We start from the raw sequence: 72089 nt of genomic DNA on the forward strand, positions 1-72089 counted from the left end.
GGTTAACACCATCCAGCTTGCATTTCAACTTGTAAACCCACTTCGTACCAATGGCCTTTTTTCAGGAGGCAAATCACGTAAAGTTTGTGTGTCATTTTCTATAAGTGCATCATATTCAAATTGCATTGAAGCCATCCAATTTTATGAATTCTGTGTCTCATCAAAAGACAGAGGATCCTCAACAACATGCAAGCTACACAGCCAAAGCATAACAATCTAATGCATAAGATGCATAACAAGAACCTGAATGAGTACGACTAGACAAAGATGAATCCAATTTAATGTCATGCAAAGTATGCACCAGCCATTTAGGCATACCTCTAGCTTGATCATTCTCAACCCTTCACTCATCATGTACATATGCATCATTAATAGACTAATATGAAACATTTCCACAAAACCCCCATAGCTGTACATTTGCCTCATTGGAATTTACATTCAAACTTCCACCATTGAAAAGAGGCAACCAAGTGTCATAAATGCCCCTGTGAGCTTACATTACTATCTCTAGTACATGACAACAAGAGCTTACATTACTATCTCTAGTACATGACAGCAAGAGCTGAACATAATCTTATACAAACACAACATCCTACGAGACAAAGATATGATTTGTTTTTGGATGATACAACCTATAACCTTCGCTTTAAGCACTATAACCAAAAAAAATACGTTTGACAACCTTATCATCCAATTTCTTGTGCTACATTTGTGGTACCAAAGTATATGCCAAACAGCCAAAAACACGCATGTGCTCAATAGAAGGCTTTCTATCATGCTATGATTCATATGGAGTCATAGACTGCAAACCTTTTGTAGGACACCTGTTTAGTACATAAGTGGCACACATGATGGACTCAAGACAAAACGAGTGCGGAAAAGCTTGACTCTTGACCATACATCATGTCATTTCCATAAGTGACCTATTTTTCCTCTCAGTAACACCATTTTGCTAAGGTGTATAAGGCATTTTACATTGGTGTTTTATCCCACGACTAGCCAGAAATGCATTAAACTCATGAGACATATAGTCCCCCCCCCCCCCCCCCCCCCCCCCAATCGAAACGGAGGATGCCCATAGTACTTTTTGAGACATTTTCAGCCATAGCCAAAAAATTGTTTGAAGCACATAAATAATTTGGACTTTTCTTTAAGCCGATACACCCATGCATGGTTGGAGTAATCATCAATGAAAGTCACAAAGTAAAGGTAATTTCCCAAGGACAAAGTTTGCATGGGTCCACAAACATCACTATGCACAAGTTGTAACCTGCATGTGGCCCTAATTGAACTATCCTTTGGAAACTTTGAACTCTACATATTACCCAAAATGCAGCCTTCACAAACATGTTTGACAAGTGCTTCAAGAGGTGGCAAAGAAGCAACAATATCAGATTTTTGCAAACGCAGCAAACTGACAAAATTCAGACTTTGCCCAAAACATGCATGCCAAAGTTTTGCATCTGAAATAGCCTTTGAATCCATAACAACATTTGAAAGATTATGTCCACACTTGTCATACAAAGTGAGCTTATACAACCCATGACATAAAATGCCACATGCAACAATCTCATCACCGAAACTGAGATCATGAACTGTACATTTGTCATCCACAAATTTGACAACAAAACCAAGTCTAGCAAGTACAGATACATACAAAAGTTCTTTTTGATCCAAGTTTATTCATTGCATCAACAAGTGTGAAAGAACTACCATTTGTAGCAGTAAGCACAATCTTTCAAACTCCTTTGACCAGATAAGAGGCATTGTTAGGACAAGTGGTTGAATTACCATAAGGGACATCTTTGAGAGAGGTAAACAAGTCATGATGAGAGGTAATGTGCTTTGTAGCACCACTGTCAAAGTATTACACTTGAGCATCTACAACAACTCACAAACATGAATCATGGATAGAAGTATCATAAGTGCACTTTGCACTAAAAGCCAATTCTGCATCAACATCAGCATCACACTCTCCTTTCACAAAGACTCAACAATAGCTACATTTGTAGTGGAACCAGCCTCTTTCTTCTTAGCCTCTTTGGCCTTCAACTTAGGAAACTGCATGATCAAGTGATCATTAGCTTTACAATAATTATAACACATATTATTTTTTCCCTTATCACTAGAATTCTTGGACAAATTGCTTCCAGCAGAAGCATTAGGAATAGGCGATTTACCACTCGCAGAAGAACCATGAGAAGTGGCTACATTGTTGTTACCACCTTTTATTTGAGCAACAATAAAGGCATGTTCAATTGCACGTTGTCTAGTCCTTTTTTTTCAGAAAGTGAATCTTGCAACAACAATCTACATAATGCATCAAACTTGACAACTTCAGGATTTCCTTGGGTCATAAGTCTCCAAGTACTAGCAAAAGTTTGGTAAGAATCTGTCAAGGCATCAAGGACAGTCTACTCATCAAGGGAACTGTCTAAAATGACTTCACCTACAAAAATAAGTTGCTCATTGATATCCTTAACACCATCAAGGAAAGTGTCCATATCATCTTTCTCATGCATAATATTTGACTCCAGCTCTTTAAGTAACAATGCAATTTTTGCCTCATTGCGACTTTCATAAAATCCACCCAGAATACCCCAAGCCTATTTTGCAGATTTTGTTGAACAAATGTGAGGAGCAATAGTGTGCTTCATAGACAATGTAATCAATGCATGATCCTATGCATCTTTTACATCCCAACGAGCTTACTCAATCGTAGACAAAACAGCTCTAGCAGTAGCAACCTTGCCACCAAAACCTGCAATATCACCTACATCCTCAAAACCAAGACGTAAATCAATGCCCTGCACAATGTTTCAAACACCCTTTGACACAAGGACATGTTGCATCATGTAAGCCCACATAGAGTAATTGTCCCCATTCAACCTATCCTCAACAGCAAACATCTTAAACACATCTATGTTGTTGTCAGCCATGGCAAATGTTGCACTTGATGTAAAAAATTCCCAAAAAGAGAGTAATAGCATGGGAGCAACACATGCTATATAGCACAAATTGTATAAGACTATACGGGACCTATTATGCAAAAAAAGGCACTAACAAAAATTATGTACAAAATGATGAAACAGCCCGCATAGTACTGCTTGTAGTGGAAACGGAGGCCAAAATGAGCCCAAATCCAAAATTTGAGTAGACCAGGCTCTATGAGTGTACCCAAAATATTTATTGACCTAAAAACACTCGCCAAAGCTCACAAAAATCGAAGAAAGTGAGCAAGCATTACTGGAGCTGCTGCAATTAAGCTCAAGAGGACGCAATCTTCTGCGATACCGATTGTTGGAATTACGGTTGTAGGAAAATACACACATCTTGGAGAAGTTCAAGGCACACAACAGAGAGTGTATTACTTAGTGTGCAATGGAAAGACATGTTAGTCCTAGAGTGATGGGCATATATACAATGCACGGGGAAAAAAACCTCCTAGTGAGGAAAAAAATGCCTCGGTGGTCCTAAGTGTGTTCACACACATCACTACCACATGTATATGGTAACAAGAGGAACCCAAGAGGCAAGAAGTTAAAAAATCACCAATTCAATGAAAATTTATATTTAGCGCACCAAAGATAGATATGTGACCAGTGTGACCCTGTCTTATCAAGTTTTGTCATAGATATGTCTATCTGGCTTGAGTGAAGCTCCATGTCAAGTTTCATCAAGATTGACAAAGCCTAAATCCCTAAGCATGACAAGCTCAGATGACAAAAAAACCATACAAGGAGTTGCCCATAACCCTAACCATAGGGGAAATAAAGCCATCATAATTTATGCACATCACCTACAGCACATGCACCTCTTGTATATCCACTTTGGCACCAAGTTGTAATCACATGCACATACTTGCATCTTAAGTTCACCAAAGATAAATTTCGCTAGAAATCATTAGGGAAAATCTGCACTCTCAAAGGGGCCCTATAAGGAGGTTTGACTTTGCCTCTCTTGTCAAAACCCTATCAACCACCATATCATTGGAAAGATCTTAGAAATTAGGATCTAAATCCCCGAAGTCTGACCAATTTGGAGTTTATGTATAGAAATTATGGCCTCCCCATTGAGGCTGAAATGTGGGAAGTGATTCCATTTATAAGATGGATTTTTCATGTCAAAAATGGAATCTTCTAGAATATAAGGAATCTGATGGCATGTTATATATCAATCTTGATGAGTAAACTCTAAATCCAAAAGGTCCAACAAGTTTTGATTTCATTTGTAAAAAGTTTATCGAGCGCCCGTTTTGGACAAGAGGGAGAAAGTCAAAGTCCTTATAGGGCCCATTTGAGAGTCCAAAATTTTCCTAACGTGTGTTTTTTGCACTTTAGCCACTGTATTAGCCTTTCAACTTGAGGTCAAACAAGTCTGACAAGCATATTCTAATGATTGTCTATAAGGATCTCTCTCATCTACCTTAGGAGCTTCGAAGAAAAAAAGCAGAAGGCTAAGCTGGAAGATCTTCCCCCTTACCAGTTAGAAGAAGACTCTCTCAAGGAAGCAAATGTTACCTGGTTGGCCAAGAGCAGCTAGAGCACCAGCATGCTACAGTCTATCATGAAACTTTCAAAAGTGCACAAGGATCAAAAGTAGAAGTGCAAATGTTGGCAAATGAAGCTAAAGAGCTAGCAAGGGAAGATGATGTTAGGCCACTCTGGGAGAAGATAGGCCTCACAGACTATATCCAACTGGAGCCGTGCAATGTCTACTACAAAAGGGCTTAGGAGCTGATGCATGGCATTAACAAAGATAATCAAGCCACCACTTTAGATCTAAAAAAAAACTCCAATAGAGATGAACATCATGGAAGAGCAGATAGTTTATGCTCTAAAACTACCCAAGGGGGAAAAATTGATGAGATACCATGTTCATTTTCACTAGAAAATCAATATCATTCTTAGATCTCCGACAGAAAGAAATAGAGCGGGCACTCAGCTTTACCACCAACACTTCCATTTCGTCGCAAAGAGGCCACCTCAATACACATGTCCTAATCATGCAGTGGCATCTACCTTCACCTAGGCATCAAAGAAAGAAGGGTCTACAGAGGTCAATCATGCCCAATATATCCACACTACCCTAACACGTGTAAATAGTCTAGAACACATATCCTTCTTGGGGGACCCAGAAGTACTCACTAGGATATCATATCATGATATCGACCAAGCAAGTCACATACTGCCATCCCTTGAGAAAAACTTATGGCTAGCAGGTAGCTTGGATGGAGAAGAAGAAGAGGTACATAGAAGAGCACCACCAGTTGCCACAAGGTTAAAAAAAATACTTGTCAAAGCCTTTGAAGCAGAGGCAGAAACAAAAACGATCACCGCATTGATGGAATCTAAAAGCGGCAAGGATCAGGATGAGGAGGAGGATACACCTCTAGAGAGAAAACCACGAGAAAAAGGAAAGGCTAAAGTGGAAGAGGCACTGCCCAAAAATGACCACACCCCACTATTCAAGTTGAAGAGCCAACCCAAAGAGCGACAAGGATAGAAAGAGAAGCAGCTACATTTTAGCTCAAAAGAGGGCTAAAAGGGGATTTTGCAAAAAAGTGAAAACCCACACCTAAGAAGATCAAAATCCGCTCAATAAATCCCATGTACTACCAGGATGATGACCCTTTGAAAGGATTGAACTCCCTTTACAAGGAAGAAGAAAATCAAAGAGAGCAAGCCAAGGCACATGAAGTTGAAGCGACGCCACCAAAAGAAAACAAGCTAGAACAAGATCAAGAGAATAAGGAGTAAGTTCCACACACCACTCCTCCAATCGAGCAACCTTGACAAGACACAAGTACTCACAATGCGGAGAGTTTTGAAGAACAAACATAGCTTCAAGACATGTCCAAAAAGGAGACACCATCATAAGAAACAACTACAGCATCACCTTAGCATAAAGCGACACTTCCAAGCAACTCAAGTACCTGGAGGATAGCTAAAGCTTACAACAAGACGTGTGGTAGTAGAAAAATCCTTTAGCGAGGCATGTGCTGAAGTCATGGATACTACAAAAGAAAACTATAAGAGGTCTCAACCATATACAAAGAGGAGTTGAAAACCATACGATCAATAAACCAGCGGCAAGAGCAACATCTTAAGGAGGTAACCACCACTGCTCTATAGAACTCTGGCTCATTTTCTCATCGGGTGCAAGTCTAGCTTGATATTGCAAATGCTTAGCTGGCACAATCAAATTCTCATTTCCAAGAGAAAAAATAGTTACTCAATCAGCACATAATCAACCCCACCATGGCTACACTGCAAAACATGGATGAGCCTTACAACACTCTCGAGCATCAAACTAAAGAGCTTGAAATGGATGTCAACATGGAGAAAATACAACGCCAAGAACTCTCAATCAGATTCATGCAAAAAGAAGAAGGCTACCAAAAGGAGATTGCGTAGCTTAAAGAGGAGCTTAGCAAAGCTCAAGTGACTGCTAGATCTCAAGCCTCCACATCAGGAGAAGATAATGGTTATGGGAGATACATATGCTATATAATTCATGAAATTTGAAGAAAATCACTATATAAACAAATTCTTCTGAGCTTGTGGTCACTCAAGAGGAAGCAGGACCCTCTGCACCAACAACAAGCTTTACTGCGGACAAAGAAGCCTTACTTAAAAAGCTAGTATAAGACAAAACAAAAAAACCTGGAAAGAGGCCATGCAATGGGAGGAGAGGATTCTTCATTCTATAAATGTCAACCTCCTCACAACGGCCAATGTCAATAAGGAATGGCATCAACAAGCTCTCCCCTACCCGCTTATCAAATTTGAAGTGTTGCATATTAAAGAAAGATTAATCAAGGATCTCACCACCAACCCTACAATGGTACACCTTAAGTGGTGGGAAATTTGGTTGAATTGGCACCCAAGGTATCTCATTTTGTACACAAATGAGCACCAGCCATCAAGAAAGATCCAATGCAGTACCTAGTTCCAAGGGTCCGCAGTTGGCAGCATCACTCCAACATAAAGCAGAAGAAGCCCACATGGCTTAATTACCCACGATTCTCACCACCACCAAATGGCAAACCCACTGAAGATTATATGGTGGAGAATCTGTTATCAACGATCAAGCTTTTCCATGGGATATCAAAATTGACCTGCATTATGTTGGTCAAGATTTCAAAGATGCTACTTACCTACTTACAAACCTTTCATAAAGCTGAGCAAAGAGATGTGGCATGGATGTCATTCCTTGAAGGAAACCAAGGTATGTGCTATGATCTATCTGTACAAACATCAGAAGAGGTGCTCCATGAATTCTATGCCAAGGTTATGTACTTAGCCTCATACTACATGCAAACATTCAAAGAAGCAATCTACATGGGTTTCTTCACTTACAGAAGGAAGATATTCAACCAGTGAGCATAAGAACAAGATTACAATGTAGTTTATGTCTATAGAAGACAAGGAACTCCGGTTGAAGTATCAACAAGAACTGGAGCAACCCATAAAGCAGACTGAAGCATGGAAGTCCAACCACTACTTAGTGCCCTAAGTAGTCATGGCACAAACAACACAGCCAAGGAGAAGGGGGAATGTTAGTTGCTCAGCTAAAAAAAGCTTCAAAAGAACATTATCATCATTTCTATTCCCACTTATTGTATCAAAATTTCTTTTTTTAATGAGAAATCCCATAAAAGTCCAAATTTGTTGTAGCACAATTGAGTGCAAAAAAGTGTAAAGGGCCAAAGTTGTAATTAATTGCAGTTCCTAGCCTTATTGCTGAGCCAAATTAGCTAGGGATCTATCTCTTAAACCTTTAAGGTATAAAAGCCAATTTTTGTAACTTTTGACCTAAGTTTTTGGATAATGAAAATGAGCGTACGACCGTTGAGTTCATTGCATGTATCTATTTTCTCTTCTCTCTCTCTCTCTCTCTCATGGGTTGCAACATTGGCATTCAGTCAAGTGGACTCATAGGTGAAAGCTCTTTGATTTAACGTAAGTTCCTCGCATCATTTTTGTGTTTTTAGTTGTGCTCATCTACGAGATATTTTGGGTCATAACGTACAAATCAATATTCTAAATCAATTTTTAAGCATAGGAGGGGATAGAGCATGGTCTAAAGATGCTATAGGAGGATTAGGTGACCAAAATAGTAAACCTAATTTTAGATATTTATCTTCGATATAATTTTTTCTAGGTGTCAAAATTGACATTTTTGAGCTTGACTTTGTTTAATATGACCTGCTTAATTAGTGCAACAAGTTTGGGTCCATTTCGACACTCCTAGCTATCTCAAAAGTGATGTGACAGACTAGTTGTTGTATTGACTAGTTTTTAGTAATTAACAGCTGCTTGAGAAAGATAGGATAGAGAACACTTGGGCAAGGGTTTTTTGAGGGATTAGCTATCTCTTGTAGCCTCCATGCATTAGTTGGGTCAGCTAGCATCGATATGGTGAGGCTTGGCATTTTATGCATGTGGTTCTTGCTTTGCTAGCATCTATATGGTGAGGCTTGATAGTCGACCGGTAGTTTGCCTGTATTAAAGAAATTTTTAATGTTCCCTTTGATCTTGAGAGTTTTCTGGAAGGCTTTAGCAATGAAATCCTTGACTATCAAAAGGTTTTTGTAGACCTTACCATAGAGCACAAGGTTTTAAAGCAGGCAGGTTAACACCAAGCACTGGATTCAAGATTTTGGCACTACTCCATATAAGATCCCCAATTTTTGGGTCTCTTTCAAAAATAAGAAAAATTAGCTTTCAATATCTATTTTGTAAAATTTTGATTTAAGATGCTTAATTGATAGTATTGGAAGGTTCTGAAGTAAAAAGAAAGGCCATTCGCATGTTCCAGTAGGTTAGACGGACGTTTGGTTCAGTTTTGGAAAAAATTTGCTATTTTTAGCTTCTTCATGCTTTTTATGCTTTTAGATGCTTTTTGCAAAAATCAAGGTTGGATCTTTGATCTACGTGTTCCAGGGAAGCTATGGTTCAATTTTGTAAAAATCTGCTTTTCGAGTGCTTCTCACGCTATTTTTGGCTTTTCATGGTTTTTAGTGGTTTTTGGTGAAAAGCGAGTCCGCTTTCTTATTCCAGTGGACAAGGGGAGCCGTGGATCAATTTTAGAATTTTTTTTTCTTTTTACACTATTTTTAGCTTTTCGTGCTTTTCGTCATTTTTGAAAGCAATGTGCTTTTTATAATGACCTAAACATAAGAATATTAACTTTAGTCTCCGTCGGATTTAAAAATGATCACCCGGAGTAGAAACGGGACCAAACGAGATTTTTACGAGAATTACTTTTATAAAAAGCGATACCATAAATACGCCGGGGTAGTACGGGAAAGTCTTTATTGTGTCAGGACATTACGGTGTGGCATAATCTAGCTAAGGTTCCATTAGTTGGCCGGATACTATTCAATTGGCCAATTTTACTATAAAAATTGGATGGTAAGTGGGAAAGTTGACCACCAAAAGCAAAGGCATGTTTTTAGCAAAGTTTCCAAAAAGCTGGACTATTCCTTGTCCAAAAACTAGCTAGTTTTTTCCTTGGGAGCTACTCCAGCCAGCAGAGCCTATAAATTCACCTGCAAGCCTCAATTTTCAATGCCGTCTGTTGCGTCTACTACCGCAAGGCTATACGTATCTATTATACGGAGTGGTGCAAGCTCTTCATCACCATCTCCATAAGCTCTCTCTCTCGGGAAGAAGAAGAAGAAGAAGGATACTCTCTCTCTACTTGCTTACTATCTTCCCTCTCGTTTCACGGTGTACGCGCTCTGCGGAAACTCTCGTGGTAGATACCTCTACGTAGCTTTCATCACCGGTCTCTTGCGGAAAAGCAAGAAGCCATTTGACAACCCCTAATCGATTCTAAAGCACGGTGATCATAGTCATCATCATCTAAACTCCATAGTCATCTTCATCTCTCTCTCTATGTCGTTTTTCTGAGTAGTCACCCTCTCGGTGATTGGTTTTTTGTATACAAGTGCATGTATGGATTAAACGAGTCCATATGAAGTTGCCCCATGATTATTTCATCATGTTTAACACGTTGATTTATGCACATGATGCGTTTCTGATCACGTACGTGCATAAAAAGCATTTTTTCGTTTCATGTTGTGATGTGTTTTGGCAAAATGGTGCGGACCACCCCAAAGTCTTTGAGATGCGTTTTTTAATTCTTTTGGGGGCCTTGGATGTTAATAAAGCATGCTTATACAAAGTGTACAAAGATGGTGTGTGCCAGCTGTCTCTACGCATGCGTGCCAGTTGTGCGGGGTACATAGTTTTGTTGTTTTTGTACATAGAAGTGTCGAGACTTCAAAGTGATTTAAAAATATGAAGAAAAATTGAACTTTTATCAGCTTGGGGTAGTGAGTGAGTGGGAGTTTTTAGCTGTGAAGAAGAAAGCCTCTCGTGCTACAGTCTGCGGTGGTGCGTGGGGGTTGTGTAGTGGAGGTGCCCGTGTGTGTGTGCGAGGGCCTGGAGCCTTGATTGGAGAGTGTGTCTCTCATCAAGAAGGCCATGAACATGGGTGGTGACCTCTGCAATTTCATCCCTCTTCTCTTGTTTTGTTGATGGAAGGTGCGTGAAGCGAAGCTTTCTTGTACATTGTGCCTGCTACTCAGGTTTGGCAATGAAAGCCCCTTCTTATTGTTGTGAATGGGAGGTTTTTTCCCCATGTTTTCCATGGTTTTTTCTGATTTTTTTGGCTAAGCATCATGAGTTTTTTTATAACTCATGATTGGCATGGTTTTTGATGGGTTTGTGTACATGGTTGGGAGTGACTATGGAGCCCCTTCTTGCATATGCAAGGGCTGCTGAGATGGTGTGAGGGTATGGTGTTTATGAACAAAAGTGCAGAGATTTTTCTTTGTTTTCATTGGTTTGTTTTCCCAAAATTTAGTGCCTTTTTTGCTTCCTTGACTGCAATTGATCATAGTTAGGGCCATGACAGTATAGAGGGAAGCTAGTCGAGTGTAGGCGGGGTTTTGTGCATGCAAGGGTGAGTGTGTTTGTGAGTGGAGATTGGATCCTATCCTCTTGTGAGAGCTAATTTACTTTTCCTCATATATCTTGTGAGTATGGAGGTGTTATAGAGGCCACCCCCCAATCCTTCACATGTTTTGGTGCCCCCTTTCTGAGGATCTATTTTGGCTCTCCGGTTGAGACTTTCCGTGGAGTCAACCTCAACCTTCTATTTGTAAGTTGTGTTCATGAGTTCTCCAAGTTTTACAGGTGAAAATGATAAGAACCCGAGAAGGTTCTTGAGACAGGTACAATTGCAATGTTTACTGACAGGGAATGATTGTGAAGCAGAATGGTTGCGTATGTTTCCTCTCTTGCTTGAGGGTGATGCTTATGTCTGGTATAAGAGCTTGAATGATGCAAATAAGAGTTGTTGGTCACTCTTGGAAGCATTATTTCTTCAAAGATATGTAGTGATGCCAACTCCAAATGAAGCTTGGTCAAGGGTGAAGAGCTTATCTATGCGCGAAGATGAGTTTGTTTCCTGCTTTTGGAAGAGGTTCAATGCACTATCTACACTGACAATCAGAGCACATTGAAAATTGCAAGGAGCCCAATTTTTCATGCTCACACAAAGCACATTGAGATGCATCACCAGTATGTTAGAGAGAGACTCTTAGCAGGAGAGATCAGCTTGGCTTATGTGCCAACACAGGACAACCTTGCATATCTTTTCACAAAGGCATTGTTGTTGGGTTTGAATGGCAATAAGCTCAAGGTGGCTTGAAGCTTGAAAAAACCATGGCTATACACAGTAGAGAGAGAGAGAGAGAGAGAGAGAGAGAGAGAGAGAGAGAGAGAGAGAGAGAGAGAGAGGAAGGAGAGAGATTCACACTCAATAGACCATAGTGTACATACAATATATTTACAACATATGTTATGATTCATATACAAAAGGAAGGGTTTATGTACAAAAAGGTCTCACAACTAGTATCCGGTGCAGCTCATATCTCCAGGTGCCTTTTCAAAAGGCTACACACATATATCTAATATGTGTCACATCAAAAATTGAACTAGGTGTCGAAGGAGTTCCCGTGCCCACCTTTCAACCCTCCCCTTGGGCATGTCATACATAATGAAGACCCAACTATCCACATAGAAGACAAGATCTATCCACACATGATGAAAATGCCTCCCCTTTGAACCCTCCCCTTGGGCATGTCATACATAATGAAGACCCAACTATCCACACACAAGACAAGATCTATCCACACATGATGAAAATACCTCCCCTTGAACTAGAGATAGTAGAAATGGATCTTCAAAGTACATCTGTAACAAAAGAAACTTCCCCTTCATCCTTAGTTTCTTCTTCTTGGACTATATGTGCTGCTCCTCTCACTGCTTTCTTTCCTTTTTTGTTACTGTTGCCAGTGCTACTTTGAACTTTTGAATAACACCTAGAAGTAGGATGCCCCTTCTTTTCGCAAGTGCTATAAAATTTATTGATATAGCAGTCTTTAGCTATATGACCCATTTTACCACAGTCATAGCATTTTCTGACGTTGGAAGATGATATGAAATCTATGGATAATTCGCCTTCTCTTGCTATAAAAGCCCCATTTGTCAATGTAGGTGGATTTTTTTGCTTCCTAACTTACCACATCTTGAAGTGCTAGAGTTGGCTCCTTTTCTTCAAGACTAGTGACAATATGGTCGTGGTTGGAAGGAAGTGCACCAAGACTGCAACTTTGTCGCCTTCTTCTACTTCGCATTGGATGTAGGTCAATTGTGTAATCATGCTTTTAAGCCTATTGACCAAACTTGCTATGTCTTCCCCTTTGAGCATAGTGAGTTTGTAAAGTTGCCGTTTCAAGCTAACTTTACTTTTTTTTGCTTTAGCTCCAAAATTCTCTTCTAGAACTCACCAGGCCTCGTGTGGATGTGTGCACTCATCTATAAAATGTACATAATTTTCATGGAGTGTAGTAATTATAATGCCAAGTGCCTGTTCATCTTTTTTTGATTGAGTGCAGTAGACGCCCTAGTTTGTGTGCCTTCGTGATCACTGAAAGATGTTTTTACTACGGCCCATAATGTTTTCTTCATTAAGTATCCCCTTAGCTTTTTTTGCTAGGTATGGAAACCCTCCCCATTAAATTTTATGATTTCTTCCTCTTCCATGGTGCAAACACTTGTGAAACTACCATGGACTTGGTCTTACCGATAGAGAGACTCTCTCTACGGCAATGTCTTGCCCAATTTTACAAAATAGTGCAGGTGCAAGCGCTTAATAATTCTGATTTGTGAAATCACTCTTCTCTCCTGAGAAGCTCCTCTTCACTAAAGTCCCGAAGAAACAAAAAATGGACGCCTAGAATTCATACAGGAATAATGCTCATAGCTTGATGTGGTGCTTTGCTTAGCCAAGCTTCCTTTCAGCTAGCGGAATTGCCCTCTTGAGTAACTCAAGCTTGCATGCTTGATTTTTTTTCTTTGTTGTTTGAGGCTTAAAAATTTGTTTTCTTTTGCTCTTCTTGAAGCTTTGAATTTGCTGTGAGCTAGGTACAAGCAAATATAGAATTAACCAGTTGTTGGGTTTGAATGGCAATAAGCTCAAGGTGGCTTGAAGCTTGAAAAAACCATGGCTATACACAGTAGAGAGAGAGAGAGAGAGAGAGAGAGAGAGAGAGAGAGAGAGAGAGAGAGAGAGAGAGAGAGAGAGAGATGAGAGAGACTCACACTCAATAGACCATAGTGTACATACAATATATCTGCAACATATGTTATGATTCATATACAAAAGGAAGGGTTTATGTAGAAAAAGGTCTCACAGCTAGTATCCGGCATCTCATATCTCCAGGTGCCTTTTCAAAAGGCTACACACATATATGTAATATGTGTCACATCAAAAATTGAACTACGTGTCAAAGGAGTTCCCATGCCCACCTTTCAACTGTCTCATGAGAAGTTAACAGCTTTTTGCAGAGCTTTGGGCTTACTCCCCTTTGTGGACTGATCATATCCTCAGGGCATGGCACGACCCTATACTCTATGTGCCAGCTCTCATTCATTGCATCACTCCCATGGGGATTTGTTACCATATACATGTGCTCGTAAAGTAGTAGTGATGTGTGTGAGCACACTTAGGACTTTCGGGGAAATTTTTCCCTCATTAGGAGGTTTTTTCCCCCGTACATTGTATATACGCCCATCACTCTAGGGCTAATTTATCTTTCCATTGTACACTAAGTAATACAGTCTCTGTTGTGTGCCTTGAGCTTCCTTTGTCTTCTCCAAGACATGTGTGTTTTCCTGCAACCCTAATTCCAACACATCTATAGGGTGCTAATTAATCCCTGGGTAACTTTTGAGCTCAGTTGGTGGGTCAGAATTCCTTTGTGTGCACCCTTTTGTACATTCTTGGTAGAGGTGCAACATAGGGAAGTGCACGAATGATGTGAGTGTGCCATGGCTATGTAAGGTGTGTAGAGGCTAAGTGGATCATGATTGTATGAAAAGATGTGCAAAATCTGCTTTAAATGTGACAATTTATCTTTGGCATGCCTAAGATAAATTTTGCATAATATTGCTATCTTTGCCCCCAACTTGACCTATATAGCTTCTACTAGGTTAGTTAAGGTGGATGGTGGCTCTGGTTATGTATCTTGCACTTGGTGTTGATCCCAGTGAAGTCGATTGTCACATTTCTACCTTTTGCTTCAGAACTTGAATGAGTGCTTTATCTTGGGATTCTTCAATCACCTATTACCTTTTAAGCTTACGTTCCTTCATTGCATGCATTCTTTACAAAAGGTTGTTAGTCAAAGGTAGATGATATTTGCAAAGAGGACATCCACTAATCTAGTTTTCCATTATCTCTCCATCTAATGTAGCTAGTTTGATAGAACCACTCGGTGAAACATTCTCAATGACAAAAGGATTGTGTCCTTTTTTCTTGAATTTGGGTATATGTTATTTTAGGAAAAGTAAATTAGAACCAAATCCCTTTGTTTGAAATTTTTTTATTAGTAAATGTGAGTCCAAAACTGTTTTTCTTTTTGTTTTTGTGCATACATATGGGAAATGGATGCCAATTTCTATTCATCTAGTCGTTCTAGGTCCTCGAGTTGTTCTAACAACTCATGTCCATTGAGAGTGGGTAATAAAAACTCCATGGGCAATATTGCATCTAACCCATAGACCAAGTTGAAGGGAGTTGCATTTAAGGTTGTTTTAAATGAAACTCGATAAGCCCATAAAGTTGCATGAAGATGCATCTCCCAGTCTATTCTATCGGTTGTTGGTCCTTTCCTTGTTGATTGAGATGACTCTTTGCATTTGTCTATCCATTTAAAATGAGTGATAAGGCTATAAACGGGTTTATCTATGACTGAATACATGTAGATGAATCAATGGCCACAATGCCCCATAAATTCCTCTACCTTGACGCTTGTTGGTCTAGCCATTTCAGCAAGTGACTGCCACTTCTCCATGTATGTGGCAATACCAATTTTTAATACAACTCTAGAATATTCTCAACTTCATGAGGGGAGACACAGCGCCTCAGAACACCATCTGGTTTTGACTTTTAGAGCTGGCCTTCAATTAGAGTGAATGGCCTAGACTTCAAAAGAAATCTTCTCTTTTGCAGTGGAGACGCATCCTCAGGGTATAGACTAGTAGATAATAAATGTAAGACATCACCGTACCATTCCGGAGTGGTATCCACTTTAAAGAGACTGTTATCAGGAAGGTCATGTGTAACCCTTATGGCTTCTTCACCTGTGTGAATGAGAGAGAGGTGATCAGCAAGGACATGATGTTGGCCGGGTCTGAGTATCACCTCAAAATCAAACTCTTGAAATAATAGTAGCCACCACCATACTCAACCTGCAATTTGCGTCTTATTAAGCAAATATCGCATGGCATGGTGATAAATAATAATTGTGAAGTGGACCCCTAATAAATCATGGAAATTTTTTTGTAAAGCATATACAATAACCAAACCTTCCCTTTCTGTGGTGTTGTGCTGACTCAGCCTAGTAAGGAGTACAACTTGGATCGCCCTATTCACTATGCAAGTCTCCTGCTCACCAAATGTCCAAGAATTTTTCCCTATCTAACCATATATATATATATATATATATTTTATAGTTTAAAAACATCCTACATAGATGGAATTTCTCAAAGACACACACCATAAATGTTCAAAAGGTCTCTCTCTCTCTCTCTCTCTCTCTGTAGAATGCACACAAAGATCATCCATGTCTTCTTCTAGGGATATGTGATCAAAAGAGGATAATTATCTTGTATGATGGCTGCATTCACCTTTTTGAGGTTTACACACACTCTAAGTTTGCTATTCTTTTTTGGAACCACCACAATAGGTGATACCCAATTAGTGTGTTCTATTTTGTAGATGAACTCAAATTCCTTGAGCTTCCTTGATCTTCTTAGCGAATGCCTCATTGTAGGTGTATGGTTGTTGTCTGCTCGGATTAGCAAAATCTCTCATAGGGATAGTATGCTGACATATTTCAGGATCCACTCCCTTGAGATCTTTATAGGACCAAGCAAAAGCATCCCTATACTCTTTTAACATTCAAATGAGAATTTCTTCCCCCTCTTGCGACAGATCTGTAGTTATGTATGCTAGTTTTAAATCTTCTCTTGGCTCTTTGGCATTTTCAGCTCCCTCATAGGATTTTCCTTGTTCTTTTGGATGTTGTAATGGTTGCTCTACAATGATTTGTCAGTATTTGCAAAGCGTATTTTTTGTAATGAGATGGAAAACTAATTGCTCTTGGTTTATCGCTTTTTGACTCCATATCAGTGGTCCAAGCTTCTTCTGATGTCCATTTCAACTCTATATATTTCTCTTTATGCTCAATTTTTGACATTGGAGGTTTTTTTCCTTTAGTTTCATCAGGTTTGCCCAATTTTTGTTTTGTTAAATATTGTCCCGTTATTTTGTCCTTGATGCAATCCAATTCATCAATCATCAAGTATTGTGTTTTGTTTTTCATTGTTGTTTTTTTCATTCTTCTTTTCAATTTACTTTCTTGTTTTTTTATATCTTTGTTGACGTCTACGATGTTGGTTTAAGAGTTCAAAAAAAAATCTTCACCCCCTGAGTAGTAGTTTTGCTCTTACATTGGTGCAATCAAAGTTGATCCGAGCGTTGTGAAGTGTGCTATGTAGTGCTAAGGGTGCCAACGTGCGTGGCAGAGTGGAAAAGCAAATGTGGAAGCTCTGGGCAGTCAAGGGATAGTTGAAGTGTATGTCTGATGAGGTTTCTTAGGCCAAAAGGGCTACCAAAATGGACCAATGGGGATGGCAGGTCCATATGTCCAAAGTGCTAGAACTGAGCTTAAGAATATGGTGTGGGAGATGTTTTACAAGTTGTTCTAGATGGCTCCTCAAACGAAGCTTTAAAGATAGATCTATTCAAAGATAAAGTAGATTGCATATCCCTAACGGATAGGCCAGGTGGAGACAGGTGATCAGAGTTTGTGTGAGTGGATACAATCAAAGTGCTTGAGTTGTGTAGCATGCCAATCTTTTCAAATTCTCAATCATAGCTCTATAATGGAAGTTATGGCTGTTTAAAATTTTGTCGGAGGTTGGGTGTGTGCAAAGCTCAATTTGCATCGATAGTCGTGCCATCTTGCATTTTTTGGGCCTTGACAGAAGTAGGCAAGAATTGATGGTGCGATCAAGATATGACAAGATGAAGTTGTGAGCTGGTGTGAATTTGTGATGGGGAGTCGGAGGTTTTTTCCAATTTTGGGGCTAGCCATTCGGTGCTGTGTTGAGGACAAAAAGCAGAGCGGATGGTTGGAGTTGAGGACAACAACCAAAGTTCTTTGTTGGTTTTTGCGGCTCAAGAAATGGAGCACTAAGCATGGAGTTGCACTTGCCTAAAAGTGGCAAGAAAAGAAGGGTTTTTTAGGGGACTTTTGGAAGCATGGAGGGTTGAGTTGCCCAAGAGCTGTCACGTGGCATTCAGAAGAACCCACATGCAAGGGCACCTACAAGCTCCAAAGGGTATACGTCCCAAAGTGTGGGCCATTTAGGGCTTATGAGGCAAGAGAGAGAGAGAGAGAGATCTCGGGTGGCTGCACATGGCGAGTGTCGTGCAGTGCTACACATCAGCAGTGATGGGCGGCTTTCGGCGAGCCCGTGATGTGCATTGGCGGTGATGGGCAACTTTTGGCAAGGCGGTGATCGATAGCCGGTGGAGTTTGGGCGGGTCTATGCAAATTTTTGTTGTGTCATGTACCCACTTAGGTCTTGGTTCCCACGATCCGTTGGATCCCCAATTATTTTGAAAGTAGAGGAGCAAAGCACCCCCCACTAGCAACCTTGCTAGTGCAATGGGGAGGGCATGAAGGAGAAGTTGTGAGAGAAAGGGAGGAGATCCTCCAAGTGAGCAAGTGAGAGGACAACCTAGAAGAGCTCAAAGGAAATCCAAAAGGGTAGTCAATGGCCAAACAAAGTGGGATTCAAAGGGGAGTCAAAGGGCCCAGTGCAATCAAAAGGAAGCAAAGGAGGCAGGTCCCAAAAGTGAAAAAAAGAGAGGGAGAAGAAGAAAATAATAAAAATTTGAAAAATTCTAGGGGGCACAAGTGATGTCGCTAGATCACCTCCCCACAAGCAATGAGAGCTCTTGAGGAGAAGAGAACAAGTGAGCACCCTTCCAAAGTTGCCAAAATGGGATGCCAAGTGGTCCAATGAGAGTGCATATGCCAAAATTAAAAGGAGACCCTCTATAAAAGTCAATTTTTATTCATTTTGAATGTTTTTTGGCATGGGCTTTTTGGGGAGCCAGCTGCAGAGATCCAAAGGTGTGTGGGTGAGTCTTCTTGAATAGAGGTGTGTGCCTACAAAGCCCAAGGTGTGTGTTTTTTGCCTGGCGACCATGTAGGTGTGCCATTTGTTGAGAAGAGTTATGTATAGTGTTTTTGAGCATGGTGAATCTTCCACAATTGTTTCTCAAGTGTTGTTTCCCATGTCCCCTTCTCTAGTTATTTTGCTTTTTTGTGCAGTGCCAGTGTGTGAGAGCAGGTGTGCTCCAAGGTCCTTTTGTGTGCGGAATGGAAGTGAGAGTGAGTTTTTGTGTGCAAAAGTGGTGTGTGGCTTGAAATGAGTTGTGAAATGCGTGTGGGTAGTTGATCTGGGTGAGTGTATTTGTGTGCTAGTGTGTGAGCAAGTAGTGGTCTTCTAGGTGCATTGACAATTTTTGAAGGTGTTTTTTGAGAGGATAGGGGTGATGTGAATGCCCTCAGCTATAGAGAGGGCTTGTATTGTGTGTTGGGTGTGTTTCCCCATTCCCCATCTCCATCTTTTGGTGCCCCCATGAAGGAGCACACTAATTTCTCCTTGGTGATGAGTTTGTGATTAAAGATGTGGCAGAGTTCGGGTCCACTTTTCAATGGTGATGAAGATGCGGACGAATGGATTGCGGATTTTGAGTTTTTCATGCTCTCAGTGTGGATGATAAGTGATGAAGAAAAGGTTCAAACAATGTGATTGGTTATGTGAGGTAAAGCAAAGGCATGGTCCAATGTTTTAGAAGCTACAGATAAGGAGGATTGGATTGGTTTTTGAGAGCAGATTCTACATGGGTTTTGCAAAGTGGTGCCGGTTGCAAAGCTGATGCAAGGATCAAAGGCCTACAAAAAGAATTAAGTGAAGATTTTTGCATTTATGTTGATAATTTTGAAGCCTATTGGACCAATTTGGTGGTTGCCACCAAAGTGGTCAATGTGGATTGTTTCAAGCTAGAGGCGTTTCTAGCTTGCATGCATCCTTGTGTTTGAGAGAATGTCAATTATGAAGAGCCAAGAAGTTATATTGAGGCTGTCAGATTTTCCAGGGTGAGAAAATCTGGAGTTAGGCTTGTTAAAGCTTGAAAATTATGCGCATGTGGCGGCAACAGGGTGTTCTATGGACCAATCAAGGACGGTGCCAAATGTGCGAAGTGTGGAGCCTGTTGAGGTAAGGCCTTTGATCAATTATGTTCCTTGGGTGTTTCCTGTTTGTCAGATGCCTATTGTAACATTTAATGGCCTAAAAACTTGTGTGTAGCGGAAATTAGCATGAACATAGTGGGCATTTCATTAGAATAGATTCCTAATGAGAATTACAAGAGTGCTTGGGTGGAGAGAGAAACAAAAAGCATAACACCTAGTTAGATAGCATGAACAATACTTTAAAAAGAGAGAGAAATTAAGCTATTGACAACATTTGAGGACCGGATTTGCATGGAGCCGGTCCCCCTGGTCCCCCCTCCAAAAGGCTTTGTATTATGGTTTCTCCCATCAAGAGAGACATTGTACAATACAATTGTTTGTGTTCCTTCAAGACTAGATAGTGAAATGAAGATGAAAGCTTCATGCACTAAGAAAAGCACTTAGCAAACACAACATCAATTATCCCCGGTCTCAGGACCCAAGACCTCACACACCTTCAAAGATGGTGAGAGCTAGCAAGGTATGAGAGTAGATTGAGAGGAAGGAGTATCTTACGAGAAAGATGTACATCTCCTCACATAATCACTCATATTAGCATAGCTTAGCTTAGTAATTAGCATGGTAGAGAAGATGAGTATGCATTGAATCTTGGCTCTTGGATGTGGATTTGCATCCACATGCCAAGAGTGTGTCGATGTAGGCTTCTATCTCACAAGCTTGGAGTAGGTGATGAGCTCTCCATTAAAGCTTGGGAAGAGATAGTCTTCTTTACTTCACACATGAGATTGTTTGAGTGTGTGTGTGATAATGCCTTGAAAAAATCAGCCCCCTCTCTCTCTCTTGGGCGAGCCCTCTTGCTAATTGCTCTTGCTATCCTCCCATTGGACCTCACCAGGCCTAGCCAATGACAATTAAGCAGCATAAGTGATAGCCTTCTGACATGTGTCCCCCTTTCCCCTTTTGTGAGAGCTTTAGGTAATTTAATAATTCAACTAAACTCTCATTGGACCCCTTTGCCTCTTGGCCAATAGGAATCAGGCAAGCCATTGGGCTGTTGAATGCTCATTGGACCCCTTGGGAGACTGTCCAATAGTCTTCTACAGGACTTAATTTTCATTCGTTCTTTTATTAAGTGTTTTTTAAATTAATTAAACTAGATTTACTCTAGCCTAATTCTCATTGGTCCACCTCCAAGGCCATCCAATCGGAATTGGGTACACCTTGTGGGCATCTGGCCTAGGGAGCTGACATGTGTCCCTCATTCCCTTTGTGTAAAGGGAGCTTGTGTGTGTGTGTGTGTGGCTTTCTCTCTCATCCCCTACATGCAAGGCTCGCCCCCTCCCAAGTAGGGATTGCAAAGACTTTTTTGTACACACACAAAGCATCCAATTCCCTTAAGGTTGACCTTTGGACACAACCTTTGAAATTTGGAACCTTAGCATTTTGGAAGTCTTAATGGGCTGAACCTTAGGGTCTTTTTAGCCATTGTTGCACATGGCTCTTTTGCAGATGGTCCCCCCTTTGGATCCCTATTTTCCCTCCTTTGGATCCCTACTGTGGCCGGTCTGCTAGCTTAACCAATATTCTAGCTTTTTCTCCCCTGGTATTTCCCCATATTAAATGATCAGTTTAACATGAGAAAATCATTTAGGAGAATTAGATATTGATTATTATGACATTTCCTCTCTCTTGAAATCATAGTCCTCCTCGACTATGGTGTAGAGAAGATAAAGCATATTCATGAGTCCTTTTCTTAGCGGGTAGAGGATCCCTATGTTACCCTATGACAACATTCCACAATGGATGACTAGTCCATTTGGCGCTTGAGAGCCTGAGGCTGCCGCAAGCATGTCTGCACATTAGTCCTATCAGTCTTCCATAGTAGAGTGACAAGCTCTACTTGGTGTTTGGGAGACGTCGTCTCCACAAACTTGATCTAAGCATGCATACTACTTCATTTTTGTGCACAATAAAGAAAAAGAGAGTCTTATAAGACAAAAACTTTGGTCATTTTTAACATTTTGTACATTTGCTTACTCTTGGGAGGCATTGTAAGCAGTGACAAGGTTTAGGTTATCCTTTGATTGTATGCCTTGCATCCATCTAGCATCTTCAAAAGGATAATTCTTAAACTTAATAAGATATCGTCGGATAGTCTTACCGCCTCTTAATACCTTGTCTTCATGTCGGAGAATGGACTCGGGCTGCAGCACTTCCTCTTGGTCCTCGATCTCCGGTGGGTCTTCAATAGTTGGTTCTTGAGGTGGCTCTCCTTTGTAAGGCTTTAATAGGATCACATGGAAAGCATTTTGTATGAGCCAATGATTGGGCAACTTGAGTTGATAGGCCATCTCATTGATTGGCCTAAGAATTTGGAAGGGACCATAGTACCTTTTTGCTAGTTTAGCATAGTACTTTTGGTGTCCCGTAGGATTCTTGCCCGTCGTGTGCCTTAATCGAGCCTTGGGAAACTTTAATAAGACCCAATCATTTTCTTTAAAGGCTTGGGCTCTTCTGTGCTTGTCAGGAGCAACCTTTTGCCTTTGCTGTGAGATAGAGATAGCATCCTTAATCTTTTGAAAAGATTCTTGTAGGTCTCGGCTATACTCATCTGCAGCGAAGATCTTCCCATGTACCGTAAGTAGCAAGGGACTTTTTGATCTTCCCTCAATTACCTCGAAAGGTGCCTTTCCCATGGAAGTATGTACATTGTTATTGTAAGCATACTCCAATGAGGGTAAGTACTTCTCCCATTGGGATCTTTGATCTACTTCTGTTACATAGGCTTTTAGTAGATCGAGAATGGTTAGGTTAGCTATTTCACTTTGGCCATCCATTTGTGGATGATAGGCCGAAGAGAAGTTTAGCCTTGTCCCTAAATTCTCAAAGAGACCCTTCCAGACTGGTCATTCTAGGATCTCTATCCGACACTATGGACATTGGCAAGCCATGGTACTTGAAAATTTGTGAAATGAAGAGGGTTGCCATTTGATGGGCTCTGATAGTCTTTTTGACAGGTATAAAATGAGCTTGTTTACTGAACTTGTCTACTATTGTCCATATTCCCGTATTCCCATGGATAGACTTAGGCAATCCAAAGATAAAATCTATGGATATGCTCTCCCATGGTGAATTAGGGATTGGCAAGGGTTGAAGCAATCCAAGTTGCTTCCCTCTATCAAATTTTGTCTTTTGGCATACCACACATTTAGAAACATACTCTTTTATGTTCACTTTCATGGTAGGCCAATAGAAATATGTTTCAATTCCCTTTAAGGTAGACTGAATCCCTCTATGCCCCGCATAAGGAGGAGCATGAGATTCATACATTACTTTCTCACGTAGTGAGTTAGTAACGCATAGTCTATTGCCATAGAGAAGATAAGCATCTTGTAGAGTAAATGGTTCTTCTTTCTTCCCTAATGCAAGGGCTGAAATCACATCTCTAAAATCGGGATCTATAGCATACTCATCTATCATTGAAGATAGATCATTGTGAGTTGCTATGGAAACCACATTCACTATTGGCCGTCTTGAGAGTGCATCAGCTACTTGATTATGCTTGCCAGCAATGTGAGCAATATGAAAATGAAATTGCAAAAGGAAATTTTCCCACCTCATTTGTTTGTCGGAGAGCTAGGTCTACGTCATGAAGTACTTAAGACTTTGGTGATCCGTTCGCAGAATGAAAGGAGTCCCCAATAAATAGTGCTTCCATGAGTCTAAGGCATGTAGAACTGCAAGGAGTTCCTTTTCATATATGCCTAGAGCTTGCTCAACAGGGTCGAGCCTTCGACTCTCATAGCCTATGGCGTGCCCTTCTTGGATCAAAACAGCTCCAAGGCAATCACCACAAACATCACATTGGACCTCAAATGGTTTTGAGAGATCCGGTAGTGTAAGCACAGGTTGAGAGATAAGCTTTTTGAAAGCATTGTTCTCCTTAGCAGACCATGTATACCTAAGTATTTTCTTTGTTAGGTCATGTAATTTGTGAGAAATTTTCTATGAAGCGTCTATAGTATGCACACATACCTATAAAGCTTCTTAGTTCATGAAGATTCCTTGGTTTAGGCCATCCTTTTATTACATCTAACTTTGATGGATCCATTTGGATGCCATCTTGAGAGATAATGTGACCTAAATACTGAATCTCTTGCAAGAAAAATTCACTTTTCTTTCGATTAACATAAAGTTTATTCTCTCTCAAAACTTGAAATATTACCTGGAGGTGTTGCTTGTGTTCATCTAATGAATTAGAGTAGATGATAATATCATCAAAGAACACTCTAGTGAAGGTTCAATGAGGCCTGAACAGCTTCTCCATCAAGCGGTTGAACGTGGCTGGTGCATTGGTCAAGCCAAAAGGCATGACAATGTATTCATAAAGACCAAATGTGGTGCGAAATGCAGTCTTTACAATGTCTTGATCAACTATCCTTATTTGATGATAGCCACTTTTTAGGTCAATCCTAATGAAGTAGGTCGATCCTTGTAGCTTATCAAATAGGTCTTCTACTTTTGGAATGGGAAACCTATTCTTGATAGTGATCCTATTTAGTGCTCTATAGTCGACACACATACGACATGTGCCATCTTTCTTTTGCACTAATAGCACAGGTGAGCAAAATGGAGATGAGCTAGGCCTAACCATGCCCTTCTCAACTAACTCATGCACTTGCTGCATAATCTCATCTTGTTGAGCTTGAGAAACTCTATACGGAGGTTTGTTAGGCGGTGAACTTCGTGGAAGAAGTTCAATCGCATGGTCATCATTACCTCGTTTAGGAGGTAGCTCACAGGGGATGTTGTCAATAAAAACATCTTGAAACCCCTTGAGAAAATTGGATAACTCTAATTCCTTTTGGTTGCTTTTATTTTCTTTTGCTAAAGCATTAGGTTCATTTTGAGAATCTTTAACAAAAATCATGTACACGGAAATAGAGCTCTTTATTGACTTGTTGAAAGCTGGTGTATGTACAATGGGGATAGTGTTACCCATTTCCTTAGCATCTATATACAGTCTTTTTCCCTGAACTTGAAGGAGATTCTCATTTAGGAAATTTAACATTGGCAGCCAGGCGATCAAACCATGGTGCCCCTAGGATTACATCCTCATGCTTGAGAGGAGAGATAAACAAGTCCTCTTTGTCCACATAGCCTTGGACATGAAGCCTCAATTTCCCGATTAAGGGAGTGACTGAAGCTTCTTTTCCCTTGAAGGCATTGTCTGGGGGTAGGACATCTCCCATCTTGTAGGCTTGTATGCCTAGCTTGGTGGCCAACTCTATAGATATAAAATTGTGAGTAGAAGCAGGGTCAAAGAGAATAAAAGCATCATGTTCTTACTTTTCCCCAAGCATGGCATAGAGGAGATCCTTTGTGATGAGTTTGGTGAGTCTCTTCCTCTTGGATTTCAACCAAGGAAGCTCTACGAGGATCTTGGTGGTTATTCTTTTGGGGACAAGCGCGGTACGCATGCCCTTGTTCGCCGCATTTGAAACACCGGTTATCCTTGCGATAACGCTCAAGCTCTTTAGAAGAGAGTTTGTTTTTACCTTTGTAAACTCCCTTCTCTTTAGCTTTGTTGGAGTTGCCCTTAGGAGACTTTGGACATTTTCCTTCCCCTTAGGCTCGTTGGAACCCTATTTTCCGTGGGGTTATTATTTCTTTTAGCCCCCGTTTGGAAATTGATTTGAGAGGCCACCATAGTATGGTGTATTACCGCCGATATGGTACGTGGCCTTTGGGAGTTGACATACTCCGCCATTTCTTCGGTTAAAGCCCGCACAAAATTGTTGCTGTTGCTCTCCAAAATCCAACTTTTTGAAGACAGTGGCTTTGAGTTGTAGGTCCCAAAACTTGTCTACATATTTGTGGATGGATTCATAGGGAGAGAGCTTTAAGCTTCGCCATTCGGTGAGTACTTTGTCTTTGGCATCGGTGGCCAAAAACTGCTTCATAATGGAAGCTCTTAAAGCTTTCCATGTTCGTGGAGCTTCACTGTTGGCTCGTAGGCTAGACCACCATTGCCTTGCGGACTTTTGAAAGTGCATAGCTACATGGCGTAGCTTAGAGGACTCCGTGAAGCCCTCATCTCCAAACGCCGCATCAAACTGTTGGATAAAGGACAAGACTTTGTCCGTAGCACCAAAGGTGCCATCATAGGTAAGGAAAGAGATGCTCTTCCCTCCCTCTTTGAACTTCTTCATCTTGGATGACCTCTTCCATGCGGCATAGGATTTCCTATGGCTCTTCTTTTTGATGGTTCAAAGGTTGCACCATCACTTTCTTCAGAAGGTGAAGAATTTGAAGAAGGTGGAGAAGAGGGTGACCTCTTTCTTGCCTTTTTCTTGTCTTGATCTTCGTCGTGTTCACCATCACTTTCATAAGAGGAAGAGGATGAAGAAGATGGAGAAGAGGGTGTCCTCTTTCTTGCCTTTTTCTTCTCTTGCTTTTTATCATCCCTCTTTGAATTATGGTGTGGAGAAGAGTGTGATGGTCTTCTCCGCTTTGGTGGTGATGGAGAGCGTTTAGCCCGCCGTCTTCGTGGAGCCATCTCTGCCGAGGTGGCGGGAGACTCACTTCTTTCTCGTTCCTTCGGTGGAGGCTCTTGAGTTCTCCTTTGGGAAGGAGATGCATCATCAAGAAGTAAATTCTTGAGCCCTTCATATGGATTCTCTTCTTCTTCCCGAATCGGAGAGAGACCTCTTTTGGGAGTCTCACAAGGAAGCTTCCTAGGTGTTCTCTCGTCATGGTGATGAGCTTGGAGAATCCCGTGAGCATGGAGCTACCGTTGCACTTCACTTTGGAGAGATGGACTGCCCATGGCTTGTTGAAGCCTAGAAACAAGATAGTTCACAAGCATCGGAGCATCATTAGTAGCTTGCTCATTAGCAAAATCAAAGTTATCAACATTAAAGTTCACTCTCTTTACTATTGTCAGCCATTCTAACAACTTTTAGGTGTACTTTGGCACTTCAAGCCCTAGTTGCTACTCCTCTTTACCCCTTTAGAAAAAGCACTCAAGCTACTGTACCCGTGGCTCGAATACAATTAATTGCAAGGAATAGAAGAGAGGGTCTTTCAACACCAAAACAGCACCGGCTCCTGTCAAGCTTCTAATAGCTTAATAGTGGTTAAGCTGTAGGCAAGCCCCGTAGGACTCCACTATTAAGACCATAGCTCTCGACGGTGATGTCTCGTTAACTACACGAAGGCAGGCGCACTGCAAGGTTGAAAAATCCCTATTCTACTTACTCACAGGCAATTAATAATATCAACCATTTATAGCTAGCTTGAGGACCTCCCTTCTTGAGCAAGAAAAGAGAAACCTTGTGCTCTGATACCAATGTAACATTTAATGGCCTAAAAACTTGTGTGTAGCGGAAATTAGCATGAACATAGTGGGCATTTCATTAGAATAGATTCCTAATGAGAATTACAAGAGTGCTTGGGTGGAGAGAGCAACAAAAAGCATAACACCTAGTTAGATAGCATGAACAATACTTTCCAAAGAGAGAGAAATTAAGCTATTGACAATAGTTGAGGACCGGATTTTCATGGAGACGGTCCCCCCTCCAAAAGGCTTTGTATTATGGTTTCTCCCATCAAGAGAGACATTGTACAATACAATTCTTTGTGTTCCTTCAAGACTAGCTAGTGCAATGAAGATGAAAGCTTCATGCACTAAGAAAAACACTTAGCAAACACAACATCAATTATCCCCGGTCTCAGACCGAAGACCTCACACACCTTCAAAGATGGTGAGAGCTAGCAAGGTATGAGAGTAGATTGAGAGGAAGAAGGAGTATCTTATTAGAAAGATGTACATCTCCTCACATAATCACTCATATTAGCATAGCTTAGCTTAGTAATTAGCATGGTAGAGGAGATGATCATGCATTGAATCTTGGCTCTTGGTTGGATTTGCATCCACATGCCAAGAGTGTGTCGATGTAGGCTTCTATCTCACAAGCTTGGAGTAGGTGATGAGCTCTCCATTAAAGCTTGGGAAGAGATAGTCTTCTTTACTTCACACATGAGATTGTTTGAGTGTGTGTGTGATAATGCCTTGCAAAAATCAGCCCCCTCTCTCTCTTGGGCGAGCCCTCTTGCTAATTGCTCTTGCTATACTCCCATTGGACCTCACCAGGCCTAGCCTATGACAATTAAGCAGCATAAGTGATATCCTTCTGACATGTGTCCCCCTTTCCCCTTTTGTGAGAGCTTTAGGTAATTTAATAATTCAACTAAACTCTCATTGGACCCCTTTGCCTCCTGGCCAATAGGAATCAGGCAAGCCATTGGGCTGCTGAATGCTCATTGGACCCCTTGGGAGACTGTCCAATAGTCTTCTACAGGACTTAATTTTCATTGGTTCTTTTATTAAGTGTTGTTTAAATTAATTAAACTAGATTTACTCTAGCCTAATTCTCATTGGTCCACCTCCAAGGCCATCCAATAGGAATTGGGTACACCTTGTGGGCATCTGGCCTAGGGAGCTGACATGTGTCCCTCATTCCCTTTGTGTAAAGGGAGCTTGTGTGTGTGTGTGTGGCTTTCTCTCTCATCCCCTACATGCAAGGCTCACCCCCTCCCAAGTAGGGATTGCAAAGACTTTTTGTACACACACAAAGAATCCAATTCCCTTAAGGTTGACCTTTGGACACAACCTTTGAAATTTGGAACCTTAGCATTTTGGAAGTCTTAATGGGCTGAACCTTAGGGTCTTTTTAGCCCATTGTTGCACATGGCTCTTTTGCAGATGGCCCCCCCTTTGGATCCCTATTGTGGCTGGTCTACTAGCTTAACCAATATTCTAGCTTTTTCTCCCTTGGTACTTTCCCATATTAAATGATCAGTTTAACATGAGAAAATCATTTAGGAGAATTAGATATTGATTATTATGACACCTATGACGATTGTGGAGGAAATCTTTGATGAAGATGAGCTTTTTGTTGAAGAAAACTTATAGGCAAAGGAGCTAGGCAGATTCCAAGTGCCCAGTGCAGCTTGAAGAGGTGGAGCATGCTGTTGTGAAGTGTTTGCATGAAAAGGTAGCAGATTATGGTCGATTTGTAGGTGTCCAATGCTTGGAGTTGAATGACAAAAGTGTGAAAATCCAAGATAATGGTTAAGATCTTGTGAAGAAAAGGGAGGATAGAGATGCAAATACGGAGTACTCTTATGGTGATGAGGATGAAGATACAAGCTCAAGTTTTTGGGAGACAAGCGATGAGGATAAAACGGACGAGTCCATAGTGAGGGGACATAGTTCGATGATCCGGTCCTGGTAAAGGTGAATTTACCTTGTTATGTGCATAAAGAAGTAGTGTAAAGTGGGCAAGAACTAACTGTGCATCAATCAAAGTAGTGGTGACCAAGATATGGCGAGATGAAGTTGTGAGCTAATGTGGAGCCGATGGGAGTCCGACGTATTTTCTAGTTCTGGAGCTAGCCATTTGGTGATGTGTTGAGGAAGAAAAGAAAAGCAGATGGGTGGAGTATAGGTCACAAACAGAAGGTTTCCATCAATTTTTGAAGCTCAAGCAATAAAGCACTGAGCATGGAGTTGTAGTAGCCTAGAAGTGGCAAGAAAAGGAGGTTCTTTTAGGGGACTTTTTGGAGCATGGAGGGTTGGGTTGCCCAAGAGCTACCATGTGGTGTTCATAAGAACCCACATGCAAGGGAGCCCACAAGATGCAAAGGGTATAAGACCCAAAGGGTGGGCCATTTGGTGCTATGTTGAGGAATAAAAGTAGAGCAGATTGGTGGAGTTGAGGTCAAGAACCGGAGGTTACCATTGGTTTTTGCAACTCAAGCAATGGAGCATTGAGCATGGAGTTGCAGTGTCCTAGAAGTGGCAAGAAAAGGAGTTTTTTTAGGGAACTTGTTGGAGCATGGAGGGTTGGGTTGCCCAAGAGCTTCCATGTGGCATTCATAAGAAACTGCATGCAAGGGTGGCACAAGCTACGAAGGGTATAAGACCCAAAGCGTGGGCCATTCAAGATGCATGAAGCGAGAGAGAGAGAGAGAGAGAGAGAGAGAGAGAGAGAGAGAGAGAGAGAGAGAGAGAGAGAGAGAGAGAGAGAGAGAGAGAGAGAGAGAGAGAGAGAGAGAGAGAGAGAGAGAGAGAGAGAGAGAGAGAGAGAGAGAGAGAGAGAGAGAGAGAGTCCAGTGACTGACATGGGGAGTGTTGTGCGGCGCTACAGTCGGTGGTGATGGGCAGCTTTTGGTAAGGTGAAAATGCGGAAGGTGGCGACCGGAGGTGTTTGGGTAGCTCTACGCAAAGTGCTGATGTGTCATGAAACTACTTAGGGATGGGTTCCCACGGTCCATTGGTCCCAATTTTTTTATGAAAGCAAAGAGCAAAGCACCACCCACTAGCGACCTCACTAGTGCAATGGGGAGGGCATGAGGGAGAAGATGTGAGATAAAGGGAGGAGATCCTCTAAGTGAGCAAGTAAGAAGACAAGCTAGAAGATCTCCAAGGCAATCTAAAACGGTAGTGAAAGGTCGAACAAAGTGGGATTCAAAGGGGAGTCAAAGGGCCAACTCCAAGGTGGTCAAAAGGAAGCAAAGGAGACAGGTCTCAAAGGCGAAAAAAAGAGAGGGAGAAGAAGAAAATTTTAATATAAAAAAAATTCTAGGGGGCGCAAGCAATGTCGCTAGTGCACCCCCCCCAACAAGCAAAGAGAGCTCTTGAGGAGAAGAGAACAAGCAACCTCCCTTCCAAAACTGCCAAAATGGGATGCCAAGTGGTCCAATGAGGGTGTAAATGCCAAAATTGAAAGGAGACCCTCTATAAAGTCAAAATATTAATCATTTTGAATGTTTTTTAGCGAGGGCTTTGTGGGGAGCCAACTACAAAGAGCCAAAGGTGTGTGGGTGAGTCTTTTTGAGGGGCGTCTTGTGCAAAGGTGTATGCCTACAAAGCCCAAGGTGTGTGTTTTTTTGCCTGGTGACCATGTAGGTGCACCGTTTTTTGTCGAAGAGTTATGTATGGTGTTTTTGAGCATGATGAAGCTTCCACAACTGTTTCTCAAGTGTCGTTTCCCTTGTCCCCTTCTCTACTTCTTCTTCTTTTGTGTGTGGTGCAAATGTGTGAGAGCAGGTGTGCTCTCATGCCCTTTTGTGTGGGGAATGGAAGTGAGAGGGAGGTTTTGTGTGCGGTAGTAGTGTGTGACTTGAAACCAGTTGTGAAATGCCTATGGGTAGCCCATCTTGGTGAGTGTGTTTGTGCATGAGTGTGTGAGCATGCGATGGTCTGCTAGGTGAACTATGCTTTTTAAAGGTGTTTTTTCAGAGGATAGGGGTGTTGTGAATGCCTTGAGATATAGAGAGGGCTTGTGTTGTGGGATGGGTGTGTTCCCCCATTCCCCCTCTCCAACGTGCTCCTTTTCAGAGTCCGATACCTGTGTTGTGAGTGTTTCTTCCTCCAACTCATCCTTGGTATCATAGTAGTGATCAGAGAAGAATTGTTGCTCCTTGATCATTTTAATACATATCATATGGATAGGAACTATGGCATAGCACTTTTCATCACAAAAGTGTGTGGGTGTGGATTTGTTAACACACACATCCATAGTGGCCAGAATCTGAGTCCACTCAAAGGGTTTAAACATATGCTCAGGGACCAATTCAAGTATGTATCCTGCATCGGTTACTTCTTTGTGTAGTGTGCAGTCTTCTCGTCATAAACTACTTAATTTAGAATCCCCACAAATCCAAATCGGAGTATCTTTATGTCCATGATGGTAGTTTAGTTTTTGCTGAGGTTTTTGAATCCAACTCCTAGATTAGTGTCCTTCGGACATTCTTTTGTAATAATGATCCCTTCAATTTACCCGAGTAATTGATCCGACTTGTTTCATGTAAAGATAATATTTTTCCCAATCTTGGATCAATTGTATTTGTCTCATGAACGGTCTTCCCAGGATGATTTCATATTTGAGTTTCTTTCCAAAATCTACGATGGAAAAAGTGTGTTAGTAGTCAATTCCACAAGAGCTGACTATCATGTTTTCTAGTAAGCCTATCAATTTCTCAATGTGTCCATTTGCCAGTTACAATTTTATACATGTTTGTCTAATGGCCTAGGCTTTCCAGATAGCTTTTGTTGCTATGGCTATGCCTACCCCACTATTCAAAACAGCCATGGTTGTTACATCATTGTATTGTACCGGGAGGGTCGTGTTTCCTTTATTACCTTTAAAGTAGTATCCTACTTTTTTCATGAGTTGAAAATTTTAGCCCATGTCTATTTGTGTTGCAAATCCATCAAGGTTATCCACTTTAAGCCCATAGTAGATTGCAAATCCCCATAGGTGTGGTCGTATCTTAAGTAACTCACCCAATGTGATTGTACATTGGATTGGAGTTTGACATAATGGATTGCAAATTCACCACATCCAAAGTTTGCTTTGTTCTATTTAGTTTCATCTTTTTGTAGAGCAATGATTTCTCTTCATTTTCACCTAGGTGCAAAGGTAGTGTCCACAGTGTTACCGATTTTGATAGTCTTGAGTGCTCTGATCCCCGATCTCCATATAAAGACTGCTCATCTAATTCCATGGTTGGTCTATCTAGACATACTTTTTCAATTGAGGCAAATTTTAGAGTCAGACTCCCATCTTTTGCTTCCTTAACTCGTTTCCATAGGTGGTTTGGCCAATCTTCCTCAACTATGGGCACTCCATCCATCCCTCCTCACTATCAAGAACTACAATATAGGCGAAGGTGTAGCAATGTCCACTAGAGTTTTCTTCAACTCTCATCCTCTTGTGCTTTTTCTTTGTCAGTTTTTGTTACGATTCCTGTTGATTATTTTATGATTGAGGCTTCTGTTTCTCCAGGATGGATTGCGTGATTTCTACTAAGTTTTTGTATGCTTCTAATTTAGCAGCTTCCATATCAGGTGCTAGATAGTTTTTCCATTTGGTTTCCAGTGTCTGACCTACTTCAATCTAGCTTGGAAGGCTTCCAAGGCTGTGTTTATCGATTCATAGATTTTGTCAACCAATACAGATTCTACTAATTTTGGTTTTGATTCTTTCAAGTCTGATGACAACTTCTGCATATTTTTCTCTACCTTCTTTTTGTAAGGTTCCCAACCCGCCTATACCGAGATCGGGATGGGATCCTTGACAGGTCTCTAGGTCTGATAAAAATCAGAGTCTCTAAACAAAAAAAATCCAAGGAATAGACCTTTACCATTGACAATGGCTTGGGTCTATAGCCTTAGAAGCAGACCTAGTCCTGTCTCGCAGCGGAAACGAAACAATGTATTCAACGGCCTTTTTTTTAAAAAAAAATCTTATTCCGGCCCTATAACTTCATCATATTGGACTAAGGTATCCTCAGCCAACGCTTTTTTCCTCCTAACATATGTGAGGGCACAGCCGTTGGTGGATTCCTCCCAAGTGAAGAAGTTTCTAAAACAATTTAGTGCACAGGGATGGATAGTTACCTGAATAATCAGGTCCACCTGTCCATGATTGACAACCTTAGTCAATCCCCACTTACCACCCCGCACTCACACATGATTCATTTATCTTACTATCACATTGTTTTAAACATTTAAAATAATGGTTTCTTTTAACGTTCCATCACAGTAATTCCTTGAATCAATTATTAAAGACAGCATTGAAAGCATTCTTTTAGAAAACAGACATCTTTAAACTTAAGACATGGTACTGTCAATCAAAACATTATCCATAATAACTATGACCAATACTCTTCTTGTCTCAACACCACCTAAGGGTGAAAAACGGCACCCATTCCTTATTCAAATCCAGAGTGGATAAACCCCCACCCAAGGTTCCGGGTGCCCATACACCAAACCAGTTGCCCATACAACTGGGCGGCTCCCCTAGGATAAAAAAACGGTATCCTAACTTATGTAGAAACATCAGGACATGACACGGAGTAGAAACTCATCGTTCATGGGGGTAACCGACTTATCTGTGGCTAGAAAGCCAATCATTATCATCAATTTATACTAAGGAGTCGGAGGTGTCTTGAGACAATCTGTCTTAAGGATGATCAATCATATCTTTCCTATTTCAACCATTTTTAACCCAAACAATTCTTTCCTACATTATAAACAAATGCACGTTGAAAGTTACCTTCAGTTTTCAGCCAGTTTATCCTTCTTACGTATGCAATGCTAACTTATAAAAGAACTTAAACTAATTAAAGACTTAATTGAATAATGGAACATCCACCTGGGATTGATTGTCCATCTGCTGCTGCGCTGGCGCCTGAAGACTCTCCTCCGTAGGCCTACTACTAGGTCCGGCTTCGTCGTCGTGCGACGCTCTAGTTTGTTTTGGAGCTACTTCCTAATCATCAGATGTAGGATTTTCTCGGGTTCTTTTTGGTGCCATAACTTCTTATCCTTATAAAAAGGACGTCTAATCATTAGGTAAATAATTCAAAATCTAGACTTAACCTTTGTATTCAATCGTAACCCATCCAAGGTTAAATTTATAGTCTTAATTGATAAATTCTTGACCTAGTAATTTCTTATTTGTCTATATAAGCATGATAACTTTTTTCACCGCTTCCCTAAGGGTTTTCTAAGGATAAATATATCAAAGCATTTGAAATCCATTGACTAATTTTCCCTATTTAAATTGCTAAAAAAACAGGGTATTTCTGCTAAATTAATTAGCTAGATTAATTTTTTGAGCTTCTCCTAATTATCACGGGTTCTTAAATACCTAATTAACCACTGATAAATATATCACATAATTTGAAATCCATTTACTAATTTCCCTATTTAAATTTCTCAAAAATCAGAGTAATTATGCCCAATTAATTAGGAAAACTACTCAAAAAATTATAGGATAATTTTCCTAAATTAATAACTATCTAATGCATCTTTGATAATTACTTCAATTTAATCTAATTTTAATTAATATATTTACCACTAATTCGTGGTTAATTTGGCTAATTTCAGCCCTAATATGATAGGATAATTAATTAGCTTAGTATTACTAAGCTTAATTATAATAATCAACAGAGATTAATTAATTAAGAGAGGTTTTATGAGTATACATAGGCCTAATCTTTGATTTATTAACAAAAATAGTTTAATCTAACCTTGCTAATTAAGAAGGATTAGGTTAATTACCGTTTAGGTTAATCAATTAGAGATTAATCTCTAATGATTTGTACGTAGTGTTCTCTCTAGATGAGGGAGAGAGTGTCAAGGCTCTGTTAACCCTCACGGCTCACGAACACCCTATTACCTACGATAGACGTTGTAACCTACGGCGGACATTGTATTATTTATTTGGTAGAGTCAGGTACCGGGCTTGTCGGTCCAATAGGAAAAGGGTAAGAGTGATCGCCGATGAGAGGCGCACTCTAACTGGAACATTCAAGGGATTAGTTGGCTAAGTATGGGCGCCCAAGTGTGAATGGGGCGAGCTCATATAAAAGTCAACTAAACCTAAAATTCACTCATTCTCTCATTTGTGCAATTGAAGAGTGCTCTTGCTCCAAGTCCTTCTTCTTCTTCTTCATCTCTTTGTGTGTGTGAGAGAGAGAGAGAGAGAATGAGAGAGGGAGAGAGAGAGGGAGTGTGTGGGCGATCGAGCATTACGAAGGCACAACGGCGGTGAAGCGGTTGAGTGCGGCGTAGCGGCGTCTCCTTCTTCTTCGCGGCGAGGAATCCTCCACGAAGCAAGCGTAGAGTGGTGAGTGACACACCATCGACTTCTTTGAGCTTACTAGTTTAGGCTTGTTGTGTGCTTGGAGCCATTTGTGGCTCACACACGGTGTATCGGCAAGTTCCTTGCATTGACACGTGCGACATACGCGCACATTTATGGCGCCGTTGTCGGGGAATGCCATACATGAAGCTCGAGTAGCACTCTGTGCTTCTCCGTGGTGCAATTTCTATTGTAGGAAAGGTAAGGAAGGAGTGTGTGTGTGTTGAGAAGAGGGATTTGGTGTTATACTGTGTGTTTTTTTTGTTAATGGAGTTTTCAAAGGTTCTTTGTTATTTCTCTGTGTATTAAGGTAGTTAGTTTTCTTTGTTAATAGAGATTTCAAAGGTTCTGTGTTTATTCTCTGTGTATTAAGGTAGTTAGTTTTTTGTGTACAGTAAGCAAGTAAGCAGGAAGTAGATTAGTGAGAGTTAATAGAGTGTGTTAGTGTGTAAGAGTAGGTGTATTAGTTAGAAGTAGGTAGAGAGAGTGTGTATGTGTGTGCTCTCGCGCAGGCCGCGGCGGCCTTATCCTTTAAAAAATATTTAAAAATTTTAAAAAATTTTAAAGGTAGGACCGGGATCGAGAATATCTCCCAGACCCAAGCCCAAGCTCACGCTCAGGCCTACGCCTCAGTCGCCTTTTAAAAAAACAATTTTTTGCTTCACACGTAGCTAAAAATCGATTTTTTGAGGACCAACGGAACGTCAGATGCCCGAAAATTGTGTTGTAAAGCACACAGCGACCCTCTAAGTGATACGCTCGTTTTGAGCTATCACACACTTTAATGAAAAAAAATCAAACATTAAAAAAACATTAAAAACGTAAAAAACACGAGTGAAAATGGACGCTTAAAAAAGGTAAGCGGTTAACCTTCGAGGTTATTCTCCGACACTTGTAGGGCACCCAAAGCACATGTATCTATGCTCTAGTCGTGTGCTAGAGTCCGAAAAACTAGCTAGTGCTTCGATTTACGGGGGTACTCACTATCCTTCCACGCTACGGTCTACGCCCTCGGCGGGGACCCAAGGTAGTGCAACCCAAGACCCAAATATAGCGGCTAGCAACTCTTCCTCTGACTACGATATTATGGAAGAGCATCTTACATAAAGCCCCGAGAGAACAAATGAAACCGTACCTAGCTGGGCCCAACAAGTTGAAACTAGTGTTTTTAGCCGTTTGATGGAAACTTTTAGTAGAGCTACGCGCTCTGAACCTACGGCTAGTGAAGTAAACGAAGGGGGTGGGGAAGTAGAATCACCATTCACATCTCCTGTAGACCCCACACTCCCTCAAAGTGTCAACGTGGACATTCTACCTACCTCATTTAATGAGGGCCCTACCGAGCTACCACATTCCAAAGTCGCCTCTAAGGTAGCGGTGACTAAAAGTCAAAACACGGGAAGCAACATTGCATCCACCTTACGGCAACCCTCTAGTACACCAAGTTTGGATGGGGTATTTCTCAATGAAAATTGGGAATATGACCTACACACGGAGACTTTGACCGACCTATACATGGGCTACACATACCATGTGGGTTGGTTAGAAGTTGTACAATGCACATCTAGTGCCACTAGTCTGGAGGAACAACAACACATGATCTGCAATGTCATCCATAGGATTATCCAGTCCGAGAGGCAAAATCAAGGAATAAACATACCTTCGACGGGTCCTATGCAATTTTTAGACACGGGAAAAGGGAAACAACCCACTCTATCACAAATGGAGACTCCCCCAGTGAGTCCCATCGATCCCCCATATGTTGTTTCGCCAGGGGTCTCAATGCAATCTGAACCCACAAGTGATAGCTTTACTTTTCCAAGTCTAGCTCATCTTTCCCTTGATGACACCACGGCTACCATGCCTACCCCAATGATGGGCATGCCAAGAAACACGCCATGGACCTCCTTTGTTAGTAAAGCACCACTACATGGTAGCTCAATGTCTGCAACAACAGTACCTACAAGTGTGTACCAATCGTATGCACCTATGGGTCCACATACTCATGTAGTCCCTACCCCTCCCATTGTTTCAACTACCTATGCCCCACAACCACAACACCCAAGTTCTTATTTCCATGGGACTATACCGGCTAGCATTAGCATGTCACATCCGACATCTCTTATGCCTAGGGCCACTCATATGAACTATGGACCACCACATGGCACAACATCGTACCCAACGTGGAACCCAAGGGCCAATCCCAATGCCAATACCTACTCCACATGTAGTCTCTGGAGCGTCTTCACCCACGGTGCCTGCTCACTTAGGTGACTTGGCAACATTTGCTCAAGCTATTGGTCGATCTATTGCTGAGAATATGCGTAACACGCCTGATAGAGAGCCTAGAAGTAAGGCAGTACAAATAGCCAAGCTCACACAAAAATTTAGTGGAGACGGGGATGTGAGAAATCATATCGAAGTGTTTGAACCCATATGCAATTCTCTAAGAGAACACAATGACCTACATAAGAGCAATGCTTTAAGCCTAACCTTAAGTGGAAAGGCTGGGGATTGGTATAGAACCCTAGGGGTGGAAGAAAAAACGATTTACCCTACTCTTAGGAGACTGTTCTTAAAAGAATACATACGAGAGGGAGTGCTTTGGGGTGTAGCCTCTTAGCTCCAGAAAGCCCAACGAGAGAAAGGAGAGTCGGTGAGAGACTTTATAAGTCGCTTGAAGCATTTGAATTCTCGTTGTAATCCAAATGAGCGCTTCAACAATAACCAATTGCTGGATAGATTCATTAGGGGATTACGACATGAGGATATCTACAATGGCCTAGTCATTAGAGGTATCACCACTTGGGAAGCAGTCACCACCAATGCGATCCAATTGGAGGATAATTTAATGATTCAAGGAGAAAGAGTGTCTGTTAAGTCTAAATCTATTAGCTCACAAGCATCGGGGCATCAGCCAATGACCCTAAAGCCTATTGCTAAGGAGCCAAAGATATCTGAGATGACTTTAGCAAATCTCACCAAAGCTATTCAAGAGAGTCTTAGAGACAATCGTGCTCCACAAAACAATCATATGTATCCAAGAAGGGAGCAGCAATGGTGCTCAGTATGCTATGGACCGCATAGTACCAGTGAATGCCCTACTTTTAGAGTAAAATTCAATGGGAACTGAAATGGATGTAGGAGGTATGGTCATCAAGCTAAGGATTGCATAGTATTTAAGCGTGCGATGGCCAATAGACCAACCTTAGCATGGACAGACACACCTCGAGTGCCTGCCTTGATGCCGACCGCACCTCTTGAACAAACAGCACAACACATGGTCCCTAGGGCCCAAAATGTTGTTCAAACAACACCCTTACCACCTCCACTGCTAGGACCGCAACCACCACATCTGAGAATCACTTCTGTGAATCAAGTGGGTTGTGAGTCATCTATTTCTTGTTTGCAAGGCTATGAGGAAGATATAGATCCTAATATCGCCTATGGGATGGATGTGCTTGAAGAAAGTCCACAATACTACATGGAGGACTATTGGGGACAAGTCAAACATGTATATCAAGTAGCTGCTCTTGCGGCAAGAGGCCAAAATATCAACTACATTGTTAAGAGACCACCTCTTCAATGCTATGAGTGTGGAGGTCCACATCGTGAAGCTGAGTGTCCTATTAGGCTACAAAAGAACGCCACACCGATGCAAACCAACCAAGCGAGCACGTCTACAATGCCGATACTCATGTGTATCGATGTGGCATAGATCATTTGATTGCCCAATATCCAAATAATCCAAATGCACCGAAGATCACGCCATTAAACTTGATTGAAGTTACCGAGGAGCCATCACCAAGTACACCCGTGGTACCAGTAAATGTACTCACACGATCGATGCTCCAAAAACAAAATTATATTCTTGAGGAAAGAGACACGGCATCAATTGCCCAATCTCAGAAAAAGAAGAAAACACGAAGAAAGAGATCGCAAAAAGCAGCGAAGTCAGACCCCAGTTCAAAGACCAACACAGGGACTAGTGATGACCTCGTATATATGAACGACGCTGAAGAAGATTCTGATTCAGGTGAAACCATGCAGACCAAAACGACCACTAACATAGAAACCAACAAGGAAGATCTTCATGAGCCACAATGGCCAGGATCCAAAAAGAAGATAGGAACTTACCCAAACCCTACAGAGGAGATTGAGCGAGTCAAGCAATTAAGGAGTTTGGTAGAAGATACCCAAAGGGATCTAGAACCAGCACCTAGGAAGATCCAGATTACAGACACCGTGTTCCCTACGCAACAACAACCTCACCAAGTCCATAGACCCTTACACATACCTAGTTTCATCCAAGAAGAAAGTGACTTAAAGTCATGGGAAAGTTGGCGTACTCACTTCTTGATGGAAAGAATGTTTACAGAGGGACTACCTGATCCTATCGAAGAAATGGAGATCCCCTCTTCCCCACGTCAAGGGATTCAAGGCCAAAAGGCGCCGTTAAAACATTGCCAAATTGATGGATTTCATGTCTTCAGAAGTTAGACCCACCATCATGTCCAAACTATATAAAGACCCCGAGCTAGTCTCAGCTCTTCGAGCCTTCCTCAATGGAGAACTAAAGTTTGGGCTACCACAATTTGCACAGATGGATGGAGCTGGGGAGATGCCAATAGAGGAGGAACACTTAGATCCACAACCCAACCTAGATGAGAACCTTGTTATAGAATACCTGTTAACAAGTTGGGACAATACTTTGAGGGTGATGAATCCAATGCGACCATACCAATCACTACTAAGGGATTAACTGTGAAGGGAATCCTTGATGGTGGTGCTGGGGTTAGCATTGTGACTAAAAATTGCTAGGAAACTATGGGAAGACCTCACCTTGCGACCACAACCATAGTAGTGAAGATGGCCAATGGGTCTATTGTTAAACCTATTGGGATGCTAGAAGATCTCAAGATCAAGGTTTTTGGACATAAAATAAGAGTTACCTTCATTGTTATGGATTTCTCCAAACACACTATGGCATCGGAGATGATCTTAGGACGTCCTTTCATGAGGGAAGCAAAAATGGTGCATGACTGGTCTAAAAACCATGTCTACTTGCAGTTTCAAGATTCTGTCATTCGAGTGGATCTTGTGACTGGTCGAGCACATCCTCTAGGAAACAGGTTTATAATTGATCATAGATCTGACACAACAGTTCACTCGGCTCCATTGCAGTATTGTTACACGTGTAAAGCAGACACTGATGTTGGGAAAGATTCTCCTTATATGGATGTACTACCTGGGATGACTGAGTCGGACAATGTGGATTGGGTCCACCTAGCAGCAACCATAGACACTTGGTCAAACAAGGGGACGACCTGGGTAACACCTGAGGGGGATGAAATGTTCGTACCCTTAAATATGCTACAAGCAATGCATATAGCTTCTGACAAGACTCATCCTATTGTAACGAAGAAAACATTCAAGTGGGTCCCTAAATCTTCTTTAGCGACCATGGCTAGTACTAAAAAATGAAAGCCTTGTAAGAAACGTACCACTCGCCCCAAGAAAAGTAAGAAAACATGGCATTGGATACCTAAACGACTATTGGAAGCCCAAGGATACTATGAAGGAAATGATCAAATCTGGAAGCCCAAACGTAAATTGTACTCTTACCTGTCACCGGGTCCATGTGAGCTCAATCCTGTGGCTCCAAAACAAATTGAAGATCGTAAAAAGAAAAAAATCATAGAACGCGACACACCTGCTCCAGAGCTAGTTTGGGTACCAAAGAAAGAACAATTTGTTCCACCTAGCTCATGAACAGGGAAAGCAAATGAAGATTCTTGCTCTTCATGTAGTTCCTATACAAAAATAGAAGCTTCGATACAACCTCCACCTGCCATTGTACATATCCATACAAGCAAGAGAGAGTTTACACCTCCCGTTGTAAGTTCACCACCTACAACGATGTTGCAAATAAAATCATGGGAGAGTACCTTACCACCCTTGCAACTAGATGAAACGCATAGAGCGGTCGAAAACTATTGGTTAAAGCCTTCACCTATAACAACTTGGAACAACTGGTTTCAAAGGGTGACGACATCATTTCAAACGGTATGATCTACCCAAGGAAGGGGGGAGTGTTTGTTGACATCCATCATTCACTTGCTTCCCTCTCAACCTTTCTCCCTGACCTCTTAATCTCCAATCTTAGGGAATGTATATATAAATCCTTATACTCACAAAAACAAGATAAAAAGGTAAAAGAACAAGAGCGACTAGCAACGAGAGAGCACCCTATCAGATCCTACACATAAGTCTAAATTCACCATGTCACATCAAGCAACACACAAAAACAACTCATGTTTTAAAGACCTAACCAAATCTATTTGTATTCTCAGAGATGGCTAGTTCACCAGAGGCATGCGCTTCTATTTTTTATGAAAGGTACCCTTTTTCTTTTTCTCAAGTGTTTCACATCTGCTACCCTGTACTTTCTTGCGAATGGGATTTGGTAGAGAGACTTGCACGTGAGTGAAATTTTGAGGAGTTAGAATGGCTGATATGTCTATAGATAACTAGTGATCCCTACCTAGTAGCGAATGCTTAAGTTGATGGAACTAGAGTTTAATCTTATGGATGAGCCTTGAGATTAGGAGACCGTGACTTTAGGTTAACTCATTTACTTGACCACTAGTCCTAGCTGATAAAATTATCTGAGTATTTGATACCTTAGGAATGTTTAAGGTATAGAGAAGCTTGCTCACTTAAACAACAAAAACACTAGTGAGAATACAAAGGAAATGGAAGCAAAAAACATAAGTGCCACAAATGAAAAATCTAATGCTGGAAGAGAAATCCTGGCTTGATTTGGTACTTCACTCACATGTATTGTGTATGGTACTAGAGCCCTAGAGGTTCCTAATGTGGGCGCTTTTCCTTGAGAAGCAAAAAGCCCTAGACATACAAATAAGCACACACGTCAAATGATTGTGAACCAAAGTAAAAAAGAGAAAATGAAAAAAACAAATGACATTTAAAAGACTTCCATCGAGCTTACAGTTAACATTTCAAGCTTTTGTTTGCAGTTGTGAGAGCTAGTTGGCTAATCAAAGCTGAAAAGCACAATTAGGGAATCTTGCATTTAGATAATCTTCTTAGCTTAGCTAGTACTAGAGTAGTTGTTTTAACCTTAGTCATAGCTAACTAATTAATAGACTCACCCATAAGCCCAAAACTCTTGATTAATTAATTTACTCAAAGTGCAATTTATTTGTCCTTAATGGCAGTCTAACATCTCATAAATCTTGCATTTACTCATTTCCACATGTACCTTACATTCCCCTCATGATTTATAGAAATATAATTCCGCTTGCTTAAACAGTGACTTTGCCTTGCAGATTCAAATCCAGATGCTCTACAACATGGACATAACGAGATTCAACTCAATAGCTTCCGAGGACGGAATCTACATCAGGAAGGGGGGTATGTTAACCCTCACGGCTCACGGACACCCTATTACCTACGACGGACGTTGTAACCTACGGCGGACATTGTATTATTTATTTGGTAGAGTCAGGTACCGGGCTTGTCGGTCCAATAGGAAAAGGGTAAGAGTGATCGCCGATGAGAGGTGCACTCTAACTGGAACATTCAAGGGATTAGTTGGCTAAGTATGGGCGCCCAAGTGTGAATGGGGCGAGCTCATATAAAAGTCAACTAAACCTAAAATTCACTCATTCTCTCATTTGTGCAATTGAAGAGTGCTCTTGCTCCAACTCCTTCTTCTTCTTCTTCATCTCTTTGTGTGAGTGAGAGAGAGAGAGAGAGAGGGAGTGTGTGGGCGATCGAGCATTACAAAGGCACGATGGTGGTGAAGCGGTTGAGCGCAGCATAGCGGCGTCTCCTTCTTCTTCGCGTTGAGGAATCCTCCAGGAAGCAAGCGTAGAGCGGTGAGTGACACACCATCGCCTTCTTTGAGCTTACTAGTTTAGGCTTGTTGTGTGCTTGGAGCCATTTGTGGCTCGCACACGGTGTATCGGCAAGTTCCTTGCATTGACACGTGCGACATACGCGCACAGGCTCTGAGTCTGTGTAAAATGTGAAACTAGGGGTCCTATTTATAGTTTTCTGGCACTCATAAGCTCTCACCGGCTGAAAAAGGCAGTTGCTTGCAGCTCAAGCAGTCCCCAACAAGTCAAAAAACGCCCCCTGCTGCTAAATGAATCCGTGGTAGGATAGTGATGACCCTCCCCTTATCTACCAGCTTTTAAAATGTCAATTTTTCTATAATTTAACCTATTTTTGCTTAATTGATAAATATATTGTAAATATCTGGGAGACCTTTAATAAAGTCTATGCTTAAATGATTACTGTAACCCTTCAATTTTTCTATTTTACTCAATTCACAGTGTAAACTTCAAGGGGTCATAACTATGCCAATTTTTATCGGAATTCAATTCTGAAAATTTCTAGCCTGAGGTTTGTTGTGCTTAAGATTCCAAAAACACCAATATTTGCCATGGTCAGACAATTCTACATTGCTTTTTCAATAATCATATCAGTTTGATTAAGCTTTATACAACCTTTAAGGTTTCAGAAACTGGAAACCTTACACTTTTGGACTTTCTCTTCAACCTCCCTTCGTTTTCTTTGTCTCTTGAGTTCTTATCGTTTGCATCATTCTTTTCTAGAGTCTATGGATAATTTTTTGGGTTTGTCCAATCCACTTGCATTTTTTTGTTTAATACCCTAAGCTTGTGCCCTAGTCACCACTTGAATTGGAATTGTGGCTTCCCCCTGGAATTGTGGCTTCCCCCTTTGACGAGTTGCTACATTTATGCTAGTCTTCCAATTGTTGGCAAGATTCCTAGGATAGTGTTCTAAAAAATATCAACCCTTGCAACCACATGCTCCACAATACTCACATTCTTAATTGTCTCTAGACATTCATTTTTTCAATGGTCATCTGCTTTGTAGTTATGGAAATTGACAGTTTTTAATTTACGCATTGGTTTTATCATGGGCAGTCTAGTTCCTTGGTTTGCAATGAAGTAAATAGGTACTGCATCCGGAGGTTCTTGACATTTGCTCTACTATGATAGAAGAGTCGAATGAGCATACCACTTGTCCCTCTACCCCCATTGCTACAGAACTCGTTTCAAGGTAAGGTGTAATTGGTACTAGAGCATGTCCACCTACCTGCCCCTCAGGCAACATGTACTTGCTTGGTACAGTATTATTCCTTGGTAGTGGTGGTTGCTGGCCTAATATTGATTGTGGTCTCTCCATATTCATGGATGGTCTTTAAATTGGTGCCAGTTTTGGCTGATATTTATACATGGGTTGTCCTTGTGGTCTCATTGGAATGTAATGGACATTTCCATCATACTTGGGTTTATAATAGCACTTGTTCATCGCATGGATTTTTCATTTTCCTTCAATGGCACACCATTTCAATGGTCTATGTTGTCCCTGAGGTAGACCCTATCTTGGTCCTCTCATAGTCATCCTTTGCATGTTAGTTATCATGTCATTCATACGCTTAAGCATGTCTTCTATAGAATTGATAGAAGCTACATCAGTTGGTCCTACTTGTGCTGGCACAGTAGATGTGGTTTGTTCACTTTGTGCATCCTTAACAATGTTTTCCTCATGGAAAATCTCACAATTGTCTATCAAATCAATTGCATCTAGGCTGCATGCTTTCCATGTGGTGTGTTTTCTGCTATACAAAAAAGCATGCAGCTCCTTGTTAAGTAATCCTTCTAGGAATAATGAGACAAGTCTCTCCTCGGTTGGGATTTCCAACTTTGGTATCTGTCAATATATTATCTCATTCGAATCAAATAATCTCTTAATGTTTCTTCTTGTTTCTGTTTAAAGGTGTAGATTTGTGCTATAATGTTATGCTTGATTCCCATTTTTGAGCAAGCAAGCAAAGATCGATAGATTGGTTATTGATCCAGGAGGTATGGTCTGGAACCAAGTCAAAGCCTTGCCTACTAAGGTCATTCCAAACCCCTTAAACTTTGTCAAAATCTGTTATGCATTCAACTCTCATAATTTGTTTGAAGCTTGCTGAGTGGTCATACGGATCCCTTGAACCACTGTATTTTTTGACCCATTTGTGGAAATCTACTAGTTTGACTCTACGGTTGTGTTCCACACCTTCTCTTCTAGCTGGTGTTTTTTCCATTAGGCCTTCAAACCAGATGTTTGGTAGGTGTGACTCGTGTGGACCCTTTGCTGTCCTAGTGTCACTTGCTCTTTTCCTAATAAAGGTGTTTTCTTCATCTCTACCCCTATTTCCATCATTGATGTGACCGCCTCTCGTAGTTCTTCTTCTTTGATTGACCATGCTATCATAGGCTCCTTCATTTGGCCCCGTGTTCTATTCAATTTTAGGTATTGTCCATGTACTGACTTCTCGGATTGAATGTCCCTAGTATTTGGTATGATCGACCTCATTTGGAGTCATGATAACAAAATTATTTATAAAATTTTCTAAAGAGGTGAGTGGGGAGATCTGCTAAACCCTTCTCTTTTATCTTGAAAATATACACAATTCTAGAGGATGTCAACTACCCTGGTTTGGCATGAGCAGTCTAGATCAAGGTGTGACATTGTTGTCTTCCCAACAATAGACTCCAAGCCTAGGGTTGTCAATGGGTATACACTTTAGAGGTTTAGTGTATATCAAATTATATCCCTCTAACTCTAACACAGGCGATCCTTCCTTTACACCATGTTGGAATTGGAGTGAAAACTTTCAATTTCCATCTATCTACCAAATCAGGATCTTGTATTTTGAGGTGTTGCACCTCATTTCAATCCATGTAGAAAGTATCTTGCTTGTTTGCTCTAACCTCCTCTTCAAACTCAACCGTATGGTCATCTAACCTTATGGAAAATTCCTCGTTAGGATCCAAATAAATAAGGGCATTGTACTTGTTAGTATTGAAGAAGGTTAGAATATGCTTGACCTTGAGTGAGGTACGAGCCCTTGATTGAGTCAAAAAAGAAGACATTTCAGAACTTGAGTCTGAGTAAGTGTCTGGCACCTCTTCTACTACAGTCTCTAAAGGTCTCCCTTGGTTTACACTCTCTTCTGTAGACGCTCTACTCTTGTTTTCTTCCAATGTGCCCAAATTTTCCAGCACTCTACCAGATCTTAAGTTCATATATGGACTCAAACAACTTAAATGAAAATACTTTAAACCTGGAAAAAAAATATCTTGTGTTTTAGGCACAATGCTTTCACTCCGTCTCTAACCCTTTTCAGCCAAGACGTGATTTCCTGCAAGCCAACACTTCAAACCATATGTGATTCTGCAATTGTTAATCTGAAGTCATAGAATATCTAACAATTCCTACCACCAATTATTGGATACACTCAATGTGCCCCAAACTCTGTGATTCTGTGCAAGCTATCTTCAGCACACCAAAGATGGTTGCACCTTACTAAGAGAGTAAATCTAACTTTGATCAATTAGATGGGGTCCTCAAAGCTTGACAAAGATAACCTTGGCAACAAATCAATAAAATCAACCTTCTAGTGAAAATTTTATCTTTGGCATGACAAAGATAAATTTTCCCTATTTCAAGATATTTTTGGCCAATGTGACTTGCGTGGGTTTCTATATGTGGTTTGAAGCTTGTCCAATGATTTTCACAAAGTTTGTACTGTCTATCAGTGTTTTGACGTCCTTTTTGGTCCCTTTGTTAAGGTTTTCAACTTTTTTGGTGTTTCTTGTCCTTTCAAAGATCCAAAGTTGTTCAAACTTGCTCAAGAGTTGTATAATGTTCCAATAAAGCTCTGTCAATTGAAAATTTTGCGAAATTCACCTCTTGGTGGGAGATCTATCTTTGCGAAATTCTCCCTTGGTTTGAGATTTACCCCTACTCTGGTTTAACTGTTTCGTCCAAAAATTGCTTTACTTTTCTTAATTTCCTCACAATTGGTAAATTTTTACCAAATTTGGGTGTGACCAAGTTTTTAGTGGTCCAAATGATCAATGGGGATGCTCTAAACAAGTGTTCTTTCACCTTGCAAGTTCAATTTCCTAATTTCAACCCCAAAAAGACCCTATCTATCTTTGGCGTACCAAAGATAAATCTGGCCAATTTTTTGATGTTTTCATTGCACCTCAAATTAGATACAATACTGACCGTTTTCTACTTACCCTACTGCTACTGAACATGAAAAAAGAGTGCGAAATGCGAAAAAACCAAATTTTCTTATCAAATCTCTAATTTCTACTTATGTGATACCCTTCTCGACTACTATCTAGTCTTAAGGACCCTTCATGTGGTCCGTCTTACTAAATTAACCCTCCCGAGGTCCTTACCGAGTATCCCTACTCTCAAGCACATCTCAATAGTGATAAAGCTAAAAGTATTTTACTCTAGTAGAAACTAGAGAAAGTAATGGAAATTTTAGTGAATGCTTTGGGTTTTTCTTTAGTTTAGGCTGCTTGGTTCTCGACAACGGCACCAAAATGCTGGTTGGCTACCAAGCCTCACCATATCGATGCTAACAAAGTGAGAACCACAAACATAAAATGTCTATCCATGGGACGTAGCTTACCCGACTAGTTCATGGAGGATACAAGAGAGATCTATTCTCTCAAAAAATCCTTGCCCAAGGGTTCTCTATCCTATCTTTCTCAAGCAGTCGTCAGTTATTAAAAACTAGTTAATAAGGTTGCTAGTCTATCACATCACTTTTGAGATAGCTAGGAGTGTCCGAATGGACCCAAACTTTCTACATTAATTCAACAGGTCATATTAGACAAAATCAATGTTGATGGTTGAGCACAAAAGAAGCCTTTCCCAACTTTTTTTTGTATCATTTATTTTTTAAAAACGACATGACATTTTGTAATGGGTTAAGTGACCAATATTCTTTGTGAGAACGAGCCTCTAAGGAGGAATTGTATGTATGCCAATTTTTGTAACCCTAAGATGTACTTTTGAATTAATCTAATCTCATGTTTTATTGTACGTTGTGTCTGAGAGAGAGAGAGAGAGAGAGAGAGAGAGAGAGAGAGAGAGAGAGAGAGAGAGAGAGAGAGAGAGAGAGAGAGAGAGAGAGAGAGATGATTCTTCTCTTCCCTATGCACTCTACAAAGCTTCTATTGCAAAAGCGACACCACTAATCCGTTAGCAACAGCTAGGGCTTTAATCCAACGACAAGCTTGCAGGATTCTGGTGTCGTTGAAGCAAACTCCTACAAGCTTCTAGGTGCGTTTTCTTGCAAACCGTTTTTTCGATTGGTGATTTACTTACACTTGTGGGTTCATGGCAAGTAGAGATACATATTAGGATCATACAAACCAAAAACTGATGACCTATATTTTGATGCCTATCTTCATACGTGATTATCGCACGGGGCGGTTCTGGGTAGGTGATTTAGTCAGAGTCCATAGGGTAATGACCTCTCAATGAGAAGAGTATTTTCTATGAGTTTTGTGACTTTTCAAGTGCATTTGGTCTAGTTTCAAATATCATGAGCATTGTAGGATGAGTTGCATTCACAAGTGCATAGGACGTCTAGATTTGGTTTCTTTGAGTAGAGATTATATTGCAAGGTCAAGAAGGTGATTGACACCCATCTACTTGTTTCCACGCGTCTACGGGTTGAGCTTCATCCTTGGCTGACATAGAGTTATTGGTCTTGTTTTCACTATGCTAGCGTCCGCTCATGGCGTATCCACCAATATTGGCACCGTTGCCAAGGACAAGAGCCCTAGGTAGGTGACCTTAGACCCATCCTACGAGGTAAAAGTCTCCCTAGTTCGCCAAAATTTTAGTACTTTACTTTAGGTAGAATCCAACGGTAGGACTTTCAAGATCTTAGGGAGGTATGATTGGGCATACGGCTTGCCCAAGTCATCAGTGTTTGATAGTTTTGTTGTAGTTAGTGTTGTTAGGGAGTGAGTGATTTGTTAGGTGTTAAAAGCTTAAACTAGTTCGTGTGTGGCGGTAAATCATTTTTCTACTCATGAATACAAAAACCCCATAGGATGTGTAGGAGTAGGGTAAGTAGAACTTGTGATTGAAATCTAGAGAGCTGACCATCATAGAATAAATTTTCTTGTCTGCTTGTTTGCATTTACAATCTTAAGAAGTGAATTTTCTTGTCTGCTTGTTTGCATTTACAATCTTAAGAAGTGAATTTTAGGAAGAGAATTGCAATAAACAAGCATCAGTGGTTGATTGAAGATGGTTGGGTGTTGCTGGGCATAAAAGAATACATCTGCAAGAGATCTAAATAAGAAAACTGCAATTTTTCAACAGTAGACATCATACGTGTATGATGTATTAGGGCATGACAGGAGACCAAATTTGGAAAAACAGACTACACTAGAGTGTTGTAGAGTGGATGTCTTAGGGCATGACAGGAGACCAAATTTGGAAAAATAGATTACACCAGAGTGTTGTAGAGTGGTGTTTTACCCTAAGTGCAACTTGAGACCAAGGATTTGATCAACCCTTGATACCCAAAAGACAAAATCCAAAAAGTCACAAACAAAAAACGAAGGAACCGGTGATTCTGAGCACATTTGTTTGCATAAAGATCGGTAAAAGTGGTTGAAAATCATCACTAAGAACTTGTGGAAGCCTGTGAGTAAATTATGTACAAAAACCCATCAGTAGACTTCATACCTGTATGATGTCTCAAGGGGTGATCTGGCAGTCAAATGGAACCTTTGACTTCATACTCATATTCTGCATATTGTGTCTAGCACATTCACCAAGTTTTATCTCATTTAGGCAAATAAGTTAAAAATTGAATGCATATTACTCTTTTCGGGATGTTCCCGAGTAAAACATTATTGAAACTGTACAACTCTGATATCCAAAATTGGGTGTGAGAACATATGCATGTTGCACATATCAAGAAGGCGCAGCTGTGGTAGAAATAGAACTCCATTCATGGCAAAAATACATCATACGCGTATAATGTGTTTTGGGTCAGGATTGAGTCAAATTGTGCATATGAGTATATCCTTGTGATCTATAGCTTATAATGAGCACATAGAACCAATTTCATCAAGTGGGAAGCACTATTGGAGCTAAAAAGTGCCAAAAGATGATTTGAGGTAATTGTATGATTGGATTGTTCATATCTAGCACAAAAAATATTGGAATTGAGTTTGGAAAGCTTCTGAGAGTTTCTTGCATGTTAGAGAACCTATGGAGTGGAAATATTTTCATTTTGGCCAAATAGACATCATACGCGTATGATGTCTCAAGGGCATATTTAGAGACCAAAGCTGACTTTAGGGTTAACCTAGGGATCTAGCACCTCTATGCAAGCTTAAGGACCCAATTTCACCTAGTTTGAGTAATATTCTGGTTTAGAAAACCTCGTGAGGAATTGAGAAATCTTTTGAAAGTTTTAGAAGGATTTAGCCAGATTCAAGGTGTTAAGACCACAGAAGGAGGTTGAATTGAGGCTTAATACATCCAAGAGAACCTAAGATTAGAATTTGAGCTGAATCTGGCACAATAGACATCATACCCGTATAATGTCTAAGGACCAAATTTAGGACTTATGTGGTTGGATTGAGCCTGCCAAAGTTTTCCAACTAACTCTAGCTCCCCCTTTGTCAAGTCAAATGTGAAAAACATATATAGGGAGCCAATCCTCCAAAAAAACAAATTTTGGATGGAAATTACCCGCAATATAGCCATCAAAAAGGTCTAGCAAGTCGAGAACCATCTGAAGTACAAACAGTCAACAAATTGGAGAGCAATGAAGACTAGCCTGAACAAGGAACGACTACAAGCAAAGTTTTGAGGTAGAAGGTTTGGATTGATAATTGTGTATTTAACAGAATTGATGTATTTGAGATCAAGTATAAATCTCCAAAGAGACCGGAGATCACTAGGAGACCAGGCCAGCTTACTGTCCACTGAGGAGAGTGTGACCCAAGCAAGAATAGATCCACTAGCACCAATTATAGAGGACGGTAGTGGAACTGACACCTCTTCATAGTAGTCTATTTACCTCATGGTGGCTAACCAAAACATCACTGTTAACCAATAAAACCAAGTGGGATGAGTTAGCACCTCTAGGAACCCCACTTGGACAACAAGGTATACAATCCTTTACTTAAAAGTACCAAATGCCATGGAACTCTAGTATATGCAGATGCAAGGGGACGTAAAAGCATACGTATAGAGGAAAAATCAACCAATGGAGTGGAAGCCCTTCTTGTGCATGATGATGGAGATAGATTCCATGATGATGAGGGAATACATCAACTCATTGTTAAGGACCCAAAGAACTATAACAAATACGGGGACAATGTTGCAAAAGGGAAGATGGTTTCTGAGATGACAGAAATGACTCCTTAGATAGATCTTCCTAACACTATCCTGGAGTTTGACAAGAAGGTGACTAAAGTGATGACAAACCAAGGAGTGGTAGGAATATACGAGTACACAAATGGTAGAGACAAAAGATATTTTCGGTGTCTAGCACCCTATGTCTTTGAGTTAAGCATGGAAAAGACTTTATACTTATTTTGGTACGAATCAGGCGAAGGAAATCTCATAACATATGTTGACAAGTATGGACAAGAGTATGCACAGGTAGAAAAAGTGGAAGTAGCGTGATTGATAGGCAATGGAGCAATTCCAATAGATGCAATGGCAAGTCAGGGCCCAAACCCTACCCCTATAAATTCTACAAATCCCTTTGAAGAAGTGGAGGATATGGTTAGGTTTCCATTTAGTCAAGCTAGAGTGGTTCAAACGTCAATTTTTCCTTCATGTCTGAACCCAAATCTTGAAACTTTGCAATGCTGGTTGCGTCCCACAATGATGAGGGGACATGAATTCTATATAGGAGAAATCCCTATCACAAACCCCCATAGTATCACCAATGCCCAATTATTCTTACTCTTATCTCAAGGAGGGCAAAGGACCAATGACGATGCCGACCACAACAGGATTCCCCTATATGGAGAGAATCAAGACAAAAATAAAATTTGCAGCAAAACCACCTGTTGAAAGAACTATAGAGCATACGGGTTGGAAGAAGCATTGATGTCAGATCGAGACATGAACGAGAACCTGTAAGAGAAGAGGGATGAGGAGATTCTATAGTAAGGCTGGTAGACCACATACGTGTTAGACCTTCTCAAGTCTAGAAATGTGTTAACAAGAAATATTCAGGGGAAAGAGATACTAGAGACCACATGGCAACGTTCTTGAGAGTGATCTGAGTAGAAGAGGTCAGGGATTTTGATACACAATTTGCCGATTTGGACTCACTTTAGAGGAAGACGTCGCCACCTGGTTTGATTGTTGAAATACAGGATTTTGAGACCATCCAAGAAGTATTTGATGAATTTATGGAGGAACTCTCAAAGAGGGATAGCCCACAATACAATCTCAAAAATCCATAAGTTCAAGTAGAAACAGGGAGAATTTGTCAAGAAAGTAGCCTTATGGTTGAAACGATATGTAAATTTTTTTCCGGTGGAAGAATTACCTACTCAATCGAGACTCATGATGATATTTATGCAGGGGTTGAGAAACGTAGACCTTCAAAAGGATCTACATATGAAGAAAATACCCACTATGAATGAATTAACCAAGGAGGCTTTATTCCTAGTAGACATTTGTGCAATCTACAAGGATTGAGACCAAAATGACAGAGATGATGATCCATCATCTCAACAAAGTGGAACTAAGTCCACAAAATCAACACAAAGAAGTGAGCCAATGGAGCAACTCATTTAGGAGGTGATGAAGAGGATTAGCCCGTTTGCTAAGCCGCAGGCTAAGCAACCAAAGTGGTGTGTTTTCGAATAGAAATGGAAAAATCGGGCAATTGAAGAGTGATACTACTATAAGGGTTATGTGCAAGAGCAATAGTATGCTCCCTAGGCATAGGTAGTACCTCCCAAGTACCACCAATGCCTAGATATATGGCAGAGAATTTTTCAGGACCAGTAGGGGCTGAAAGACCATAGCCAGTTTTGGGGCAACAACCACCATTCTTAGTAGCAAGACCGATATGTGTGAGGTATACACCCACTGAGAGAAGAACCGGACAAACAAGACTTAGTGCATGTACCTGTATATTATGAAGAGCCAAGTGGACCTATGGATTGTCCTGTATATTACCCACCGGAAGAGATGAGAGCGCCAAAACCATGGAGCATGATTGGCCATGTTGGATCACCAATAGCTGCACATGCCGCATGAGAAAGTAGATATAGTTTGGATGAGAGAACATTGTTGCTCATAGCCAATGGAGGCTTAGGTGGCTTGAGGCCTATTTACCAATAGAGGGGAGTTCCATGAGTGCCATGACAACCATTGGGACCATGCTACAAGTGTGGGGGCAACCACCTCATGCCTGTCCTCATACATAAACTATTTGAGTCAATGCATATTGTCTAGAATGTGGAATCAATCATTTGATCACGCATTGTCCAAAAAATCCAAACAAAGTGGTTAAAACAACTTTGAAAATCTTGGAGGCAATTCTTTCAAGCAGTGGTTTAGAAAACAAAACAGTAATACCTATGTAGGTTATCACATGAGCACGAACTCAAAAAGAGAAAGGGGAACCCATAATCAAAGAACCAAGATTGAAAGCACCCAGCATTGAACAAAAAAGCCAGCAAAACATATGGAAGGCTAGGAAAGCACAAATGGAAGCTAGGAAAGAAAGAGAACATACCGCCCTAGCGGAAGAATTAAAGCAAACCAAAGACAGATTGGAAAGGCTTGAGAGTCAAACTATTCAGCAACTAGAAACTCCAAAATCATAGACCATGAGAGGAAAAGGGAACCAAAAAGTGCGAGATTGGGAGAATCTGTATTAGTCAAAAAAGTAGATGAACCTCTAGATGCGCTCCTGAAGGCCTATGAAGCACGGCTTGAAATCAACCAAACACAAGAGCAAAAATGGATGACATACCCCTATGCAGAGCTAGAAAAACAAAGACTGGAAATGTGTCAAAAGATGATCCAAATAGCCCAAGCCTTGCCAGAGCCAACGGCAAGAAAACCAGAGGAGTGAGTAGAGCTTCCAGTATCAATACCAAAAACCTCTCCAACACATGAATCTGAAAGGACAGCTGTTAGTCCAAAAATTGAATTGGAATCGGAGAAATCAATCAAAAGACCTGGGATAGTGATGAACACTACAGATCAGGAGTCTAAAGGTTTTCAATCTATCATATCAGAAATGTATAGCGGGGATGATGGCTAGAATGAGCTTTGGAAGCAAATAAGAGAAGCCAATGAGGCCAATGAGTTGAGCCAAAGGGTTCACCAAACTAGTATGGGAAGAGATTTTCTTCTTCCTCCTATTGAAGAATTTGAGACGGGACCTCAAGAAGACCTGAAGATGCACTCGTATTGGGGGGACAAGGGATTTGTGAGATCTTTGGATAGTCAACCTTTATCTCTGAGAACATTACCCTCTTATATGGGAGAGTATGAAGCAAAGTTGGAGGTGAAACTGACGGGAGCAAAGCGAACCCCGAACCCTGACAGCCTCTAAAACACCGGGGACCGAATGGCGCGCCTCGAGCCTGTCATGGTAAAGCAAACAAGGGCACCACCTAGCTTCAGCGGCTAGGACGCAAATAACACACCACCATAACAAAGTTTTCATCCAAGAGAGATGGATGCTTGGGAGTAATGATGAAGAGGAAAGGGAATGAGATCAAGTGAGAGAGAGAGAGAGAGAGAGAGAGGGAGGGGGTATAGCGGCTTAGTACTTAGGCACCACAAAAGGATGGCGAATCCGGACACCCTTCACACATACACAAGCTCACTCCAAACACAAGACTAGGTGGCGATTCCGCACACCTTACATGGGCAAAACATTGCAAGAAAACATACTCACAAAACCTCAAGCTTTATTTAGAGAATAAGGCAATGAAATGGGGAGCATAGGGTAGGGGAATGAGAAGCCAGAGCCTGGTAGAGCACATGGCGGATAGGTGGGAGTTGATGGTGAAGACTCGCACAAGGGTTATGGCCATCATCCTTCATTTAGTTTCCCTTCATCTTCCATAGCCCAAGGGTGTAGAGGTCATGATCAAGACGAGCATGGTGATTGCGGTGATGGTGATGGTGTGGGTGTGTGTGTGTGTGTGCACTAGGCACACACAGTGCATAGTGTACTCTTTGGTGATGGTGTGTGTTTTTGTGTGATGGTGACCCCTCTTTATATAGGGGAGGAGGGGGGGGAGAAATTCTAGAATTTAGAAATGAAGAAATCATTATCTACATAGGCCATGTGACTGTGGGCCCCACTTGTCTGGCTGTGTGTATATGTGCCAGAACAGCAGTCTCATGAGAGAGAGATGGGTTGATGAAAAAAAGTGAGAGGTGACATGGAGAATAAAGTAATTACAAGAGGGGAGAGAGAGGAGTGTGTTCAGAGGTGAATCTGTGTGCAGATGTGTGTGAACACAAGAAAAATCAGGTAACCACCGGGTGGGGATGGGTCTGTGGGCACCTTTTTTAGTGAAACTAAGTGTGTGTGAGTGTGGGGGAGGTTATTTAGCTACAAGACAAGAGACATGGCGCCCTTTAGAGAGAGGGGGGGGTATTTGGGTCATGGGATATGATAGGAGAGAGAAAGGGGGGGTGGGGTATACTATTTTGGAAGATAGGGTAAGTTGCATGTGAGTTAGGGTGCATTATTGGTGAGTTAGAATGCATTATTGGTGAGAGGTGGGGTAGCTTGAGGGGAGAGAGAAAGGAGAAAGGACAAGGGGAAGAGAGAGGGGGTTGACCTTTTGAGTGGAGAAGAGGAAAAGGGACACCCGGCGGGACAACAGTGAAGAAAAAGGAGGCAAGGTGGGGATGGGCTACCCCGCAGGCATGAGGTGGCCTATTTTACCTTTCTCATATATTTACATAATCATACTTTATTTTTTTCTTACTTTTTCCAATGTCTTTTATCACTCCCTCCCTAAGAGGGGGTTTTCATGGGGTGGGGACGAGAGAAGAGGGGTATGGGAGCTTGGCTTGTGAAAAGCCCCCATCATTAGCCCTCCCCTTTTGGCTAGAGGCATTCATGTCTCTAGCTCATCTGTTTGATCATTATCATCGGAGGTGGCGGCTGATGGTGTGTCCTCATCTGGAATGTCAATAGGTGGAGCCCGGTCAAATCGAAGAAAATAAGGTTTAAGTCGGCAACCATTTACCCTGGTTTTATGAAGTTTTCCATCAGCCTCCATAAGCTGGTAGCTTCCATTGGCATACTTTTTCCTGACGATGAAAGGACCTTCCCATCGGAGTAGGAGTTTCTTATCCTTGCGCGTGTCGAAGCGATTGTCGTAGCGGAGCACCAACATTCCTTTCTTCAATTCTTTTTTCCGGAGATGCTCGTTAAAGCTAAGCCGTCTATGCTTTGCTTGTGCTGCATAATAATTTATTGCTTCTTCTATGTCCAGCTGCAGTCTTTCCAAGTTGATGATGTGATCTCTCAAATGCATGTTGGGCTGTTGAAGCTGGCTTGCCATTACTCTGAGACTTTGTAGTTGCACTTCAATGGGCAAGATTGCTTCCTTACCAAATACTAGATGATACGGTGTGAATCCCAAGGATGTACGAAATGAAGTTCTGTAGGCCCATAAAGCTGGTAGTAGATACTTATCCCAGTCTCCAGGATGATTGTTTACCTGATTGGTAATAATTTTAGAAACCATTCCATTTACCTTTTCAACTAGGCCATTACATTGAGGTAATATGGTGAAGAGTGCCTCCTTGTAATGCCCAGTTTCTGCATTAATTCTCCTACCAAGTCTGCTCTGAAACCTGGCCCTCTATCACAGATGATCTCTAAAGGTGTGCCAAACCTACATCATATGTGCTCGTAGATAAATTTAGCTACCTCTACCGCTGTGATTCTAGTGGTGGCTGTAGCCTCTGCCCATCTAGTCATGTAGTCGACCCCCATGATAATGTAGAATTTTCCTGAGTTGGCCCTAGGTAATGGCCCAATGGCATCGATACCCCATTTTTCAAATGGGCCATATCAGACAACAGGTGTCTGTGGTTCAGGCATAAGTGACCTAGTGCCGGCCTTTTGACACAACTTACATGTTTTGCACCAGTGGTGTACATCACGGTTGAGGCTAGGCCATATGAAGCCTGCCTGCAAGATTTTCCTACTTGTTATGTCTAGGGCAAAGTGACCACCACAAACCCCGTCGTGACAGCTAGCAATTACTCCCGTGATTTCCTGAGAGAGAAGGACCTTCCTGAGTATTTGGTCCTTACCCTTACAGTACAAACCGTCATTGATGAGTCGATACCTTGTGGCCTTCCGCGTCAGCCATTGCTTCTGTCCCTTTGTTAAATCTGATGGGCATTCCCTTGTTTCCAAAAAATGCATGATGTCAAGCAAGGCATCACTTCCTTGAAATAGAGAGAGCTTTAGTTTTATTGCTCCAACCACCACTTCCTGTAGTCTCTCACTTGCTAGGGCATCTGCTTCTTGGTTTTGAGCCGTTGGGATATGGTGTATTTGAACTTCTTCAAACTTATCCAACAAGGTTTTTGCACCACTTAAGTGAGTCCTTAAACTAGGATTCTTGCATGTCCATGCTCTATTTACTTGCCTTACCAGAAGTAGAGCATCCCCAAATACATTAAGGCGTTGTACACCTTGTGAGACGCACCATTGTAGACCCTTGGTTAGTGCTTCATACTCAGCTTCATTGTTAGAATGTGAATTTAACAATTGGCCCAACAAAAATACCTTTGTCCCTTTGTCATCAAAGGCCACTATGCCTGCAGCTGCTTTGTCGGACGCTCGCTTGTAGGCTCCATCAAAGTAGAGAGAGTATGCTCCTTCTACCATCGGTGGTACTGGAGGTAATCGTACTTCTCCTTCCTTAGATTGCTTCTCCTTCCTTTCAAAGACTTGGTAGGTCATGAGTCCCCCCAAACTTGCCCTTGTCGTGCTTTCTACCTGTACCGTGTAGTCAAACTCTTGCAGACGAACTAGCCATTTAGTAATTCTAGCAGACACATCCATGTGTTGTACAACATAGGGAAATATTTCATCCGTGGTTAGAATCACAAATTGCTTAGGCAGCAAATATGACCTAAACTTTGTAGTTGCAAATCTAAGAGCTAGGACTAAGTGTTCCACATGGGTGAAACCTTTCTCTCCTGCTGTCATCATTCAACTAGAGAAGTAGATTGGCCTCATGAAAGATGTCGTCGTATCCTTTTGGAGTAGCACAGCCCCCAATGAGTCATCACCAACACTTGAGGTGACATAGAAATTTTCATCCCACTTAGGTGGTGAGATAGTTGGCAGAGTGGGTAAGACCTCCTTTACATTGTTGTAGTGATGTTCGCTTTCCTCGTCCCAAGTGAAAGTTGATCTTTGAGTGAGTTGTTGCAGTGGTAGAACAAGTTGTGATAGTAGATGTATGAATCTACTTAAGTACCTCACCTTCTGTAGAAAAGAGACCAGTTGACGTGCGGTCGTTGGTGAAGGTAGGGCTATGAGTGCGGACACCTTACTTGGGTCGGCGTTGATACCTTTTGCTGAAATTTTATGGCCTAGTAGAATGACTTTACTCTCCCCAATGTGGCATTTATCCACATTTAATTGCCCACCTAGGCTCTGTAACCTGGCCAAACCTTCAGTTACCTTTTCTAAATGTGAAATACGGGAGCTATATATACAAAAATCATCAATGAACACTCTTATGGATGTTCCAAAGAACGGTTGAAAAACATATGTAACATATCTTTGGAATGTGGCAGGTGCATTTGTGAGACCAAATGGCATAACCCTGTATGCAAAACAACCCCATGGCGTGATAAAAGTGGTTTTTAGCTCATCTTCCAAGGCTATGCGTATTTGAAAATATCCAGAATAACCATCACAGACGGTATAGCATTCAAAACCCGCTACTTCATTCAGAATTTCATCCAAGAAAGGGAGAGGAAAGTGGTCTCTCTTTGTAGCTGCATTTAGTGGTTTGTAGTCAACACAGACCCTCCACTTACCATTCTTTTTAGGTGTCACCACTACGGGTGACACCCATTCTGAGTTTTCTACAGGATAGATGAATCCCGCCTCCAGCAGTTTCCTTACCTCGGCCAAGAGTGCCTTTTCTTGTATGACCCCCAGTTGTCGTAGCTTTTGCACAACTGGTTTTACCCCTTCCTTCAGCTTAATATGATGTTCCACCACTATAATGCCTGTGATTCTTTCATAGTTGTCAATGAGCAGGTTAGGAAATCCCATCAACATTTGCAAAAAACTATCTTTCTCCTCAAGTGTTAATTCCGTAGACAACATACCCTTCAACCTACTTCCTCCTAGGCCAGGTGATTTGCTCTCCTCTTCATTGGGTTGCCCTTTTGGTGATGGATCACCAGTTGTGCTTACCCTTTGTGGATCCTTCATAATGATACCCATCACATCAATGGAACTGTCACTTTCGTCGGTGGATGTGGTCTCCTCCTCAGAACTGGAAGATTCGCTAGTGGTTTCATCTGCCGATGTTTCCAGATTCATTTGCTTCTGCGTGCCAATCCTCATGTCGTAGTAGATTGTCTCCCCTTTCTTACCGGTCATGCGTAGAAGGCCAGTACCCCAGTCCTGTTTTGCCTTCATGGCCATCAACCATGGCCTTCCCAAAATTAGTGGATAGCCCTCCCCCTTAGTAGGCATTACAAAAACATCTACCTTACCTCAGTGTTGAAAGATTTTATTTTCACGGCACTTACCATACCCACACACTTTACTTTTGCGTTGTTTGCCATCTTTGCCTTGCATGGAGAAGACCTGTCAACCTCGAGCCCTAATCGAAGCATCATAGCTTTGCTCATTACACAGATTTGTGCACCTCCATCAATGTAGGTGTTTCCAACCCTCTTTCCTTTTATGTTTACGTCGACAATTGGAAGGAAGTCATCCATGTTGCATCCCGAAATTGCTCCGGCTACCTTTGTTTTGGAGCGTCTTGTACTTACCATTTTAGACCATTGTCGCTTTACTTTAGGTACAAGATGTAGCAGATGTGGCCATGTAATCTTCGGTCCTTGCTCTGCCACATCCAATGTTAGATCATAGGGCTTTGAACTTTCCCCTATCTGGAAGTCGGTGATGCCCAATTTCCGTCGTGGCCTGGATGGCCTCTTGCTAGTTTCTCCTCTCATGCTTCTCTCATCATCTGATTGTGTAGCTTTCTCCCTCCTAGCTCTTTTCACAGTCATGGCTTCAAGTGGTTCTAAAAAGGTTACCTTCTCCTTACCCTTGTCCCTCTCCTTTGCTCTGGGTGGATCCACTACTATGGCTTTTCCTTTCTCTTCTAGCCTTATGATGTTTACAGGGCGATCAGGTGGTGGGGCTGGTGGAAGAGGTGGGATGGATGCTTGTAGTGGTGTCTAGGGTGGACGTAGAATTTTTGTTGGTGGGGGTGGTGCTCGGGGTGGGGGTGTTCTTTCTCTAGGGGGTGACAATTGGTTCCTCCTACCTCCTCTATTATAGTTTTGTCGTGGTTTGGGACAGTAGTACATACCTTGACCGTCTTCTCCGCAGTTGTAGCAATGATACTCCCTGTTTTGTCATCGTGCTCTTCCAGGGTCTTGATCTCTTTCTTGACTCCTCCCTTGTTGTATTAAGTGGACAGACAAATTCTGCAGTTGGTCAGTAATATGGGCCAACATATCTTGTTGGTCATCTCTTACCCCAAGAGCCGGTGGTGGTGGTGGAATGGTGGTTGTCGTAGTTGTTGGTCAACGCGATGTTTCTGATTCTGTTGACTCGGTTTCTTTGGCTTTCATTCGTAGTTTTTTTTCTTTAAGGCAAGCAATCTCAACGGCTAACTCGTACGTAGCCGAGAATCTACCTTTCATCTTCTCCTTGAGAAGCGGCCATAAGCTATGCGTGAACCGATCTTTTTTTAGAAAATCGGATGCAGCTTCCCCCCTAGCCAGTGACTCAACCCACCGTTCCCACAAATCCACAAATTTGGACTCATAGGTGGCATATTCTAAAAGACCCTCCGACTTCAAGTCTCTCAACTTGTCCCACAACTTTTCTGAAGTGGTACCTCCCCCAAAGCGCCTTTTAAAAGCGGTTTTTAAGGGTTCCCAGTCATCCTTGGTTGCTTGTGGAAGTGCATTGTACCATGATCTAGCTTCTAGCTTCATGAGATGCTTAAAGATTCTAACCCGGGATTCATCCGTATCTTTGTTGCTCACTACACATGCTACTTCAAAGTCATCTAGGAAGTCTGTTACCAAATCCTCCCCCTTCTTTCCTTTAAATGTTGGAAATGCTACACTTGCCATGATTACTGAGAGAGAGCTGGAAAGACACACTGCTTAACTTGCAAAAGCTTTTTTCTTCTTTACAAGGAGGTGTGTATACCCTCTTATACTAGGACATAGATTAAAACTTCAAACGATACATTGCCTTGTACCAAAGGTAAGACAAATGGTTGATCTGATGCCAGAACCTCAAAAAATCGCTCCCCACCCAGCATGGTGTCAATGACGTGCTGGCAGTGAGCCTTCAAATCCACTATTACCTTGATTGAGCGTACACGTGTTGGTATGTGTGATCTGTCTTGAGGTAGGTTGTACTGATTCATGTGAAGCTTAGAGGTGCTTAGTCACTGTCCAAGCTTGTGGGAGAGGGTGGTGTTCTTTCCTGAAACAAACTTAGTAGATCCCTAGTTTCTCTAGTGAGAGTGTGAGCCAATGATTCCGTTATCTGTGCTGCAGCATCAGGTGCGACTTGAAAACTGACTGTGATAATTACCTCGGTGACTTGAGTTACACGATTCTCAAATTAGAATAGTGTTGATTCTCTATTGTGCAGAGCTCCTTCCATTTTGTTGTTGTGGGTTGGTTGTAGGTTGCGGACATGGTTTCGACCTTCTCCTTCTTCTTCTTGGCACTTGCCCTATGTATATCCACTGGGTTTGGCGTGTTGGTTGACTCTCCCACTACAAATCGATTACCGTTACGCCTGGCACTCGATCTTCGATGGAGATGCGGAGTTCGTCTAGTTGTGCTTGGAGCTCTTCTTCTTCTGTCGTCCAATTAGAAAATCCTGCTAGCCATTCATCCATTCACAATAGTTTAAGGGTTTCAGTCTTGTAAACTGAAGGGTTTCATGAAAAGATCCTCAGTGGGGGCACCAAATGACGGGAGCAAAGCAAACCCCGAACCCCGATGGCCTCTAAAACACCGGGGACCGAATGGCGCGCCTCGAGCCTGTCATGGTAAAGCAAACAAGGGCACCACCTAGCTTCAGCGGCTAGGACGCAAATAACACACCACCATAACAAAGTTTTCATCCAAGAGAGATGGATGCTTGGGAGTAATGATGAAGAGGAAAGGGAATGAGATCATGTGAGAGAGAGAGAGAGAGAGAGAGAGAGAGAGAGAGAGGGAGGGGGTATAGCGGCTTAGTACTTAGGCACCACAAAAGAATGGCGAATCCGCACACCCTTCACACATACACAAGCTCACTCCAAACACAAAACTAGGTGGCGATTCCGCACACCTTACATGGGCAAAACATTGCAAGAAAACATACTCACAAAACCTCAAGATTTATTTAGAGAATAAGGCGATGAAATGGGGAGCATAGGGTAGGGGAATGAGAAGGGAGAGCGTGGTAGAGCACATGGCGGATAGGTGGGAGTTGATGGCGAAGACTCGCACGAGGGTTATGGCCATCATCCTTCATTTAGTTTCCCTTCATCTTCCATAGCCCAAGGGTGTAGAGGTCATGCTCAAGACGATCATGGTGATTGCGGTGATGGTGATGGTGATGGTGTGGGTGTGTGTGTGCACTAGGCATGGTGATTGCGGTGATGGTGATGGTGATGGTGTGGGTGTGTGTGTGTGTGTGTGCACTAGGCACACACAGTGCATAGTGTACTCTTTGGTGATGGTGTGTGTTTTTTTGTGATGGTGACCCCTCTTTATATAGGGGAGGGGGGGGGGAGAAATTCTATAATTTAGAAATGAAGAAATCATTATCTACATAGGCCATGTGACTGTGGGTCCCACTTGTCTGGCTGTGTGTATATGTGCCAGAACAGCAGTCTCATGAGAGAGAGACTAAGAGAGAGAGATGAGTTGATGAAAAAAAGTGAGAGGTGACATGGAGAATAAAGTAATTACAAGAGGGGAGAGAGAGGAGTGTGTTCAGAGGTGAATCTGTGTACAGATGTGTGTGAACACAAGAAAAATCAGGTAACCACCGGGTGGGGATGGGTCTGTGGGCACCTTTTTTAGTGAAACTAAGTGTGTGTGAGTGTGAGGGAGGTTATTTAGCTACAAGACAAGAGACATGGCGCCCTTTAGAGAGAGGGGGGGGTATTTGGGTCATGGGATATGATAGGAGAGAGAAAGGGGGGGTGGGGTATACTATTTTGGAAGATAGGGTAAGTTGCATGTGAGTTAGGGTGCATTATTGGTGAGTTAGAATGCATTATTGGTGAGAGGTGGGGTAGCTTGAGGGGAGAGAGAAAGGAGAAAGGACAAGGGGAAGAGAGAGGGGGTTGACCTTTTGAGTGGAGAAGAGGAAAAGGGACACCCGGCGGGACAACAGTGAAGAAAAAGGAGGCAAGGTGGGGATGGGCTACCCCGCAGGCATGAGGTGGCCTATTTTACCTTTCTCATATATTTACATAATCATACTTTATTTTTTTCTTACTTTTTCCAATTTCTTTTATCACTCCCTCCCTAAGAGGGGGTTTTCATGGGGTGGGGACGAGAGAAGAGGGGTATGGGAGCTTGGCTTGTGAAAAGCCCCCATCAAAAGTTGTACCATCACAGAGACTCTCCACAAGGAAGGTGGTGGACTCCCAGGGGTTGATAACCATATTGTCTACTTTAGTGGCTTGTACCATTACTCTCGCCAAGCTTCTCCACAAATAAGACCTCACATGTGGACTACAATAGGAAAATGCCTAGAAAAATTTGAGGTAAAGGATCCAACTTCACAAATGCAAGAAGAAATCAAAGAATTAGAGAAGCCTCAACTAAACATGCAACCAATACCCTTAAGCAAGGTAGGAGAATATTGTGAAGGGGAAGATGGAAATACCACGCTTCCATTCAAATTAGAAGATGTCACAACCATGGCAATTCTTGACAGTGGAGCAGGTGTAGCCATTGCGACCAAGGATGTATGGAAGAAATGGGAAAAACCCGCTTTGAGAACCACCAGAATGAAGTTGCACTTGTAGATGGTTATATGGAGAGACCCATAGGGCTTGTAGTGGGCTCCTAGAAAAGATAGTTGTTACTCTTGTGGCATTGAGTACAAGCATACCTTTGTAATAGTGGATTTTGGCAAGAAGAATAACTATAACATAATACTTGGATGATCATTCATGCGAAAATTAAAGATGGTCCAAGATTGGATTGGGGCTATAATCATATATACCTCAGGCACATGGAAACCACTACAAGAATAAACCTTAAGGACCATAGTTACAAATATGTGGACCCCACCCCATTAGTACCAAAGGAATTATGGATGTGTGGGGCATGCAACTGTGGAAGCTTAAAGCGGGAAGAGTGTATTCTAGAAAGAGTTATCAAAGATACTGAATACAGTCTGGAGCCTTTCCTAGAGGAGGCCCTAGAACCCTTAGAATGGACGCATATTCTAGCAACATTAGGTGTGTATGCTATTATGGAGGAACCGACGAGAAAGTTTTGTGACAAGGACGGTTATGATGTGGTTCCATACTATATGGTTGATTTAATAGACAATGATGATGGTGAATGAATCTCAAGACAACGAAGAAATTAAACACAAGGAAGAGGTGAATGGAGAGTTTTTCTATGACTCTTGAGAGCATCTTGAACGAGACAATGATGCAGATAATGAATGCTCTGACAACCCCAGGGAGCAAGAGGAAATGATATCAGACGTGAGGTTTTACGATTTCCCAAATCAAAAACCTAGACGTCAAGCACACTACAAGGAAAAGAAGGCGGCACACAAAGCAAGAGGTAACCCAATGCCTAGAATGAGGAACAAAACAAATTTTTTATCTCTGGTGAAAGCCAAAGACTGCATTAAAAACAAAATTTCAGGCCAATTCGGTTAGGATCAAGACTCTAGGACACGAGAGACAGTTAGAGACGTGAGAAAATAAACTCAAAAGTCAAAAACGGAAACTAAACCCAAAAAAACATAAACAAAACCAAACAAAATAGGAGAACCAAAATGGACCAAAGCTGAGTGCAAAAAGAAGTACCAAGAGTTCAAGAAAACTCTAAGGGAAGCATGGACAACTGAATTGGAAAGTGGAGGAGATGAAAAAGACAAAAGTGACAACCATATGAGTGTACCCTCCCACTTCAAGAAATTCACTATTCAAGACCGGAAGATAGTATTGACACAGCCCAAACAAGAACGACGTGAGAAGGAGTCATATGATGGACCAAAGGATGCAAGGAAGATAGAATTAGCAAGACCTGGGGAGGAACCAAAACGAGTCTATATAGCAACCGATCTGAGTCAAGAAGAGGAAGAGGAGCTCGTAAGCCTTCTTGTGAATATAAGGATGTCTTGCACGGTCATATAAGCACTTAAATGGAGTGGATCCTACAATATTCAAGCATACTATCCCCTTAAAACCTGATGCAAAGTCTAGCAGACAGAGGCCATACACATACAATGACAGCTTTGCTAAACGTATCAAGGAAGAAATCGATAAGCTAAAGGAAGCAGAGTTCATATATGAGATAGAACACACTGACTAGGTATCTCCAATCATTGTGGTGCCCAAAAAGAATGGTAAACTCTGACTGTTTGTCAATCTCAAAAAGGTTAATGCAGCCACGATAAGGGATAATTACCCCTATCTGTCACGAATCATGTCCTTGAACGAGTGACGGGAAAGCCTGCATACTCCTTCTTGGATGGATTCTTTGGCTACAACCAACTTGCAATTGCACCTGAGGACCAATATAAAACGGGATTACCCATAGAACAAGGCATAGTTGCGTATCGATTCATGCCATTTCGTTTGATAAATGCACACGCTTTCAAAGAATACTTGAGGATCTTCCTGGAAATCTATATGGATGACCTATGTGTACATTCTCTCCTAAGACCGGAACATACAGAATGCCTCAAGAAAGTATTTGAGAAGTGCAGGACGTATAGGATCTGCCTTAATCTAGAAAAGTATGTTTTTATGGTCAGACAAGGATGAATCTTAGAACATATTGTCTCAGAAAATGGCATATCCATGGATTTGGATAAGATAAAAGTGATTATTGAAATGCCTAAACCCATCAATGCAAAGCAAGTACAATGCTTTATGGGACACTGTGGTTATTACAAGAGGTTCATACACATGTATGCAATCGTTGCCCAACCTCTGTATAGACTTATAGTGATCTTTGAATGGACGGATGAGTGTGAGGAATCATTTACGAAAGTAAAAGAGGCTCTCATATCTGCTCTAGTGTTAAAATTACCCACAGGATTGGGAAAAATCTTTCACGTTCATATTGATGCGTTTGCATTTGCTATAGGATGTATTTTGTCTCAGCCAGGAGTCGGAACTATGGATTTCCCAGTCTGCTATGCTAGCCGACAACTCAACAGTGCTGAAAAGAACTACACCACCACCAAAAGAGAGGGGCTTGGAATGATTTATGTTGTTAAGAGATTTTGGCATTATGTCCTCGCAAATAAGTTTGTGTTTTTTACAGACCATCAATCCCTCTTATACCTTGTAAACAAACCATGCAATACATGACAAATTGTAAGATGGTTCATCATATTGCTTGAGTTTGACTTTACTGTAGTGGTTAAAAAGGGGAAGATGCATCTTGGAGTAATCACCTTTCTAGATTGCCAAATGGAGAAGCTCCATAGGGAGTAGAAAATGATCTCCTCGATGCATATCTTTTCAATGTAGAAATGGTACCTAAGTGGTCCCAAGAAATAGTAAGCCTACTATCACACGGTGGAGAATTTGACAAGACTGACCAAGACCATAAACTATGAACGGTTCAAAAAGCTAAGAACTTTCAATTGATTGGGGGATGTTTATATCATCTAGGCTCCGACGGTATCCTACGAGTGTGCATAAGTCCAGAGGAATACGATGCCTACTTGTTGGAAGCACATAATCAAGACTTAACATTTCATTGCTCATCCACAAAAAAATATCAACGTTTGAGACATTAGGAGTGTATAGGCCAACTATGCATGTTGATGTTCATGATTATATAACTAGTTGAGCCAAATGTAGATCAAACACACCAGTAGAACATGCAACATTGTTTCAAATAATAGTTACACTAGAATGGAGTCAATACATTGTTGACTTCTTGGAAACGTGAACATTTCCTAGAGATACCACTAGAGCATGTCAGAGGGCGATAGAAATAGAATCTCGTGACTCACTTTGATTGAAAACCAACTTTTTAAACGAGGAAAGAATAACCAGCTTAGGCTATGCACAACGGAAAGCATGTATCTTTCAATGCTTGAGCAAGCACATGAAGGAATAATTGGAGGCCATTTCTTAGGGGAAAAGACAACGAAAATTGTCCTGACTGCTGGAATATGGTGGCCACCATTACATATTGACGTGGATGATTATACAAGATGATGTGACTCTTGTCAATGCACCAAAGTGCCAATAAAACAAGATGAGATTCCCTTACAGCCAATTATGGGAGCTAGCTAGAGCTTTTGCTAAGTGGGGAATAGACTTTGTGGGACCAATTTCACCTCTCGCTCACAAAACACATGCCCAATATATCATTGTAGCCACGGATTATCTCATTAAATGGGTCAAAGCCAAAGCTGCACAAAAAGCTGATGCCAGGACTACTGCACAATTTATATGTGAAAATGTCTTTGTTAGATATGGTCTACCAATAGAAATTGTTAGTGATCGGGGCACACACTTAAAATATTCTTAATGAGTTAATGGTAGTTCATAAAAATTCTGCTCTTTACCAGATGCTAATGGGCAGGTAGAAGCTACAAATACGACTCTATGTACAGTCTTAACCAAAATAGTATGAGAATCAAGAACAAATTGGGATCAGAAGTTACATTCGACACTATGGGCTTATAGAATTTCTTATAAAACCTCGATTGAAACAACATTGTACAACATGGTATTTGGTCTTAACACTATCTTGCCTATGAAATTCCTAATCCCAATACTAAGAGTAGCCAATCAACTTGAGTGGACAGGCCATGAAATGTCTTCACAATTAGATGACCTTGAAAGGCTAGATGAGCTTCACGTAAAAGTAGTAGCTTCCATCTACATGAAAAAACGAAGGCAAAAAGAGTTTTTTTAATAAGCATGTACGATCAAAAGAATTCAAAACATGCGATTAAACAAGCGAGAAAAGGGGCCATTTGTCATAAAGACTTATCACCAAGTGGAATCGTTAAACTTCCTACATTAAACGGTGACAAAATGCCTAATTGTATTAGTGGATGTCCTCTTAAAAGAATTCATCTACCACCAACCCTGAGTATGATTCTAAAAATCCACAAGGAAAAGAAACGGACCAAGTAAAAATAGCAAATTGTTGCCGAAGCACAAGCAGAGGCCAAGGAAAGAATAGAAAAGACGAAGCTTCTTTGACAACAACTACAACATGGGTCTCCCTAGAAGATTAATGCCATTAAAGTAATAGACATTGAAACCAAGAACATGTAGGATCCCGCAATTACTATCAAACTAGGAAGCAATCAAGTGGAGGCGATGGAAATGCTTGATTCAGGTGCTCAAGGTAACGTGATCTCTTATAGCCTTTACAAGAAACTCCAATACGACAATCAATTACAGACAACACAACAAGATCTCCACAGTTATTCAAAGCAATCAATCAAGGTAATGGGTTGGACGGTACTCTTGATACAGGCTCATCAATACGTCTATCTGCATAAATTTTATGTGGTAGAGGATAAGCCAACACTACCGTTCCTTTATTGCTCGAGAAACCGTGGTAGAGAGAGTATAATGTACAACTTGATTGGAGCTCCAATATAGTCAACATCCAATTTGCTTCAGGGAAATAACAAGTTCCTTTTGCTACTGTAGCTGCAGACAAACCATCAGTGATGCATTCGATGGACAAAGGTAAGCAACCCTTACAAACAACCATTGTCCAATGATGGATTCCAAAGAGTACTCTTCCCCATGACGAGAGTTCAACAGTTAAGAAACAATCAATGGGAATTCATGCCAGCGTACCATGACAAACTCCACCTACTCTGCCTACCAAAGCTACCATGGATCAGAAAGGATCAAGTCGCAAGGTTTCAACAAAGTCGATTCAAAGATATCTCTCCAACGAACTCCACTACAACTCGCAAGCTGAAACCACAGCTTCTTCTAAGCAAATATGGGTACCCAAGCAATTACTTATAGCCCAAAGTAAGCTTGCACAAATTTGAATTCCAAAACAACAACCCATGAAACTCCATTCAATTCATGCTTTGAAAAGACAACCACAAGCATGTCCCGGTCCGACCATACGCAAAGTTAAGAAATTTTGGGTTCCTAAGAGTGTCTGCCCAACTTCGATTTGGATACCTAAACGAGGGACCACCACAAAACTACAGAGGTGACTCACAGTCCAATGGTTTCACGGGCTTTGATGTGTAGCAAAGATAGAGCAGACAAACTAGAGAGCTTATTGTTTCACTGCTCTCACCACAATCATACTTTTACAGGAAACCTCAACATCGAATGCCAATAAGCATCATGTTTATACCTTCCTCATGCACAACATCAATTTTTCCATGCATTGCCTGAGTATGCATATTGGGCCACATTACATGGCCAACATTAGCACATAGTTGATTCCTATGCACAACAAATACCCTAGAGTGATACATCGTTGTCCAAAAAGACTCCAACTAGGAAGGGGGGGAGCATTCTCAATGCGGACCAGATAGGCTTACAAGCGTAAAAAGGGGCACTGTTTTCCATTATTTTGGGGTTTCTTGTGTTTGATTGCAAGAATTTTGGTAAACCCGAGTATATATGCCGTTAATTAATGTGTTACAACAGGAAACAGAGGACAAACACCAAAGATGAGTCTCTAGGTGTACGTACATGTATAAAAATCACAATTTTTATGCTAAAAAGTGAGAAAACGGAGCAATCCAATCAAAAATACTAAAAATAGATATATATAATGGTTTATTAAGCTATTATCTAATTATCTTGATTTATGGGTATTTTTCAAGTCAAGTTAGCTATTTTCCTTTATTTTTTGTTAATGTTTTAGAGAAAAACAAAGAAAAATAGAAAAAGCAGGTGAAATGGTGACATAGCGACAAAAGAAAAATATGGGAGTGCAATAAGTCAACGACAGCTTATGGTGAAGACGGGGTGTAATTATGAGAAAGTTGCAAAAAGCCCGATTTGGCCAGTTTTTGGACGAGATGACAAATTTTCCAAAAGCAGAGCAAACGGAGTCCAAATGAAGAAATTTTTAAGCCTCTTGTGCATTTTGGGAGATAAGATAGGAGCACATGTCAATTTTGGTAATAAGTGGTCCGAGAAACCCCGATATAAGTTAATTTGAGCCCACTTATTAGCCCATTTTCACTATTTACAAGTGAGAGAGAGAGAGAGAGAGAGAGAGAGAGAGAGAGAGAGAGAGAGAGAGAGAGAGAGAGAGAGAGAGAGAGAGAGAGAGAGAGCTTGAGAGACCTAGAGCGCGTGGACTTTCTACGACTTTGTATGACACACACAACACACCGATTGGTTCCAGAAATGAGAGATAGACTCGTTACCATATGCTCTTCTTGTTCTATACTCGCTTTGTCTCGAAAAACTCCAAAAACGGCAATGTGGCATCGCGGGAAAGAAACCAAAATGGACCCGTAATGCATCAACCATTACCTGATAGCTACAAGACTTGACATAGGGTTATAACTAACCTAGAAGAACACCTCTATGACCTCCAATGCGAGTTTAAATCAACCAAAAAAAACCTAACCTCTTTGGGCACTACAGAAGTTGATCGAGAATGGATCGCCGAAACGGCATGAAACTTCATGAGGAGTTATGTCTCAAGTATGTCTACAAGTCCATGTAGCCTCCTCATAGATCTATCATCAAAAAGTGGACCAAAACATTGAGTTAGGCTTCGGACACACAAAGCGTCATTTGGCCCTCACGGTAGCAAGGCATCCGTTTGCCACGAATCTTCACAGGCATCATCGACATATCATCAACAACCAAAAACTATGGTCAAATATCAAAGAAAATCTTATCTGACCATCTCCTCACAAAAAGATGCAAATTGAGCCAAAGGATACATAGGAGCCATGGGAACGTACTCTACTGCAAGTGCAAGCTTGGTAGAATGATCTCAAGAAGAATCACCACTGAAAGTCATCTCCAAAGATAGAAATCCACTTCGGAGATTGAAATGCTAAACATGGAGTTTTTATGCTAAACACAAGTGTTTTAAGGTTGAACCAAAGC

The sequence above is a fragment of the Adiantum capillus-veneris genome, chromosome 22 (assembly GCF_014529385.1).
Source record: "Adiantum capillus-veneris isolate H3 chromosome 22, ASM1452938v2, whole genome shotgun sequence".
Classification (NCBI taxonomy): Eukaryota; Viridiplantae; Streptophyta; class Polypodiopsida; order Polypodiales; family Pteridaceae; genus Adiantum; species Adiantum capillus-veneris.